Raw genomic sequence first — 72089 nt, 5'->3', positions numbered from 1 at the left:
GTAACCTTCAACAACCAGATCTTTGTGGCCACCATAGACCAGGAATTTATCCTTGTTCCTTTTCAGGTACTTCAAGATATTCTTAGCCACAGTCCAATGCGCCTCTCCTGGGTTTGATTGGTATCGGCTCGTAGCACTTAAGGCATACGATACATCTGGCCTGGTACATATCATGGCATACATGATGGACCCAATTAGCGAAGCATATTGAATCTGATCCATTCTCTCTCACTCAAAAGGTGTTTGTGGACACTGTTTCTTGCTGAGAGTTAGGCTATGGGACATGGGTAGGTGCCCTCTTTTGGCATTCTCCATGTTGAATCGTGCCAGTACTTTATCAATGTAAATACTATGGCTCAATCCAATCATCCTCTTAGATCTATCCCTATAGATCTTGATGCCTAATATTTACTGTGCCTCTCCTAAGTCCTTCATTGAAAAGCACTTTCCCAACCAGCCCTTTACGGACTCTAGTAATTTTGTGTTGTTTCCAATGAGCAGTATGTCATCGACATATAGGACTAGGAATGCGATGTCACTCCCACTGACCTTCTTGTAGACACAAGATTCATCTAGATTCTTGATAAAACCAAACTTGTTGATGGCTTCATCAAATCGCAGATTCCAACTTCTGCTTGCCTGCTTCAGTCCATAAATGAACTTTTTAAGCTTGCATACCTTTCCAGCGTTGCTTGGATCTACAAAACCTTATGGCTGTGTCATATACATAATTTCTTCTAAAATCCCATTTAGGAAGGCGATTTTGACATCCATTTGCCATATTTCATAATCGTAATATGCAACAATCGCTAGGATAATCCGGACAGACTTAAGCATTGCAACCGGTGAAAAAGTTTCATCTTAGTCAATCCCGTGGATTTGTCTATAACCTTTCGCCACCAGTCTAGCTTTGTATATTGATACATTTCCATCTTTGTCTGTCTTCAGTTTGAAGATCCATTTGCAACCGATGGGAGTGTAACCCTCGGGCAAATTCACCAAGTCCCAGACTTGATTTTCAGAAATGGAGTCCATCTCGGATTTCTTGGCCTCTTGCCATTTATCAGAGTCGGGGCTCGTCATAGCTTGTTTGTATGTCGCTGGCTCATCACCATCCATAACTAGGATATCTTGATCATCGGTTAAGACAATACCAAGGTATCTGTCTGGTTGAGATCTTGGCCGTTGCGACCTACGAAGGGTAATGGGTTGAGCATTTACATTATCTGTTTGATTTTGACCAATCTTCTCAGTTGCTTCCAAAGCACTTAGATTGTCAGTGTTATCAGGTTGACATGGTTGCTCGTCCTCTCGAACTTCGTCGAGTTCGATTTTCCTCCCACTTGTCATTTTGGAAAGGTATTCCTTCTCCAAAAAGACACCATAACGAGCAACAAATACTTAGTTCTCGGATTTATTGTAGAAGTAATACCCTTTGGTTTCTTTTGGGTATCCCACAAAGAAACACTTGTCTGATTTGGGGTGAAGTTTGTCCAAAATTAATCGTTTGACATATGCTTCGCATCCCCAAATCTTGAGAAATGACAATCGAGGAGGTTTCTTAGTCCATAATTCATATGGAGTCTTTTCTACAGCTTTTGACGGAGCTCGGTTCAGTGTTAGTGTCGCGGTTTGTAGCGCATGTCCCTAGAAAGAGATAGGAAGTTCACTAAGATCCATCATTGATCGAACCATGTCTAACAAGGTTCGATTCCTCTGTTCGGATACTCCATTCCATTGAGGAGTTCCGGGAGGTGTCAGTTCTGAAAGAATACCATTTTCTTTCAAGTGATCGTCGAATTCATGGCTCAAATATTCGCCACCTCGATCCGATCGAAGTGCTTTAATTTTCTTGCCAAGTTGATTCTCAACTTCTCTCTGAAATTCTTTGAATTTTTCAAAAGATTCAGATTTATTCGACATTAGGTAGATATAGCCATATCTACTAATGTTTTTTAACGAAGGTGAATTCTTAGGGGTCTTAGTTTAAGTAGTGGTATCAACTTTTGTTTAATCCTATGTCAAAATCATGCAATTTTCATTGAACATATATTTGTAAGACAATTTTGAAACAACCATTGTCAAAGTCTTACATTCAAAATAACTAGGTGTCTAACACCATAGATCTTAGTATGTTCAAAAGCATGATGAAACTAAGATTAGTTTAATTACATGTCATAGACAGAATAGTGCATGTAAGACCGACCGAAAAACCATCTTCGTCGTCTACTTGTCCTTGCACGTACGCTTGATAAGCTTCTTACTTGGTCCCTGAAAAGGCAACATAAAGTGAGTCATACTTGGCATCCAATACCTATGATAAGCTTAATTCACAAGTGTTTAAGGAAGATACCTGAGGCAGATGCTCCATTCCCCTCCTCTTATTCCCGGAAGAGCTTGCATTCTCTCTTGTAGTGGTCTTGCCCACCACAATAGAAGCATCACATCTTTGCCTTGACCTTCTTAAAATCCCTCCTCCTTGATGGTCTTTGGGTTGCCCCAAATGAATTGGCTCGGTGAAGTAGCTCCACCACACTCTTCAAAGAATGCGTCTCCTTTTTTTCAGAAATATATGCCCTTAGTGCATCATATCCTGAGTGGAGTGAAGAGAGCTCCTCTAATAGGATTTCGAGGAGTTCCATGTGCTTGAAGAGCCTAGTCATTCTTGCCACATGGGGTCGGAGGGGCATACCCGGTCTCAACTTGGTGTTGCAGACTATAGACCAAAGATGGTACCTCTCTTTAGCAAGACAACCTTGATCTGATGGCTTCACATTCATGTCTGTAAGTGACCTAGTCACCTCAAACAAGAGTCCATCATTGTTGTCGTTGAAACTCTTAGAGAATCTCACACCGACAACATCCCTTAGTCCTCCAAGGAATAAGTCCGGAAAAGAGAATGTAAGTTTTTCTTTCCATACTTCCAGGATGGAGTTAGCCATGAGTTGTGACACTATTTTGCAATCATTGGACCATGCACAATAAGTTTCGTCACTCAAGTCTTTCTTGGTGAAGTGGGTTGGGAGGGAAGTATCCAGAACATACTCCTTGGAACAACTCCGGAGAGTTTTCTAGAGTTCCTCTTCCCATTCTTCAAAGTTTGTCAAGTTAAGCTTGATAGCCAACTTATCGGGGAGATCCGGGCACATAGGGTTGTTGTTTGAGTTACTTGCCGACATTGTTCTACAATTGAAAGAATTTGAAATGAAAAACCATTCATATAATCAATAAGTTTGAAATTTTAAAAACGTTCATGCAAATTTTCAATCTTATTGAGCATTTTATCCACGCATTAATAATTTTGTCCCTTTTAGGCGAGAATAAAATGATTCCGAGATCCCAAAAATCAAAAAGTGATTAAGCATGCTTTGGCTTGTCTTAACACTAGATATTTTAGGGTAACCAATCCAATTGCTAATAGCTCTAAGCTACTCTCAGTTTGATAAAACGTCGCATCTAATGCTTTCTTGACATTTTATATCTTTTGCCACGACATCTAAGGACTCCTTACTGATATCGTTGAGCTTAACCAAGATCAACTCGTATACCTAGTATACCTTACGTTCCTAGGGAAGTAGTGATGCCTCGCTTTGGCGTAGCCCATCACATACGCGCATTAGTTCGGTAAGTGTTGTTCTTGGAACGACAATTTTTAGCTCAATATTTTAAGGGACCTAGGGTTTCTATGTTGGTTGATTTAAGTGAACTTAACTAATCATCGCAACATTTGAAATCCTAGACATGCATCTAACATTCACAATATATATAACAACAATATATATAAGGCATAATTTTGATGCACTTGGTAACTAGTATGACCCCTTGAAATCTTCAAATCTTCAAGGGCCTTCATCTTGGCTCGTTTTCATCGAAACGCCGTCTTGAGACATCTTTGCCAAAATAAAATTACTAGTTACTACGACTAAGATTAATCTAAAGTACAAAAATACTTAACGGTACGCAGACCGTATTTAGATTTACAAAGATACGTAATGGAACGCAGTCCGTATTTTCTATCCTAGTCAGGTCCCACTAGTTGCCATTTTTCTCAAAACCTGTTTTGAAACAATCTTTCATTCATCCATTCTCTATTTGTGAATGGCCCATGCATTTTACGAGATAAATCAAGTAAACACGCAAAACTAGCAACTAACTTAGGTGGTTAATCCGATTAACGCGCCTAATTAAAACTAGTCAAAGTTGTTAATAAATTATGTATTACTAAGGTGCAATTTGTACACGTAATTAGCTAAGCTCCCACTAAATTCCGCATCCAACTTAATCAATCCAATTTATTAAGCCGGTTAACCCAAATTTGTCAAAATCAAAAAATTTTGCAAGAGCTGAAAAATCGAGGTCCAACCTCGTTAAAATAATTACATAAATATTTTAAAACGGCAAAATTTTCGCAAAACGCATAGCCCAAACTCAAGCTAAAAGCACACCTACTCTTATCCTCATGGGTTGCGCACCATGGCTGGCAAGCAGCCCATGGGGTGTGCTTGGTGTGTGGTGCTAGCATGCAGCGCCTAGCGTAGCATGCCACACTGCTAGCACCACCAGCCTGCCTTGCATGCTGCGCATGCTGGCGCCTGCGAGCAAGTGGCGGGCTGGCTGGGACTTGCTGCCATGCTGCCAAGCAGCGTGCCCAAGCACTCCAGCAGCCTAGGCCACTGCCCACGCATCAGCCCCTTGCATCCCTCGCCACACAGCAGCGCAACATCAATGCTTGGCCCCTGTGCGCAGCATAGGCAGCCACATAAAGGCTGCTGGGCAGCCCGGCCTGGCTAGCCTTGGTGACGCTTGGGGTTTTTGCCTCGATTTGCGTGCATTTTCTCGGGATTTTAATCCCAATTTACGTGCGACGTAAAATTAATCTAAATTTATTTTAGAATTAATTTAGGGCAAAAATGAAAATAAAATAAGTCCAACTTAATTAAATTCAATTTTAATGGTGCACAAGCCTATATTTCCAAAATTACCTTGGAATATTTTAGGTCTTTCTTGATGCTTAAAATTGAAAAAGCTATGTCTATAATTAATTTAGCCAATATGTAAATTAATAATGGATTTTGACAAATAGGGAGTTGGAAAAATAAACTAATAATCCAATGATAAAATTTTCCAACTTTTATAATTGTGTAAAATAACAAGATTACATCTTCCAATTGGAAGATTTATCAACATTTACTCACAAGCATTTGAACTTCAAGGATTTTAATCAACCAAACATGAAAAGTCCAAATTAGTTCAACATGGAATTCAAGGTTAAAGTTCCAATCATTTAAACATTTAAAGATAAGATCTTTAACATACTAGGAACTTAAAATTACACATTCACACATTAATGCAATTTATTTGCATAATTGTGAAAAACAAGTTTATGTGAAAAATAACTTATCAACTTAAGCACATATTATAACTCCATAATCATGCTACTTAAGCACATATTATAACTCCATAATCATGCTTAAAAGATATTTAAATTGCAATAATGCATTTAATCTGCCCTTGACATGCTTGCATTAATCAAGGCATAAAAGATTTAAAATTTTCGTTGAAAACGAAAAAACCCTCAAAAAAATGGGTTTCTGGTTCGAATTTGGCTTCTGGACAGGGTCAAAGAGGGCTGAAATTGATTTAGAACGTTGATTCCACCCAAAAAACACTATTTTTGAGCCAAAATCCGAGTTCCCAAACCAAAATCGAAAAATACGAGATTAAAACTATTTAAAAACGTAATTCTAATCCAATAAGAAAAACAAAAACCAAAAATTAAATCTTCTATAAAAACACCTTAATTAATAAATAATTTCAATAATTAAAAGGAGCGCGGCTCCGATACCGCTATAGGGTTTCGTAGAGACCCACTCTACGCGGAAAAAAACCCACCAAGACCCGCCCCGACAACTAAAGCATTTAAAGCATGCAAAACATAATTAATACATAATTAAGAGAAAAGGGATAAATAATTATACCCTAGACGCGTGCTTCGCCCACCAAAAGAACTCTTACTTGAACCCCGCAATCGCAAGGTCTCCGCCGGCTCGTACCCTCGAACCCGACCCGATCGGTCCAAGCCCCGAAGGTTAGTCGGGGCCCGACAAAGAAACCCACCAAGACCTGCCCCGATAACTAAAGCAATTAAAGCATGCAAAACATAATTAATACATAATTAAGAGAAAAGGGATAAAGAATTATACCCTAGACGAGTGCTTCGCTCACCAAAAGAGCTCTTACTTGAACCTCGCAATCGCAAGGTCTCCGACGGCTCGTACCCTCGAACCCGACCTGATAGGTCCAAGCCCCGAAGGTTAGTCGGGGCCCGACCTAAAAAGATTGGAGTTTTACGAAATTTAGGTATTCTCAACAATGGAGATGCCTATATAGTTCCACTCAAGTGTGTCTTCTCAAAATCCCAACCAAGTGGGTATTTATAGAGAATGGGGACTTGAATCCCATTTCATGATCAATGTGGGATCATGTGCAATTGCACTAATCTATTTAATTCCAAAATAAATTATTAAGCAAATGCAATCACATAGCAACAAGTGGTAAGAGGAGAGAATGGGTTAGGTGAGGACCATATCCCATGGGGGGACCATTGCCTTGCTCCCCAAGGGAAGGCTTGAGGCCTTGGTCCCCACCTCTCCTAAACCGCCACTCACAAGGGCTGCTGGGCTGGCAGCCAGCTAGTACGCCAGCACACGCCAGCCAGCACAGCTAGCATGCACTACACGCACTAGCAAGCACAAGGCGCCAGCACGCACTAGCCCTAGCACGCCCATCATATGCGTGCTGCGAGCTGCTGGATTGTTGGGCGTTGGGCGCTGCTAGCGTGGTGCTGCTACATATCCAACGCAAACACACACGCACAGCATAGCCAGCATGCATGCTGCTAGCGAGCCACGCATGCTGGGCATTGCCTCGCCAGCCACACGCACAAGCATACTATTGCTTGGTGCTATGCTAGCGATGCACACGCACATGGCTACACTGCCTAGTGTTGTGCTATATGCTGCGATGATGCGATGGGCTGTGTGAAGGCACACACGCACACGCTCCTGCCTAGCACTTGCGATGGTGTTGTGCTTGTGCGAGGGCACACACGCTAGTGCCTAGCACTTGCGATGGTGTTGTGCTTGTGCGAGGGCACACACGCACGCACACACGCTAGTGCTTAGCACTTGCGATGGTGCTGTGCAAAGGGCTGCGTTGGTGTGATGGGCGATGCTAGGGCGCATGGCTTGCTAGCATATGCGCAAGCACCTAGCACGCATAGCATGCTAAGCTTGCGATGAACTAGCCTAGCCTAGCACTCACATGGCTAGGCCAATGTGATACTACGGTTATGCTCGTACTTGTTGCTTGTGATTTTGCGACGCTCGGTTTCGACGCCCTAGGCTCGATATCCGACGTTTGTGTTCGTAAAACTCCGACGACTCATCGAATACTTCGGATTGATTCGTCGTCTCGGATCGGTTGTTCGATTGGGTTCGACCCGAAGGGTTCAGTTAAAATTAAGCTGTAATATTAATTATACCTTAATACTGATTGGAAGCGGCCTCCACCCAGTCATTCCGATCACTTGACCTTACTGAAGAATTAGCTCTATAATAACTTACAAAGTCTACGACAACACTTTTATAAATGTTGCCTTTTAATCTAGTATAAATTGTTTTATTTAAAGTAACAAATATGAATTGTTGCCATAGACTATCATGGATAACGATTTTTAAAGTGTTGCAATTTTATGTGTTGCCTATTTTTCATTTTTTTGTACTGTGAGGTAGATTAAAAAGGGTTCAATAATTAAATTTATGTGGTCACTAATTATTCAAGAATTAAATTGGTGTGTTTGATTTCTTGAATGAAGTGTAATGTTTGATTGTGTTATGGTTTGAGAGTTATCACCAAGTATAATAATATGTAAACAACGTAAAGTGAAAGAGATTACGCACCAAAACTCTTGGAACATATATACCTTGAGTATGAACATATGGGGGGAGTTATGGGGTTCTATATTTAACCATAACTTCTACTAGGAGTACAGGACGCTGTATTTTCCTTTTGATTTATTTTATGCGCAGGACGTCCAGTCACTTCATGTGACATTTGCCTACCCAGTTAGCTCCCGGTGTAGTTTACCTCAATTTATTTGGGGCAGGGATTTGGTTGGAAACTCGTTCGATGCCTAATCAAATTAAATGGACATTTGTATTTGTCTAGTTAAGTGTTGAATGTCTTGTATGCCTGTTTACAGGTGCAACAAGGTAAGTTATGTGATGATAGGATGAAAGCATGATAGTGTGTTTTATTACGCTTATGTACTCAGCATTGCTGATTGTGGGTTGTATGTTTGTTTGGCCTTGTCTTAACCTTGGCCCTACGATGACCCATTTCTAATGACGAGTAGTGGGGACAACTAGAGAGAAGCTTTTCAGGTGATGAAACATTTTCATGATGGGCATGAGTGAAGAGCGAATCATGCTTAATTTCCATAGGAATATGATGTGTTTTATTTGCTTTGAATATTATTATTTTTATTATGCTAATGAGACTAACATAGATGTTTTCAGTATTGCTTGGTTTTAAGGGCCTACAATGGTTCCAAGTTGTAGGTTGACTTTGTTTGACTTTGTTTGACTTTTTATACTTTCGTTTGGTTTGACTTTTTAAGTTGACTTGTTTTGAATGGTTTTAAAAGGTAGTCTTCCGATGTGTCTTTGATATTTTCCTTAGCCGTTTTTACGGTGGCGGTAATGTCTTAGATTTTCCAATTTCCTATTTTAAAAAGGGCAAACAGGTATTTTAAAGGAAAGGAATTTCTAGGGTGTTACAAAGTGGTATCTGGGAGCTTAGGTTGAGATTTTTATTACCACTAAAGCCAAAAACGTATTTTAAAGTGTTTTGTTTTAAACTTGGCCATGTGCTTGTTTAATTAAGTTATTTTAAAAAGAGGGTTATTTTCACTTTTTTTAATTTTTGGAAATTGGAAAATTTATTTATTATTTTTTTTATAAGAAAATTGGTCCGAATTTTTTTTTTATTTGTAAAAATCCGATTTTTTTTTTTTTAAAATAAAGGATATCCGAATTTTTATTTTATTTTGGGGTGTCCGAATTTTTTTTTTATGTTGGTCGTATATTTTGGTCTTTTTCGGGCTTATTTTCATTTTAGTTTGTTGATTTTGCAGGAAAGCAAGGATTGAGATAAGTATTATGTGTTAAAAGCTTTTAAAAGCATGTAGGTGGGCTTGGGTAGGAAAGAATTTGGGCATATAAGTTAGAAATAATCAGGTTCTTGTATGCACTAATATTTTAGGTTGTGATGTTTGATCATGTGGATTGATTAATTAAAAGCATGTGATTATATGATTAAGAATAAGTGAAATTGTTTGATTGAAAATAGAACCTAATTCATGCAAGAACTATATTATTTTTATTTTCTTTGGGAACGGAAATCTTTTCTAAGCCTTTTTTCTTTACCAGATGCTGATTCTCCTAGCAAACTTTCCCAAATTGGTGCTCTAGTTAAGAAAAACAATGAACATCCATTTGACTATGTCAAGAAAATCCATTTTATTTTTCCATATGACCGATTTCTTTGGAGACAAGCACTATGATCTTCCTGATCGTGTTTCTGCTATGATTATTCACTGTCTTCTAGATGAACCCCCATATCTTGTTGTTAATCAATGTTCTCTGATTTCTATTTACCAGGGGACATCCCAAACTACTCTAAATACAAAAATTTCTATGGACATTGGTACCCTGACTACAGATACCTAATTTCTTACCTCGTTAAAGTTAAGAGAGATCATTGTCGGCACTTACATATTCCATACCCTAATTACTACTATGTTAATCTAGCAGGGAATAATTCACCTTCCACTAGTCATCAGTCAGGCAGTTCTTCTCCCACTCAGGGTAATCAAGCAGGGACAGACGGTGGGAAAAAAGAAGGAGAGATGATGGATGAGAGTAACCATACTGTTAATAGTTCCATTATGGAGATTCCAAATCCAAATCCACCTCCAACTCCAATCATAATTGATATTTCATCTGATGATGAGGAAGATGAAGAGTTTGTCCAAGTAGAGCAAGAACCAGAGTCACCTGAACCAATGGAGGAAGAAGATGACCCTGAATTCGATCCTGGAAGCTACAAACAATCTACCGACAAGAAGGATAATGTTCGAAAGGACTAGATTTTAGTAGTTTCATTTCTTTTAGGATTCTTAGATTTGTTTCCGCATTTTAATTATTCCAGTTTTAGTAAAGCAATAAGTGGCATGTCCATAGTGAGTCGGTAAACTTATGTAGTAGCATAAGTTATTTAAACTCATTTTATTTCAGTATTCCATTCATTTCCTTACTCGGCAATAAAATTTTATTTATTTTCTTGTCAATTAATTCATTTTATTGACAAATCATTCATTTCGTTCCCAAATCATTCATTCGTATCACTACTCCACGAAGCCATTTCTTAATCACAAATATTACAATAAATCACTTCTAAACTCTGGGAATCCATGGGAATTATTTTTATTTATTAATGTGATGCTTTATTAAATGTGTGGTTGGTTAGCAATCAATATTTGATTGACAAAGTTGCAAATTTTGGGAATTTTAACTTTTGTAATCCTAATTTGTTAGCTTAAAATTTAATGTGTATGCTTCAAGGGTATTAAATAGTTAGAGGGGTGTCTAACTTGAGAGCTAGCCAAGACCATATTTAATAAAGACCCCCTTGTTTTAATTCAGGCGAAGAAAGATGGCAAAAGGGAGTGGTAACAACAACGGTGGTGGAGAGCTAAGTGAAGTTGTGAGGCAGTTGGCAGTTGTTGCCCAACAACTAGCAAGGAACTCAACCAATAATGTAGATGCTCAGGGAGAGCTATTTAAGAAGGTGGCGTAGAGCAAGCCACCAACCTATCAAGGAGAGCCTGATCCAACTATACTAGAAAACTAGTTGAGGGAGTTTGAGAAACTGTTCCAGGCAATAGGGTGTCCAGAGAACTCAAAAGTAGGTTATGCTACCTATTACCTCAGGGGTGAAGCTGACCTTTGATGGCAGCAAAATGAAGCTACCATTAAGGCATTACCTGGATTCAACTAGACTAAGTTTCACGAGAAGGTTAGGGACAAGTTTTACCCTAGCTTCTTACAGAAACAAAAAATTGAGGAATTTTCTAACCTTTCAATGGGGAATATGTCGGTCATTGAATACTACACCAAGTTTATTGAGCTATCACGATTTGCTAAAGTGTTTGTTTCTACGGAAATGACTAAAGCTAGGAAGTTTGAGAGTGGACTGACTACTGATTTGCAGTTAAAGCTGTGTGGGCAAGTATTTGAAACCTTGGATGAAGTGTATGGGAGAGCTGTACACCTTTATGCATTGGAGCTGAAGAAAAAGAAAGAGCTAGCTGAGATAGAAGGGAAAGAAAAGAGAAAAGAGGTGGGACAAAACCCTAGAAACCAACAAGGTAACCAGAACAACTTTAAGAAGTTAAAGTACCACCATAACAACAACAACTTTAGCAACAAAAATAATTTTAAAGGCAACAATCGCCACGGAGGACAAAACTTTATTGGTGGAGCTAAGAACTCTACCCAGGGAAATAACAGGGGAGCAAGGCATTTCTACAGCAAGAGGTGTAAGAACGATCACCCTGGTAAGGATTGTGATGGAAATTTGGTTACCTGTCGTGCTTGCAACAAGTTAGGACACAGGGAGTATGAATGTTTCTCTAAGGATCCCAATCAAAACAAACAGGGCAATAATCAAGTAGGGGTTCAGAGAAACTTTCAGGGAAGCAACAACTATTCTGGGAACAAGGGGGCACAGCAGAATGCGGCGAAAAACAACAATAATAATGGAAATAACCAACAGAATGGTGGAGCTGCAGGAAAGTTGAATGTAATGAGTTGGCATGAGGCTGATTCCACCAAAGATGTCATCACTGGTACCTTTTCTATTAACTTTATGTCTGTTAAAGTCTTGTTTGATTATGGTGCAACTTTTTCTTTCGTTTCAAAGGCCATAGTTTCAAAACTATCAAACTGTTTGAAAACCATAGATGAGGTAGATTTACCTATAGTTATTCCTACGGGTGGGGTAGTAAAGTGTAACAAGACCTTTAAAGTTGTACCTTTAAAAATCAAAGGAAAAGTGTTTCTATCAGATCTTATCGAGTTTGGGTTGAGTGACTTTGATGTCATTTTGGGAATGGATTGGTTGAGCAAGTATAGCGCAGAGATTAGTTGTCTATCACAGAAAGTAAAAATGAGTACAACTAATAATGAGTTGGTGACATATTGGATGCATGGTGAAACCAAGTGCCCAAGGATCATATCGGTGTTAAAATTGGCAAAGTATATTAAGAAGGGGCATCTAGTGTATTTTTGTAGTGTGAGGAATATGGAACATGAAGAGACAACTAAGCCTGAGGATATAGAAGTAGTAAATGAGTTTCTGGATGTGTATCCAGAAGAGATTCCTGGAATGCCACCCAAAAGGGCAATTGATTTCACAATAGAGCTAGTTCTAGGAACAACACCAATTTCCAAGGCACCATATCGAATGACACCTGCAGAGATGAGTGAGTTAAAGGAGCAATTGCAGGATTTGTAAAAAAGGGATATATAAGACTAAGTGCATCACCTTGGGGAGCGCCAGTGTTATTTGTGAAGAAGAAAGATGGAAGTATGAGGTTATGTATAGACTATAGGGAGTTAAATAAGGTCACCATAAAGAACAAGTACCCATTACCAAGGATTGATGACCTATTTGACCTTTTGAGAGGCACAACTGTGTTTTCTAAGATTGATTTAAGGTCTGGTTACCATCAACTTAGAATTGCAGATGAAGATATTCCCAAGACTGCATTTAGATCAAGAAATGGACATTATGAGTTCACAGTAAAGCCTTTTGGATTGATGAATGCTCCTGCAATCTTTATGGACTTGATGAATAGGGTGTTTCATCCATTTATGGACAAGTTTGTGGTAGTGTTCATAAATGATATAATGGTGTATTTGAAGAGTAAAGAAGAACATGTAGAACATCTGAGGGCAATTCTGCAAACACTAAGGGAAAACAAGCTTTACGCAAAGTTCTCTAAGTGTGAGTTTTGGTTAGAGAAAGTGGCATTTCTAGGTCATTTTGTGTCCAAAGATGGGGTAGAAGTAGATCCAGCAAAGATCGAGGCAGTGAAAGGTTGGCCTACGCCAAAAACAGTGTCTGACGTTAGGAGTTTCTTAGGTTTAGCAGGATATTATAGGCGTTTTGTGAAAGATTTCTCGAAGATTTCTAAACCTATGACCTCTCTAATGAAGAAGGACAAGTAGTTTGAGTGGAATGACAAGTGTGAGGAAGCATTCCAACTCTTGAAACAAAAGCAGTTCACAGCGCAGTGCTTACACTACCAAGCGATAGTGGAATTTATGATGAATATAGTGACACATCCAAGAATGATATAGGATGTGTACATACGCAAAATGGGAAGGTGATTGTGTATGCATCAAGACAGTTAAAGACTCATGAAGTAAATTACCCTACTCATGACTTAGAACTAGCTGCAATCATTTTTACGCTAAAGATTTGGAGGTACTACTTGTATGGAGTGAAATGTAGGATTTATACGGACCATAAGAGTTGAAATACATTTTCACTCAAAGGGATTTAAACTCATGCCAAAGGAGATGGTTAGAGTATACGACGGATTATGACTTAGACATACAATATCATGAGGGGAAAGAAAATGTAGTTGCAGATGCTCTAAGTCGTAAAACCAGCCCCATGGACTAAATACTTTGATAGTGGCTGATGAGATAAGTAGAGAAATGAGGAAAATGAATCTATAAGTGGTAGAATGGGGAGTACCCGCAGGCATACTTGCGAACCTAAGTATTCAACCAACAATATTTGATGAGATAAGCGAAAATCAAGTAGGAGATGTAAAGTTGGATAGGATTCGTGAGAAAATAAAGCAAGGAAAAGCTACGGATTTCAAAGTTCATGAAGATGGGAGTTTAAGGTACAAGGGTCGTTGGTGTGTACCAAAAAAATGTGAAGAAAGTTGATGGAAGAAGGCCACAATACACCGTATTCTGTACACCCAAGAGGGGACAAGCTATATAAAGACCTAAAAAAGATGTATTGGTGGCCCAAATGAAGAATAAGGTTGCGGAATTTGTGGCAAAGTGTCTAACTTATCAGAAAGTGAAGATAGAACACAAAAGACCACAAGGAACTGTGCAGTCATTGGAAATTCCTGGATGGAATTGAAATGGGATTGTATTGCAATGGACTTTGTGACTTGCCTCCCAAAGTCAACGAGTGGAAATAACACCATTTTGGGTAGTGGTGGATAGACTTACAAAATCTGCTGTGTTTATACTAATGAAGAAGACTTGGAAGATGGAGCAACTTGCAAAAGCTTACATAAAAAATGTGGTGAGATTACATGGAGTTCCAAAAGATATTGTCCCTGACAGAGATTCTAGGTTTCTTTCAAGGTTCTGGAAGAGTGTGCATGAAAACTTTGGTACAACACTTAAGATGAGTACAACATTTCACCTTGCCACAGATGGGCAAACTGAAAGAACCATTTAAACCTTGGAAGACATGTTGAGGGCTTGTGTTATAGATTTCCAAGGTGGATGGGAAGATATCTTGGACTTAATTGAATTTTCCTATAATAATAGCTACCATGCAAACATTGGCATGGCTCCATTTGAGGCATTATATGGAAGGAAGTGTCACAGTCTGATCTGTTGGAATGACATAAAAGAAACAATGATTTTAGGGCCTCAAATGATCGAGGAAATAGTTAAGTAGGTAAAGGAGATTAAAGCTAAGATTCAAGCAGCGCAAGATCACCAAAAGAGCTACGCGGACTTGAAGCGTAGAGAGGAGGAATTTGAGGTCGATGAAAAAGTATGGTTAAAGGTGTAACCAATGAAAGGTGTAATGAGATTTGGAAAGAAAGGAAAGCTTATCCCAAAGTATATTGGTCCATATGAAGTATTGCAAAGGATAGGCAAAGTAGCTTATAAGTTGGCCTTACCTATGGAGCTTAGTAAAGTGCATGTTGTATTTCATGTATCTCAGTTAAGAAGGTATATCCCTGATAAGTCACATGTGCTACAACCCGAAACTATTGAGTTAGATCAAAGCTTAACTTATGAGGAAAGACCTGTCAAGATCCTTGACAGTAAAGTGCGTAGTACACGCAATAAGGAAGTTAAAATTGTTAAATTACTATGGTCTAACCAAGAGTATGAAGAAGCAACTTGGGAAGCTGAGGATGAGATGAAAAAGAAATATCCTGAGTTGTTTAAGGTATGGTGAGTTACGGGAACGTAACTCGTTTTCTTTAAGAGGGGTAGAATGCGGTAGAATTTCGCGCTTTTTCCCTATATTTTCAGTTTTTTTTGTGCCTTTTGTACATTTTTTACGGTTATTTTGAGTAATTTTGATTTCAAAGAGACATTAAAGACAAAAGTATGACAAAAGAGTACAACAATATTATACAAAGTGAGGAAAAAGTTTGAATTTTGTAACCCTAGTTTCAGGACGAAACTTCTTTTAAGGGGGGTAAACTGTAATACCCCGTATTTTTATACGTATTTTTAATTTAAATAAGTATTTCTTAAAGTATTTAAATAGTTCAAAATGAATTTATTGATGGTGTTTCATTAATTTAAAAAGAATTATTTTAATTAAAAAGTTTATTTTTAATTAATTTAATAATCTTGAAAATATTTTTATTTCATGATTTGGAAACTTTGGGGCATATTATTTTATAAACGGAAATTTTTAAGTCAACGAGTTTTTAAGGAAATTCAAAATACTAGTTTGAATAGGAAAGGGATTATTAAGGGTAGTAAAGAAATTTTAAGTAGGAGGGTTATTAAGAGAGGATATAAATACCCATCATATGCCCAAGGTGGAGAGTACCCAAAGGTAAACTCTCTCTCTCTCTCTCTCCTCTCTTATTTTCTTTTCCCCTTAATTCCTTCCCCTTTATTTTATTTTTTTGGTTCATCACCACTCTCACACACACCACCACCGCCAGCCACCACCACCAGCGCATGCCGGCAGCAGCAGCCACCAGGCGGGCGCGGCAGCAGCCGACCTTGTGGTTGTTCACCGGTGATCGAACAAAAAAAAATTATTCTTTTTGTTTTTGATCCTAATCTGGCCATGATCTAATTATTGTTTTTGGGTTTTGTGATGATTTTTATGATGTTTGATTTTAAGTATGATGTATATAAATTATCATATTTTGTTTTGAATTAAAAAGCCCCAAATTATAAACCCTAGGTTTTTAAGTTTATGTATATTGATGGAAATTGTTTAAGGGTGATCTAAATTATTGAATTAAGTGTTGTAAAACACAATTACAGCAATTTTAAATGATTTAATCTGGAATTTTTATATACAAGCTATAATTATGTTTCTTGAAAGGATTTTTAATTACCCATTAAATGGGAATAAAAGTAAGGGTTTTAAATTAAATTTTAGCTTGTTTTAGAGGGTTTAAGAGTGATTTAAAGAGTGTATATATTGCTGGAAATTTGTGTGGAATAGGTAGTAAAGCATCTTTGTAATTTTGGTTTGTAGAAGGTTTCCAAGTGAGTGATTTTATTTAGTCGTGGCGATTTTGAGATCATATTCAAGGTACGTTCGCGTACTTGGTAATTATTTGAATATGTAGAAGCATGCTAGGCTTTGTTTAATTAATTCCAAGTAGTATCATGATAGGTGTTGGTTGGAATTTGTTGTATGATTGATGTTGGTTAATGATTTGTGATGTATCAATTATTTATGATGAATTGGTGGTAGAAATTAATTATGTTGGCATGTTGGATATGAACCACGCTTTTAATATTAGCATGATTAAAGGCATGTTTAATTAAACTAAATGTTTAATTTGGTTTGGAATATTGAAAGGGAATTTTTATTATGGTTCATATAATTTTTATTGATGCTTTGAGCATGGGAATGGAGCTATTTAGTGTCTTAGTACACAAGAATAAATTATATCGCGGTGCCTATGTGCATTTAAGGTGTTTCTAACACCGAGCGATAGGATTTGCGGCACATTATGCGTTTAAGGTGTCTTTGACACCGAGGTAGATTAAAAAGAGTTCAACAATTAAATTTATGTGGTCACTAATTATTCAAGAATTAAATTGGTGTGTTTGACTGCTTAAATGAAGTGTAATGTTTGATTGTGTTATGGTTTGAGAGTCATCACCAAGTATAATAATATGTAAACAGCGTAAAGTGAAAGAGATTACGCACCAAAACTCTTGGAACGTATATACCTTGAGTATGAACATATGGGGGGAGTTATGGGGTTCTATATTTAACCATAACTTCTACTAGGAGTACAGGACGCTGTATTTTCCTTTTGATTTATTTTATGCGCAGGACGCTGTATTTTCCTTTTGATTTATTTTATGCGCAGGACGTCCAGTCACTTCATGTGACATTTGCCTACCCAGTTAGCTCCCGGTGTAGTTTACCTCAATTTATTTGGGGCAGGGATTTGGTTGGAAACTCGTTCGATGCCTAATCAAATTAAATGGACATTTGTATTTGTCTAGTTAAGTGTTGAATGTCTTGTATGCCTGTTTACAGGTGCAACAAGGTAAGTTATGTGATGATAGGATGAAAGCATGATAGTGTGTTTTATTACGCTTATGTACTCAGCATTGTTGATTGTGTGTTGTATGTTTGTTTGGCCTTGTCTTTACCTTGGCCCTACGACGACCCATTTCTAATGACGAGTAGTGGGGACAACTAGAGAAAAGCTTTTCAGGTGATGAAGCATTTTCATGATGGGCATGAGTGAAGAGCGAATCATGCTTAATTTCCATAGGAATATGATGTGTTTTATTTGCTTTGAATATTATTATTTTTATTATGCTAATGAGACTAACATAGATGTTTTCAGTATTGCTTGGTTTTAAGGGCCTACAATGGTTCCAAGTTGTAGGTTGACTTTGTTTGACTTTGATTGACTTTGTTTGACTTTACTTTCGGTTGGTTTGACTTTTTAAATGGACTTGTTTTGAATGTTGTTAAAAGATAGTCTTCCGCTATGTGTCTTTGATATTTGCCTTAGCCTTTTTCACGGTGGCGGTAATGTCTTAGATTTTCCTATTTCATATTCTAAAAAGGGAAAAACATGTATTTTTAAAGGAAAGGAATTTCTAGGGTGTTATAACACAGCCTAAAATGGTATTTAACTATAATTTTTTATTTTATTCTTTTTTCTTTATATCCTACATTTCTAACTTTTTTGTTTTTTATTTAGGAAAATCTCATTCCATCTGAAGTGGAAGCTCAAGTAAGTGCCAATAAGGTAATCATATGTATTGTAATATTTTATGTAGGAGATCTACTTAGGTGCCTTTCCCTTTGCTTGTAGAATTGAATAGGTATAGTTCTTGATCATTTAACAAATGAGCAAATAATTTATTGCTCATTTGCCAAATGAGCAAATAATTCTTGTTTGGTGTGGCCAATTCTTCCTAGAAGTTTACAAATATCAATTATTTGCATTGTGGAGTGTTTCAAATTATAGTCTCATTAACAATAAGAATTTTTGGTCTTGTTTGCTCATTTACTCCTTAATTGATATTCCAACTGAACAAGCAATTTTTAAATGAGCAAATAATTCTTGCTCATTTGTCAAATGAGCAAATAATTAAGATATTTGCTTTCAACTTGTTCTAACTTTCTTTTTCTTTTTCTTTTTTTTTGCTTGATTTTAGGAAAAATCCAATCCAATTGGTACAAAAAATGAAGAAACTAAACAAGATCCAAAGAAGGTGTTTATATGATTTTTCTGGAAACCAAATTTTTTTTTGCTCATTTGTCAAATGAGCAAAAACTTCAGTGCTCATTTGTCAAATAAAGTTCAATTTTCTCATTTTTATATCACTTTGCTCATTTCATATTCACTTTTCTCATTTCATATTTACTCTCTTCATTTATATTCATCTTATTATGTATTATTTTTATTTTACAGAATTGCCTTATGAAGCTTGCAACAGCATCTACAAACCTAGTCTTGGCATACATGGATTTCAATAAAAAAATGAAGCTGCCGTCAAGTATTTTCCAAACAATGAGAAGACACAAAAGTTGAAGGAAGATGCCATGAGCGTTTGTGATGAGCATAAGAGGAGCTCCAAAACTTTGACCGAAGATTATACTCTTTCATTTAGCCAAGATGAACAGTATTGGCAAGATCCGACAGTAATTGAAGCTTGGGATAGGTTTTCTAAGATTTCAAGCAACGACAAGCATGCTGAAGCTTCAATTAATGCAAGGGTTGTTCATATAAATGAATCAGAACCCATTGAAGTTACTAAGATTGTTGCCGAAAGTGTTCACATAGCAAGTGGTATCACTCTTGTTGAATGTCCGTCCGTTGTCATAGAGCCTAGGGTTGATGAACACGTGTTCAAAAAACATGGAGACTCAAGTATCAAATATGGTTTAGGAGGTTCACTTGCCAAAGGATCAGGAACTCCTACATTCAGTTTAGGAATCTTTTCTCCAGAAACTGATTCTCAGGAACCCGTAGCAGTGCACCTACTGATGAGCCTGCAGTTACTCCTGTCACTGCACAAGTTGGTGCTTCTGCAATAGCTCTATATCAGTTGTTGTTGAAGCTCTGAATGCTAATCATCAAGAGTCCATTTCTGATGCTCAAGAAGATCCAATTGTGCTTAAGAGAAAAGGAGATACTAAAAAGGAGAGTTTTATTCCGAAGAAGAAGCGTAAAAGTGCAACCATCGTTGCATATTAGATCTCCTTTTAAGTCTCGGATTATCAACATTTACACCATTAACAACAGTTTAGAAAGGTGTTATATATAGATTCACTTTTTCATTAGAAAAAAAATCGTTTGTAAGTATTTATTTAAGTCATAAAATTGTTTATCTTGACTTATCTAAATTTTGCTCATTTTCAAAATGAGCAATATTTTCTTATTTAAAAATACTGAGCTAGACCTACTTTAAGAAATACACTTCAGAGTAAAAGGTGATGGAAATTTCAGTAGCCTCTTGCATTTTGAAGTACCCCTCTGGAAATTGGCAATGGACCTTATGTTTCATTCTTAATACGAGTACGGTTCAGCTATGTATTCTCATTTTACATACCTTCGATTGAAATTATATTAACTTCCCTAAATCTTATATGTAGTGATCTAGTGTTTTCATGCAAGGGTGAGGCTGGTATTGAAGTAATGATATTTCAGCTTGAAATGCTCAAAAATCATAACAAAATTCATTGCGAAATCATTAATGCATGGTTTACTATTCTGAATTATAATGAGCAATATAGAGATATCAATTCTCGTGGACGTTTCTTTTTCGGTCTTTCTGCAAGTGTAAGTTCTACTCGTTAATTTTATTTTATTCATATTCACTTTGCTCATTTCATATGATTTTTAATATTTGAATGTAGATCTAGTTTGTATTTCCAAAAACTAATATTAGTTCTTTGCTCATTTGTCAAATGAGCAAACTATTCAATGCTCATTTGTCAAACTATTCTTGCTCATTCATTGAAAATAAATATTTATTTTTTGCTCATTTGTCAAATGAGCAGTTAATTTTTTTACTCATTTGTCAAATGAGCAAAAACTTCAGTGCTCATTTGTCAAATAAATTTCAATTTACTCATTTTATATGATTTTGCTCATTTCATATTTACTCTTTTCATTTATATTCATCTTATTTATGTATTTTTCTTTATGTATTTTTTTTAGAAATGCCTTTTTCAATACGAAAGTGATCGTGCTCTACAAAGGAATAAAATGTTTTGTGATATTGTGGAGTCAGAATTCAGCAAACAGTCATCCCAAAGAAAGATATTGAACTTTTCTTTTTCCCAGTATTTGAAAAAGATCATTATTTTTTGGTATGTTTTAACACCACCACAAAGCGTGGTACAATGGAGGTTATTGATTATAGTGAAGGCTCTAGAGAAAACAAGAAATTTCTTAAAAATCTGGTATGGCTCAAGATTTTGTTAGATTATTTTAGAAAAATGATTAGAGTTTAGTTGTTTATCTTGGTCTTATTCTGCTTATATTTGTTCCGACTGTTTTTATTCTTATTTTATTTTATTTGTTCATTTTCAGAAAAGCTCATTTTCATATTTCATGGATGGTGAAGGAACTATACAAAGTGTTGTTTTGTTGAAAGAGATCAAGTCTATGGAGTATGTAGTGATTGATTTATCCTGGAAGTCTTCAGATGATGATCATTTGCATTGTGGAGTTGCAATGATGAGGCATATGGAAACATATATGGGTTTGTAAAAGTAGAATTCAGGTTTGAAGAAAAATAATATAAGTCTCTCACATTTCATGCTTGCTGCTGGTGCTTTAAATCTTTCAAATCTTTCAAAATGAACAAATAATTATTTGCTCTTAGTCAAAAGAACAAATAATTCTTTGCTCATTTGTCAACTTACAGGTCATTTTCCTCTCATCTGAGTATTATAAATGTCCTTTTCTAAGGGAATCAAACCCTTGATGCTTTGGTAGTTGCAAATACTAAAATACTTTATTTGCTCATTTTTCAAATGAGCAAATACAATTGATACCTTTTATGTCTTGTGATTCAAATGATCCCTTTGATACTCTTAGCCCATTTGTTTCCTTCAGTGTCTTCTTCTTTTTTTCTTTATTGTGACTCTACGTGCACAGAAGAACATTGCGAGGCCTACTCCTATGGCACCAACAATCACTCTAGATACTACAGCAACAACAATAACTCCAGTATTGGACTTTCCTAATGACTTCTGACAAGGGCTTAGAGAAGGTCCACAGAGCCCTGAATTGTTAAAGAAATCAATATCGGTAGTAGAATTAAAGCTTGGGACTTGCCCAACGAAAAGATTATTAGCAAAATCAAACAAGGTTATAAATTATTTAAATGATGAATGATGAATAGGGTCATATTACATTAACTAATTAGATTACCGCACAACAGAGTCGATATCTCAATGAGCATCACCTTCTAGGAAGGGCAGACTAAGAGACTATATATATACAAAGGGAGACAATAACAACCAGCTTTTTGCTCATTTTAATTCTATTTTTCTTTATTTACTTCTATTTTCATTTTAATTCTTTTTTGCTACTAGCTGAATCAAAATTTTGTTTTTCAAGATGACCTTCTGCAACTTCTGAATAATCTAAACTATTGTTTCCCTATACTTACATATCTATTTTGTTATTTAATAGACCCTTACCGTGAACTACTGCTTCATTTTTTTTCTTTGCAGGTCATAATCATTGAAAAACTTCGTTAGAAGTATAGCTTCTCAATTATTTCAAGTGATGTAAATACTATTAAATCTGTTAAACAAATTGTTCAAAAGAAAAAAAAAAAGGCTGAGAAAGCTAGTGTTGCAACTGAAGAAAGCTAGGGGTAGCAATCCAGGCGCATTCAAGGGAGAGAATTGAAGACTGAAGTTGATAAGACAAGTTGACTTTAGGAAGAATCACATTTTGGCAATTATTGTATATAGGGGAAGGAGGGCATATTAGGAGGTTAGACAATTGTTATGATGTTCTTAGGATTTGTATAGAACAATAAAAGTATTAGTTTTTATGATGTTCTCAATGGGACAAATGATCAAATTTGACAAATGTGTTTGTGTTAATCTTGTTCTTATAACCTTTTGTATGTCAATGTAATGGTAAACATTTTCTAAAAGTTGATCTTTCTCCATTAATATGATGTAAAAATGGTGGTTATATTAAATCAAAATCTTTTTTTAGTTTTTACTTGAAATACTTTGTCATTTATACCTAGCGTTTATTTATACTTTGTCAAGTGAGCGAATAATTAATTGCTCAATTCACAAATGAACAAAGAAATGCTTGCTGATTTAATGAATGATTAAAGAAATATTTGCTCATTTGACAAATGAGCAACTAACTATTTGCTCATTTGACAAATGAGCAACTATTATTTGCTCATTTATCAAATGAGCAACTAAGTCTTTACTCATTTGTTATATTAGCAACTAAGTATTTGCTCATTTGACAAATGAGCAACTAACTATTTGCTCATTTGCTAAATGAGCAAAAAAAATTGATTGCTCATTTCCCAAATGATCAAAGAAATGTTTACTTATTTTACAAATGAGTAACTATTTTTTGCTCATTTGATAAATGAGCAACTAACTCTTTTGCTCATTTGTACAAACTATATGTTCAATAAATAATAACCAAAGATTCATTTGATTCAATGATAGAATCAATTGTTGCAAGTTTATTCAATAGCTAATTTGCTCAACCTTATAACATTCTGATGATTAACGAAATTAATCTCATATTGAACAAGACACTCCTACATGTTTAAGAAAAATTGATTGCTCATTTGTGAAATGAGCAAATAAGCAAATAATTGATTCTCTTAATATTATAAAATTAACAAAATTTACTCGATATAGATTTGCTCATTTTCAAAATATTTGCTCAATTTATAATTTTTTTTAGTGAAAATGATTAAGAACATTCAACTGGACATAATAAGAGCATTCAATTGGAAATTTCACGACATGAATATAAAATTTTAACGAAAATTCAAAAGTAACATGTAATTCAAAAATTATCAGAACAATGAAATCGAAAATTCTCATATACTAAGATTAACAGGCAATTTAATAGTTCTCAAATCGAAAATTTCTGATTAAATTTTAGCGAATATAATCGAATATTTTAACGAAAATTAATTTTAACGAAAATAATTTATGTAATTAAAAAATAATCAGAACTGAACAATTTGAAATTCTCAAACACTAAGATTAACATGCAATTGAAATATATTTCGTAAATTTTGATGCTAAGATTAAACTAAGATCATTGAATTTACAAAATTTACAAAACTAAGAGAATTACAAACCTCAATAATATATGGAAATTGATACTCGTGAACAAGTAGAGAGAGAGAAATTGTCGAGTTTGAAATTTTAGTTAGACGCCATTGATAAAACCTTGAAGCTTCGTGGTGGAGAGAGAGCAGAGCAGAAAGTGCAAACAGAGCAAACAGTTAAGCGTGGTTGTTAGGAAAGGTTTATATCAATAATCTCAGTTGTTGGATTTAATACAATCTAACGGCTAAGATTTGTTCTCACATAAAGGATGAGTTCTCATATAGAGGGTGGTTCTCACCAGATCTCAACCCTATATATATATATATATATATATATATATATATATATATATATATATATATATATATATATATGAGAATGGGTATTCATTCAATAATACACAAGCAACACAACTTAAGTAATTCACAAAACGTACACTAAAACATAAGCCTTTTTAACAAAAACACTTCTTTACTTAAATTTCCTCACTATAATATTCCATTATTTCTTCATTACTTCTTATGAGAGCTCCTTTCATTATGTTTCATTTTCTTATGGTTTTTCTTGATTTTATATATACTATATCAATTTCTTGATCTAAAAATACATTTTTGCTTGCACTACTTATAAGTTAACATATTCTTTCAACCAAAGAGGTTTCTCCAATAATGACTCCCATTCATGCCAACAACTCTATTCTCCGTTTTTCTAAAGTCTTCAAGATTTCATCATAATACCTCTAAAATGAGGAAATAATGTTAAGACCTTTCAGCTTGGTCACACCTCAAATAGTGCATTCCTTTTGTGGAAATCACATTCAAAATATGGCCAATGAACAAGAAATGTCCTCGTTCAATGAGTTCTTTTTTACTTTCTTACTTTCAGTAAGAAACGTTTTCTGAAAGTAAAAAAGAACTCATTGAACGAGGACATTCCTTGTCCATCGGCCATATTTTCTTTCAGTAAGAAACGTTTTCTTTTTGTGCTGCAATTCTATTCAGGATCCCTCTGCAAATTTGAGTATTTTCAATTGTTTTTTTTCACTTTTGAAAGACATAAATTGACTTATGTCGTTACTTGTTATCTGTACTCTAACAATTTCAAGAGAAAAAAGTTTTCGGCGATATTCTATGGCTTTAGCCCCTACATTTACTTAGAATACCGCCGAATTTGATGATTTGATAATGACCCCAATACTTATTGCACTTGTGTAGCAAATAAAGTAGTAATTTACTCTAATAGTTTCAAGAAAAACAAGTTTCAAGTTCGATCATATGATAAAAAGAAGAAGAGTTAAACCACATATCAATATACAATCCTAACTCAACTCACTAAATTATATGCATCATGAGGGGTATATACTATAACTTTTATAGAAAAAACTAATTTAATTTTTTAAAGTAGATTCCTAGTTTTTCCACCGAAGTTGATAATAGATATATGAATTTTATATTTTGGAGAAAAGAAATGTAAAAATATAAGAAGGTTAAAAGGAATTGATAGTTGGCTATTTATAGGTGTATGATAGACAAAATTAAAGAATAATGCCAAGAAATATCACCGACTAAGTATCTCAAAGTTTAGAGAGCTTTTTCAGTTGTTGACAATGAAAAATATGGAATCAAATATTTTTTTCCAGGGTATAAATGTCCGCACACTGTTCTTAAAAATTCCAAAAAAAAAAAGTCAATTAACATGAAGGAGTATAAATAAGTAAATAAACATTTTAAAGGGTATAATTGTCCAACCAAGAGTTTAATCATTAAATCACACAAGGATAAGCTTAGATGCAATTAACATCATATTAATAAAGGCACATAGCTTGTAATTAATAAGAAGCGGGGGTAGTATTTAAAAAAAATATGTTGAACATTAGTATGATTTATATAAATTTTATAATAGGTTCACTTAAGTACCTAGCCAACCCTGGTACATGGTACTCATCATGTCTATTTTTTCAAAAAATATTATTTTTAGACCTCGGCAATACTCGTTATGCTACCTTGGGAATGACCCTAAAAAAAACTAAAAAGACGAAGAGAAATAGAGTAATTATCAATTAAAAAGATAAAAGATTGCTAAACTTGAATAAGTGTATTATAATTGTGAAAAAGATTACATATAAGGGCAAAGTTGACAAATATTAAACTATTTCAAAATTAATTATATAGACTATGAAAGCAGATACTATAGTTATTATGAAATTATATATATAGGTTATATTTGAATCAATCATTTTAAAAACGTGTTTACATATTAGCATAAATTCATTATATATAAGTTTCCATAAATTAACTTATTCCCAAATAGTTTAGATTCTATCAAAATCAATTAACAATATTCTGAATCAATATAATTTATACAATAAATTTTAACCAAAAATATTGTTCTAAGGTTTCTTTATTTAATTTTTTTAAACTATTATAAGACAAACAAATCATAGAGCGACATGTGTGAGCCTCACATTGATATGCTTGTCTTTTAGTATAATGTATTGATTGATTGATGTAGGAGATTTTCAAAAGAGGAAGTGTACTGTGTTATTTAATAAAAAAAAATAAACAAAAAAAAATGAAAAAAAAAAGAAAAGAAAAGGAAAAAAAAACACAAAATCAATTAAAAAAAAGACCTAATAAGTCAGGTGCAGCGTTTAAAAAAAAACGGCAGGAGTAATCAAATCCTCAAATCAATACCTTTACCCAAAGCACATCATTAAGCAACATTCCACGTTCAAATCTCAAAACTTTCGTGTTACAAGCAAATGGCCGAACCCCAAGGGTCCTAATCTTCCTGTCCTCTTCTTTCTTTCTTAAAATGCTTGTCCCATGATGGTTTGATTTAGGGGTGACTCCATTTAAAGCCTAGCCTAAAAAGCCACTCGAAAGCTCAAAATCGAGTGAAATCTCATACCTTAGCACGTGTAAATGTGCTTGGAAATCGAGGAAGATGTGGATTGATATTGAATTGAATTTTGTGTTAAATTTTGAACATTTGATACTTTGCCTATGATTTAAGTAATTTTATAATGTTATTAGAAAATTCTAAACATATTAATTTAGATGTCTAAACATATTATATGTTTCTTATGAACATTTGAGTTAGAATATGAACATAAATTAATTCTGGTTAACGAATAAATATGTACATCAATTTGCATATAATAAACATATTAACGATAATGAACATCAATTTATTTGTCTAATTGGGATAATCTAAAGGGTTTGAACATAAAATACACATTCTAAACATACAAGTATTTTTAATAAATCTAAATGTTGTATTTTATCTTCATATTTTTGTTTATAAATATTGAATTTGAACTTCTTTTTTTTTTTTTTTTTTTTTTTTTGAAGATAGAGCATTAAAATTAAAATTTGGTGATATCATTACTAGCATTGTTAAATATGAACATGGCACTATTTTCAAATGAACAACGTATTATTTATATATATGAACGTATAAATTGAATGTTAATGTTTTTTTTTTAATAATTGCATGATAATCATGTTTATTTTTAATTTACTAAAAGATCAACTTTTTTACAGGTTATTTTTATTGTATTAAATGTACATTTTATAGGGCCTTGACCAACCAATTCTAGTTAGTCCAGAGTGCAACTTTAAATTATTGACTATTGAGCCATAAAGTTATCCATTTAATAATGGCCAAATTATAAATATATAACTTATTTTAGGGAGGAATCCCCAGTTAATATTCATGATAAACAAAAATCGTTTATCGAGAGGCAAATGAGTAAATAAATCAACAAAATATCCTAATCAACATGGCATTTTCATAAATAAATCAACATTTGTGTGACCTGCATTTAATAAAGGTTGTTGACTTATTTACAGAAATGTCACTAGATAAACACTTTTTTGTTTATCATAAAGATCAACTTGTATTTTCTCTATTTTGAGCCCCCATTATTTTGAAGGCCCTGCACCTTCGCTCCACTTGCACAACCCCTCCGTCGCCCTTATAATCCCTAGCATTGTATTTTATCATAAAGGGTTACCTAGCAAGGTTTTTAATGAGACAACCAATACTTTATTACTCCCTCTGTGTTTAAATAAGTGAAACATTTTGACTTTTTGCACTATTCATCTAATTCACTTTGACTAATGTTGTGATTTACATAAGAATAAATATAATCTTGTGGATACTTGTTGGAATCATCTCAATGAATAGTTTATTAATATTCAATTGTTATATTTTTTACTTATTATAATAATTAAAGATATTATCAGTCAAAGTGTTGCTTTGACATATGTGCACAAGGGAAATGTTTCACTTATTTAAACACGAAGAGAGTATATAGTATATGCACATTAAAGAAAGAGTGTTAACAGCTAGTCAAACATAATGTAAATGCCCATTTTTTTTCTTCTATGTTATCAATACTTAGCCACCCTTCTTGCCACTCTCAATTATTTATTTTTTTTTATTTTTTATTTTATGTGACAAGAAGCCCTAACAAAGAAAAACACGCACAAAAACTAAAAAGACCAACAAAGCAACTGTCGACGACGAGCCTACACAACTAACTAGTGAGCCAGGGCAACCCACTAAGGAGGAACCTTGCGAAGCTTGTAGACAAAGAATCGCAAAAGAGAAAGTCGAATATCATGAAGCAAACAGAGGGAAGAAATATCGTTGTTACCATCACCTCGCAGAAGGGAAAAAAGATTCGCACAATCGGAGTAGAGAAGAAGGCGACGAAAGCCACGACGGTCGGCAGCCCGAAGAACCCACAAACACGCTGGTAACTAAAACTGAATGGCCGAAGAAGAGTGACAAGCTCTCGAGCAAACCACCCAACACCAAATCTAAAAAAGCATCCCTAAAAATCCAACCTGCTCCTGCGCTAAGATCTCGAGCACTCCAAGCTCCATCAAAAATAAGGCAGACATCAAAGTTAGAGGAGGAGTCACCCTGCAGATAGCAATAATCAAAAGGTAACAAAGTAGGGGGAGAAGGTCTCCCTAACGAGCAAACGAGGGACCTAAACTCGTATGCCAAAACACTCCTAGAAATCATTCCAGCACCAAATGGAAAACTGCACCAGGAGACAACACTGCCAATCTGAAGATCTTGTGGTTACGCAAAAGGAGGCAAAAGAAACCAAACTGTCCTAATTCCGAGAGGAACGAAACTTAGAGACAATGTCGACAAATCAATCAATAAAATGTTTCCCATGCGAAAGAGGAAAAGAAAAGGGAAATAGAGCACAAGCCCAAAAATGAGAAGTGAAGGAACAATCACGGAAAAGGTGGTATGACGTTTCACGTTCTCGGTAACAAAACACACAAGTTGGATCTATCGGAATTCCCCGAAGCTGCAGATTCCCAGAGAGAGGCAGAGCATTGTGAAGTAATTCCAACAAAAACACTGCATTTTCGGCAAAATTAGTAACCCCTAGAAATGCTTCCACCAAGAGGCCGAAATTGCACCCGAGACCCTAGGAGACACCAAATGACTAAGCAGCATAGCGTAAGTAGACTTAGTAGTGAAAGATCCATCCCTAGAAAATTTCCAGTAGACGAAATCCTCAATCGGCTGAAGAGGGCGATCCAAAGCCAGGAGGCGAAGCGCCGTAGAAGTATTAAAAAGCCGATGAACTGAGGTCGAATCCCAAGTGTAAGAACGCGGATTAATAATAGAAAAAACATGTGTCAGAGGATCAGACACACCAGAACCGTTACGAAATACAGCAAGCCCCCCTAGGACCTAATCATCCTCAAGTATCCGAACCATAAAACCCGAACCAACTTTTCAAGCTATTCTCCGATCCAAAGATAACAAACCTGTTAAAAGGCTACGACAACCCCAAGAAGATCGAGGAATCATCCGAGTCTGAAAAGAACGAAGGGAAGGATACTTAGCAATAAGTAGTCTCGAAACCAAAAGCTGAGGGTGTTGGTGAATGCTCTAGCACTGTCAAGCGAGAAGCGCTGAGTTAAAACTTTCCAACTAATGAAATACCCAAACCTCCCAACCCTTAAGGCAGATGAAGAAGAGACTTTGAACGCATTGCTAAACCCCGAGATTGAGAATTTGATTTCCACCAAAACCGAGCCAACAAGTTGTCAATGCGGGAACAGACCGAAGGCGAAACCTTAAAAACCAACAGGATATGATTAAAAGAAGCGACCAATATTGAATTAATGATTACTAATTAGCAGTAGAAGACAAACCAACAGACGCAAAATTAGAAAGCCGCTTTACCACTTTATCAATTAGAATGCCAAAGTCAGCCACTTTGCTGCGGCTGAACTCAACATGTAACCCCAGATAAGAACCAAGAGTGGGCTTGTAGTGAAGTTTCAGACTACCCGACAGATAATCTCGATAGTCTTCTGGAGTGCTTAGGCTAAACTTAACGAATGACTTTTGCAAGTTAATCACCTGTCTCGACAATCCTCAAAACTCGATCAGGAGAGAAATAAGATTGTCACAAGCTGAAGGAGAAACTTGCAAGAACAACAAGGAGTCGTCCGCGAAGAATAAATGAGAAATCGAAGGGGCACCCCTGGAAATACTAATCCCCCGAATAAGAGAGTCCCATTCGGCCTTCCTAAGCATAGCAAATAAAACTTCCATACAGAGGACAAACAAATAAGAAGAAAGCGGATCCACCTGACGAAGCCCACACTAAGGCTGAAAGGCTGGGGAAGGATTGCCATTAACTAGCACCTGATAAGAAACTGTCGAAACACATTGACTGATGATATGAATTCAGAAAGGCGGGAAACCATAAGCCTGTAGAACTCAAAATAAAAATTCCCAATGAACCCGATCATAGGCTTTATTCATATCCAACTTGATGGCTGAATAAAACCTCTTCTTGACCTTTGAATTGTTCATAAAAGAGATGATCACATGAGCAATTAACATGTTATCCGATAAAAGACGACCCTGAACAAATGCATTCTGGTAATCAGCCACCAAACAAGGCAGCACCAAGCGAAGCTGGCCTGTGAGACACTTCGCAATACACTTATAAATCACGTTGCAGAGACCAATCGGCCGAAACTGAGAGATTAGTTCAGGATTTTCTACTTTCGGAAGCAAAACAAGGTATGATTCCATTCCTTTAACATATACCCATGAACAAAGAAGTGCTGAACTGCCGTAATAATAGACAAACCAACGTCAGACCAGTGAGCTTTGAAGAAAGCTGAAGAGAACCCATCAGGTCCCGGAGATTTGCAGAAAAAGGGGCCATAAGAAGTTGTTGCTGAGCTGAAGAGAGAGACAGTAAATGTAATTGCTCCCACTAATAAGAATCTTGGGAAGAAGCATTGTCTGAATAAAGATCCTTATAAAAGTTGTAAGATAAAGAGGCGATGAAGTCAGAATCTCTTTGCCAGACCCAGACAAATCTCCCAAACGACAAATCTTATTTCGACGACGTCGAAACTGGACCAATGAAAAGAGGAGACAAGAATGAGAATCACCTAACGCATCCCATTTAACCTTCGTACGTTGATGCTAGAAAAGATAAGTTGCCTCTACCTCTGCAACTTTCTCGTCCTTTGTAGTGATGAAAAGACAACCATCGATACGAGAAGACAAGACCGAAGAAGCTTGCTGAAATTCCGAAACCAAAGTCTTCCAATTAGTCCCCCAGACCTTCTTGTGAGAAACACACCAAGCTAACAGCTGATAATTTCCAAGATAAAGAAAACATTAGGGAGCCTGGGAAAACAGTGTAATAGCATATTGTACAATTTCACGAACCTCATACGCAGACAAACACCAGTTTTCCACCCTGTAAGGATGCTTTACATATCCTGATTCGACCGTATCCGAGAGAATAATAGCGGTGTGATCCGAAAATAGGATAGGTTGGTGTAAAACTTTTGTGTCAGGGTAATCTGGAAACCAAGCAGAAGAGGCGTAGACTTTATCCAGCCTTTCAAAAATCGGATCTGAATCAATCCTGTTATTAGTCCAAGTAAATTTTGGACCAGACAACGGAACGTCTACCAAATCCAGCCCCATACGCCAGCTAATAAAATAATCATAAAAAGTAATAACTTGCACGTTGTATTTTTACCTCTAAATTTTACCCGTATCTCTTCTCAATATATTTCATAACATTTTTGAAACATATATATTTCATAACTCTGTAGAAAACTTAAACCAACAACTATTTTGTCCAAAAAAAAAATATCCTGCTAATGTCCAAGATATAACTTGTATACCATTATTTTTGTTTTATATGTGTAGTTGTATACATATAACATATATACCTGTTTGAATATTTATTGCCATAAATTGATACAAAAGATGAATTGCTTTTCCGTGTTTTCAAAAATTGATTATAAATCAACAACAAAATCTTAAGCCAAAAACTGGTCACTACTAGATGTGATCCCCGATATAAATGAAACAGGAACAGGTCAGGAACTTCAGTCCTTGGGCTTAAAGCTCACTGTTCCTCACTCTGCCTCCGTTAAATGGAGCTTCCCACAGAATTTGCTCAACAAAGTACAAGCGAAGTCTCATACCTCTACGAACTATTGCGTATCAATTAGTCTTTATTCCTTGGGCCTTTTGCTCATTGTTTTGCGTTTGTTTACATCTAGATATTTTTTCCTTAACCGAATAGATTTAGGGGTAACCTGCACAACAAGTCAATAAACGTTTGCATTAGACAACAGTCTAAAAAGAACTAGATCCAGCACACAGAGCTTGATATTTTTTATTAGGATTTTAGGAGTACTGAATTTGATTTTTTCAAATTTATATCCGCTCCAAAATATACTGGACTAAGTTCTCTAAAACCAAGTTCAATCCAAAATTTTGTGGAATTTAGTCCTAAGTAGCAAGCTTTTGGAGAACATATCAAGAGTATTATTAATATGCTCCCAAATAATTATTCAACATTTTGTGTTGCAAAAGAAAAAAGGAAAGGAAAGTTTAACGATTGTCAATCATCAACGGCAGCTAAGCTGAAATTCAGCTTACCTCTATCAATTCATCAGCCTGAACATAACCAATTGCTTCTTCTAGAGTTATCTGCAAGCAAAATCATAGAGCTGTTAACACTTACATTCAAACATTTGTGTGTGCTTATTTTTTTTTTGGGGGGAGGGGGTTTGGTTGTGTGTGCATATATTTCCTCGTTTTATACCCAAGCCCATTTTCTATCACCTTCTGGTGCAAACCACATCAAGATTTCAAACATTTCAAGTGAACAGCCAAAATTTTATTAAACAGGAATTCAGGATGATAATTCCTATTCAAATCTACTATTTGATATATCTTGGTCTTTCTCAATTCTCAAGGAATTGCCTAAACATTCGATCTGTTAATGTGAACCACACTTATATTTTAACTTTTGAAGTCCCACTTTTTTTTTTCTTCTCCTTTATATTTTGTCGGAGATAAAAGGACGAGTTCGGAAATCAACAAAACAGTAAAATATGTTCAGTAACTTTCTATGGTAGAAGCGAAATACCACTGACTTAACTAGAAACATCATTTAGTAGTTTGATTGCAGTCTAACATTTAATTCGTTGATAGTTCCTCAATAACAACAGTAATGTGTGAATTAATCTGCTGGAGGGTTTCACTTATTGTGATGCACCAGCTTCCCTCACCTTACCAAACTTTGTGAATGACTTATGCTAGGCATAAGAATTGGCATAAGAAAAAGGACAATTTGGAGATAGGAGCCTAAGTGGACCCTTGTCAACAAATCATTAAAGAATGAGCCTTGGGGAGCAAGTGAGAAAATACATGCAGGTAGGAGGAATATTGTGGTATTTGTCAAAGATAATCCTTATATATAAGGAGAAAGTTGTAAAGAGTGGCATATTGATTGTGATGTAAGTATCTTTTATCTTCTCCCTCTACTCACTTGAATTCACCTTCCGTAATTTCATAGCATCAGTAATACAGGGATTATCACCTCTTTCATTTACTAGCTTGATACAGAAAAATACCAACCAAATTAAAATGATTCCATAACACATCGATTTATGCTGAGAAAAAACCTATAGCCTTACATGTATCATGTCGGTTAACAGATTTATTTATGTCAAGAAAAAAAACCAATACCACAATTTACTTCCAAACTTCATATTAGGGCAGAAATGATAAAGATTTAAAAGATGGGGTAAGTTTAGGATTACGTACAAGGCGGGGAGGTGACAGTTTCACATTTTCATCCTTCGAAGCAGCACGTATATTATTTAGCTCCTTACACCGGGCAGGATTAACCTGTGACAAAGAAATCCCAACATCAGTTAAAATTTAATGCAAATATAATGCAGAGAGAGAGAGAATCGTAGGGAAAAAAAAAAAAAAAAAAAAAGTTAAATTCCCTTACATCAAGATCTGAATCACGGGAATGTTCCCCAATGATCATGCCATCATATGTCTGCATTGAAAAATTTGTCAACACAAATTAACAAGCCAATCGAGGCATGGACGAAGCTCAAATGCAAACAAGAATAAACACTTCATCAGCGTGGAGAGAGGATACAAAAGCAAGATATTAATTGAAAAGATGAATCATTTTTTCCCAATGTGCATAATCTCAAATGGTTTAAATCAATGATGTGTCAGTGTGTCACTATCAAGGTAACGCATTTCAAGTTGATAGCATCTGAGATGAACCCAAAATTCATACTTGGATTTGAAGAATTGTATCCCATGTCAATCCAATCTGACACAAGAATGCAACCATATCAATAGGCCACACAATGAGTTGGAAATTCAATGAGTTCAAATTCACATCCCAACGAGAGATAAACCACAATCTTCCCGCACGAAAAGAATACCAATGTTTTCAACTATTTTTGAAGGGGAGTGTATTACAACTTGTTTGGTAAAGGGCTAAACCGCTAAACTGATTGGTTGACCACATGCACATGCACCAGCTGGGGCCAGGTTCATGGCAAGGCACGGGCTGTGGGTCTGTTCATTTTTAGGAATCCATCTTATTTATTAACTCGCTGATTTCAAGATAATAATTTTGCCATTATTAGCTTAATTAAGTAGCCAATTCAGAATTCGTTGATTCTTGCCCATTTCACTCCCGACTTTCCTCTCCCAATTTATTTCCTTCCATAATTATCGCTCAATCAGTGCCTATTTATTTAGGTGGTTAACCTACAATCAAGTATACACCAATACCCAATAATATATACCACATACATTTTTTCCATTCATCAGTGTTCTTTGGATATGGGCAAAAGTTATGATCTCCACTACTCTTGTTGTAAGTGCAGATACTTTGTGGGCCTGCTAATCTTGGAAGGCAATTCTATATACAAAACATACATAGATTATAAAACCTAATTCCAAAACCCATCCGTATCCCCACTGCTTAACTCCCAACAAATAAGAGCAATTGCCGGAGAAAGGTTCTATTATCCAAGTTAAAGCTGCCATAGGACAATCCAGGTATACAATGTGGAAGATCCTAGTGCCTACCATGTACATGATTCCTAATTTACTTCTTTCAACTTTTGACTGTCTATTGCTATACTAATAACCACCTTCAGAAGACAATCAGGTTCCTCTTTCATTTCAACATTTTCTGGTAAACCTCCTCTGTAAGTCCTGGAGAACATTCAGGTTCTCCATTGCACATTTGTTTTTTATCAACAGAATACTTCACTGAATCTGATAAATACTACTACTTTAAGGTGGTATTTTGTGGTAGATGCACAAGAAATAGACACAATGGTCAATACTCTTACTTTTACCCCTGAACCTGAGTAACACAATGCTAGTTGAAGTAAATTCCATATTGCAGTAGATCTCGTTAAACCATGAACCAGCCAACGATAGCCTTTAAATTTGACTTCTAACAACATATGTACCTTCGACTCCCATACCGACTCCGACATGGGTGTGGAATCTTTACCTGACACTTCAATGCTCACCTAAGACACTTTAACTAGTTTAAACCAGAGTCATAGAAGAAAATGTTCAAATCAAGGAAAGAAAAGTAGAACATTAGTGGTATGTGCTCACAAATGGGCTTCAAATAAGCCTTTTAACAATTAACAAGCAAGTCAGCCGAAAATGTGTGTATATTACATCAAATCTCACGTGGAAAGACCTTCCAAAATATGATCCATTTATGCGTGTCCCAGTGTCTGAAATAATCATCCTTGATGTATCATACACTTGGATATGTACCCACACCCTAGACACATACCCGTGTTTGAGTAACAGCAATAGACTAACAAACTAAAACTGATGGTATCTCAATACCCTCAATTCCAGATAGCAAGCAAACAAGTCAATTATTTTTGTTTATATTTGCAAAAATATTTCAAGTAAAATACAGTAATATAGAGGACCAAAATCATTTTTATAAAAGAGAGGACAGAACTATAACCTCCATCCCAGGAGTTACAAAGAGGATCCCACGTGCTTCCAAACCCATCAGTGAATGAGCTGTAATAGCTCCGTATCCCATGGACACCTGTGCAATAAAGTAAAATACAATCAGGATCAAGATATGTAATACTTTTTAACCTTCAAATCACAAGAGCCATTAACATCTAGAAAGTGCCCCCAACAAAAGTGTGACTTCCTAAATTCATTAATTTAAGGGGACATGATATAGTATGATGGGAGAAAAAGAACTATTTGATTGTCTGCTATAATCCTTAAATATTGCACAAAAAACATTGTGTGCTTTTTCAAAGCTTCTCTTCAGCATTGCATCTCTATAAAAACTCTATTTCTTGTACCACCAATAAGATTATACCGATGCAAAATGTTTCATTTAGTTTTAGGTAATTGATGGGCATTGAGTAAGAAAGACAAATGCATGCATTTTGTCAAGTTAGAGTAAACTTTTTTTTTATAATGTAAGGAGAAGGCATCATACTAGAATTAAGAACCTTAAGCCCAAACCTCCCACAAGTCAACTCAACCCGGGTTAATGGACAAAAACCTTGTGCGGAGGGGGGGAAGGGTAAGGGAATCCACAACCTAAAGTGTCTATGGTGAGATGCAATCTTTACCACTAGACAGGTACTACTTGGTGTAAAAATAACCATATTATTCACTTAAGTTATTCTGATTATAGTTTAGAATATTTCAGGTGTCTATTAATAGTTTACAGAAATCTTTATTGAACCTATTATGTACACACTATTGGGGGGAAAAAAAAAAACAAAAAAAAAAAAAAAAAAAAAAAAACCCTACCTTTTAACAGTTTTTTTTTTTTTTTTTTATTTACTTTATAAAAACCAAAAATATATGAGTAGAACTACCCACAAACAAATTATATTAGAATTTTCCGAATGTGGACTCACTTCTTTGATTTCCCTCTAATAATTGTAGGCAAAATGTCAGTCATACCCTTAATACCTAGTTTTAATGATTAAAAACCCTAATTCTCATGCCCAAAGGCCAAATCACAATAGTTCCCAAATTTATACGCCCACATCACCCAAAAATATACTATGTAATTCCTCAAATTGATAATGTAGATTGCTAAATACCGCCAACAAAAATGATGAAGGGACAAAATTACCCTTACTCATCCCCCCACTTTGCTTTCTCTCTTCTCAGTCCATCAACCCTCGAACTCAACCATCAACCACCACAAAAGCAACCATCAACGCCACCACTACCCACGCCACCACAGCCACGACCACCACCCACTGCACCATCACCGCCCACAACCACCTCCGCCACTGCACCATCACCACCCACAACTACCAAGAGGTACCAGATTATATTTTGTGTTGCCAAACCACCAACAGCAATTCTGTCAACAGCCATCGGAAAAACGACGACCCACCACCTTCCTCGTCGCGCGGGAAGGTGGGCTTTTTTATTTCTGGCGACCAGAACAACCGGTGCGCAAAACCGTTCACCCGGGACGATAATCGGTTTCCAGTGCCGGCTGACCACGGTAATCGGCATCCAAAACCGGTTACCATCCCGGGTGACCGCTTTTGCACGCCGATTGACCACGGTTGACCGGCGTCCAAAATCGGTTACCGTGGTGCCAGAGATTTAAAAAAAAAGATCAGAGGTGATGTGGTTCATTACTTCCGATCGTCACCGTTGCTGCCTATCCACCTCCGACATACTACCGCCGCTGCCCTTCTACCTCTGACGTACTGTCGTCGCTTGTATAGCCATTGTTGTGTTGACGGTGGTTGTGGCCCTTATGGGTGATGAGAGAGAAAAAATAAAAGAGGAAGAGGAAGATGGGTGGGGGTATAGTAAGGGGTATTGATGTCCATTCACGTCAAATGTCGGCAGTTTTGATAAAAAAGTGTTGGCGGTGTTTAACACCCCCCTTGATAATACCAAATCTAATCGCCTAATTCCCTAAACCCCTAAATTGCTTTAAGAGCCCTAAACAACTAGAAAGATTTAAGAACTCTAATTACACAGATTAAGAATCTTAATTCCCCAAATTTAAATACACTAAATCACTAATTCCATTAATTCAAAATTTATAATCTCCAATTCCCCAAATTTATAGTTTAGAGATTCATAACTGCAAATCAATGAAAGTTGGAGCTTTTTTAGTTAATCTTTGCTTTGAATTACCAAGAAATTAAAGTTGTATGAGGATGAAATAAAAAAATTAGAGGTAAATAAAACATAAAGTGGGCATCACAAACAAAAAAGAAATTAGAGAATGGAATCCGTTTTTCATAGTGCTACTCAAACGTTTTCGGTTTTTAGGGTGCTTTTTTGAAAATGTAAATTTAGAAGATAGTTGTTTCCAAAAGTGAGTATTAAGAAGGTAGTTTCAACAAAAATTTTCTTTCACAAACTTCATGCTATGTAAAAATATCTTTTGTGATGTTTGGAAGGAACATCTGAATTTGGATTGGAGCATATTGGAAACCACATATTAATTTTAAAGCCTCAAAAACCATTGCGAAGCTTTGCAGCACTCCAATTTTTTATGAAATCCCCTCGCCCCCCTTATGGTGCGTTTAAAGTTCATTTCACAATAGTAATGATTCAAGATTTTCAGTGCCTATTTAGTAGGTGTTAATAGATGGTGGCAATAGTAATGAATAAATACGTAATTTTTAAAGGAAGTCTCATGCCAATGTCAATAGTAATGTTTGTCCATTCCAATACCTATATAGCATCTAGTTTTCATATATTTCCATTCAAATTACCGAAGGAAAATTAAGTTTAACAATGTGCATTAACGAACCAAATCTGATTTCGTGTGTTCAAACTTGAGGACATACTAGTCTTATTCACTTTATAGCTAACACTAATCAATTTCTTAAACTCCACAATTCTGATTTTATTGAAGATATATGTGTCCTAAATAGGCATTACAAGCTGATAGTACATGAAACAACTAGGCTAAGAAAACCCAAAAGATAAGAGCTCAATTCATAGACTCCCTAACTAAACAGCTCGATCTCTAAAACAATCTGAATAATTAAAGAATCCTAATAAGCTTGAAACAAGAAAAACCCACTCTAGTAAATGGTAAAAACATGTAAGCAAACATCGAGATAAAATTACTATGCAAATAATAACTACTAATGCGCCTTCCATCATTTCGTAGAGTTCCTCAACCACATTAATTGATTAATTTGGGATGTCAATTATTTATCTACTTTTTGTCTTCAAATTTGACATCATTAAGTAACGCCAAGTCGCATTACACTACACTCTTTCAAAAATCATATACACAAGCCATTGTAATTAGTTTACCGTAACCAACAAAAACTTAAAACTTTATGTCCTTCGCACATATAGACTGGCTAGTATCAAAACTTATTTTGGAAATTATGAAAAAGCTTCTCTAAAAAGGTAATGTAGCAAATAAATACTTCCTCCGTTTCTATTTACCTGACCCATAGTCTTTGGAACAATCTTTAAAAAGAAGGAAGAGAAATTGTAGTTGGTGACCCTTGGTCTAAATGAATGACATGATTTACTTTATTACCCCCAAAAGTTGTCTCTACATACACTTTATGAGGGTAATTTAGAAATTTTGTCAACCAATGGCATACCAAATATAGTACGGGTCAACTAATATGAAATTTTTATTTTAGGAATGTTAGTCAAGTAAATAGACACGGAGAAAGTATATTTTAACTTACAACAAAATTGAACAGACTAATCTGCAAATGTAATCCCCAAGGTAACGACTACTGCTAAGATTCTATAAAACAGTGATTGAAGAATAACTTACCAATACTCCTTTCCTAACATTCCCTAACGGACCTCGGTGCTTACCATAAGCTGTCAAAAATGCACATATATACGTCAAAAGAATCTAGTATTTACAGCAAACAGGAACATAGAAGAGAGTTAGCAAGACGTACACTGGAATGCCCGGTGCATGAATCCAGTTCCTCGTGTGACACTGAAGAACACACTTCTATAACCAACCAATCCCCTGAAACATTACCATATAACTAAGATTATCTGCACAGTAAAAAAGTGAAAAGTCGAGCAACAATTATGTCAAAAAAAGAAATCTCACATCATAAGGCCTAAAGAATAATCTAGACTCCTACTTTGTTTCTGTGAAAGTGAACATTGCAATGGTTGACTAGATACATAAATTGTCCATGCACAAGATAAATGTACCGTCAAACACTAGTACAAAGGAAAATTTAAAATTCAACTACTGCTACCTACTACACATATTAATTGCTAAATTGTCAAAATTCTCTTCTTCTACACACCAAAGAAGAGATTGAAGCACAGCTAAACCACATACAGAATTATCTGGAAAACATAGATGAATTTGTAAGCACAGCTAGATACATAATGATGTAAATGTATATACTTTCTCATTATCCGGAAAACATAGATGAACTTGTAACACTACATACAGCAGTTATAACTGTTATCTGCATTTCTTGAATTTTCTGTCTTTAATTACTAGGCTTTTTGACAGTGAGGAACATCTAACCGTGTGATAAGCATATGAAATAAAACCCCATCACATAAAGGGCTGAGAAGTCTTGTAAGGAAATTCAGTGGGAAATGAATGTCATAACTCTGTACATTATTCAACAGCAACCCTATAACACACAAGTATAAACTTGAAATATGGACACATGCAGACAAAAAGATTAATGATTAATAGCACAAAAACAGATAATAATCTCTAGGATACACTAATGGTCAAAGTGGTATTTAGCAGTATAGAACGTACAATTTTGCTTTATGCTCAGCAGTAGTTTGTGATGACGGCTGATTCTATTATTAATTCTTCTAACCCCAATACTATGACTTCTAGGTAATTTGTTCAAATCTTGCCCCCATTATCTTGAAATGATAGATATCAGTAGCCTTTGTCAAGTCCAATAATTCCCCATAATGACAAAGCAGCTTAATTGTGAGTTTTAGCTGTCCCCATTGCCAGATAAAAGGGGGAATATAAAAATTTAGTGATGACTGCAGTCCATGAAAGCAATTTGTAACAATTAAGGCACTGGAATAGAGTTCTAAACATTTAGGACACATTTTGTTAAACACCCCCCCTCCCCACAACACCCAAATAAAACATAAAGGCTGATTCCCAAGCTCCAAGAACTATTTTAACAGATAATTAAGAAAAAAATCATAAATCACCAACCTTGATGGACATATCATTGACAATCTAGTCCTCCCAGCATGACCAGGCACAGGTCCCATGTCAACAACTTCACCTCGCCTATGAGATAGAGCTTCCATGACCAAACCCACATGCTCTTCATTGACCTGGAACAAGAATATAATATGTATCCATAAGACAACCATTTTTCTCAGGGAAACTGTCTCTTGGTGCACTCCCTCAAGACAACAATAGTAATTACCTCTATAGTTACTTCCTCCAATGGTTCAAGTTTTTCACCCTTTTCAATTTTATACCTGATTCAGCAGACAAAGTAGTTGGTTACCAATCTACCATGTAGTAACAAGGGAAAAGAGTTACCATTGCATCATATGGTATTATAAATAATTTATCATCAACAACCTATAGCAGAAATAAGGTGAATTTCCAAACACAGACAGAAAAAGAAAAAATAGTTGAGAGACAAGAAGACATGGGGTCAAAATCATCATTAATCCTACTTAACCACACTGATAATAGGAATACATATTTTCTTAAACCAGTGAATCCATACCATACAAAGATAGTGTTTAATTGTACAATTTATCCATCAATCAATCTTCCCTGCATACAGAAAGATTTTTTTTAGGAAAAACAATCATAGATTATAATTCTAATTCCAAACAGAATATCATCTAAAGTTCTGAAAAAAAAGGTTAAATGTGAATGACGTCCTTTCTTTTTCCATTTTTAACTCTCAATAACTCAATACATGAAATCAAAGATTATTGGTTATCCCGTTGTGGTTTAGACATTCTAACCTTCCTCTAATTTGTTAGAGTGGAGACTCATTAGGTTAGATTGGGAGCATTTTGGTAGTATCTTATATGCAAATGAAAAAAAAAAAAAAAAAAACTACCTTTGATAGGATGTTTGTGGATGTTACTTTTCCTTTACCTGAATTCTTTAGTATAGAAAATTTTAGAGAAGGAACTGGGGCAGAAAGTTTTGTACAATTAGAAACCATATCTCTGGAAGAGGTTAAGGGGGGGGGGGGAATTATGAATAGCCAGGAAGATTGTTGAAACCGATTTAAATATTTTATCAGTTCATGAGCAGTTTATACATTGCCCAGTTAATGTACTATGGTTTATGAACGGCATACTGTTGAGCACAGGGAAATAGGCAAGGAAGGCTTTGGGGTTGCAGGATTCACCATGGCTGCAATTCGGGGATCTTAATGCTGTTCTACTAAATATTAACATATTGAATGGTGAAGTAGTTACCTTTTATGAAACTAGGGATTTTAAAAAAATTCTTCAAGAAGCAGATTTAAAAGGAAATGCTTTAGGTGAAGTTGCAGCTTATGGAAAGCAAGATAAATGATGGGTCAATCTTTGTTTAGAAGAAGAATCTTGATACTAATACTATAACATAGGTCAATGTTGACAGGTGGCAGCTTATCATGCAATATTTTCCTGCCCAAGTGTGTCCATTTCCTTCTAGAGAGAGAGAGAAAGAGAGAGAGAGAGGGAAACAATTGAGAAACAAGATTAGCAATCACCTCCTTCATGATTAGGGATGGCAATGGATCCGTATCCGACCCGGATCCGTGGATCCTTATCCGTTTTCACGGATATGGATCTTGTATCATTGGACCCGACGGATCCGGGTCGGATACGGATCTTGCACTAAAAACGGATCTGGATACGGGTCTGACCCACATACCCGTATCTGTATCCGTATAACCGTTTTAAAAAAAAAAATTAAAATTACAAGCCCAGCCCACATACATAAAAGTGTAATGACTGACTCTAACTCTACTAAACCTCAAACCCTAAAATCTCACACACCTCTTTGAATCTCTCTCCTCTCTCTTCCAAAGAACCAAACGGCAGCTCTAAAGTCTAAACTCCAGCAGATCTGGCGGCCCATACTCTCCAGCGACCCAGTCCATCCTCTCGGACGACCGCAAGTAACTTACTGTGCCTGTCTAGTGAGTAGTTAACTTAATTTTTAAATTTTATACTACCTCCGTTTATTTTTATCTGCAACTTTTGCCATTTTAGTCCGCTAACCATTATGTGCAACTTTCTATTTTCTTTCTATTTTTAGTAAACAAAAACCCTGAAAATTACAAATTTACCCTTACTTAAAAATTCAGATTTTCTTAATTTTACCCTTATTTTAATCACAATAACCTTTTTAATCTAATCTAAAATCATTAACCTAATTCTACCCACCCCATTTACTCATCTCCTAGTCTACCCACCACTCATTCATCTCTTTCTTCAACCTCTCTTCATCTCCTTCACCCTCTTCATCTCTTTCACCTTCAGCCTCTTCATCCCTCCTCCCTCACGAGTCACGACCACCGCCCCTCACACCACCATTCTCTCTCCTATTACAATAAGCTAGTCTCTACTCTACTACACTCCACCCTTCTTCTTCCTTTTAAACTGTTCTTTCTCTCTCCCAAACAACCACCACCATGAAATCACTCGAAAGCCGCCATTAACCCACTCTCTTTCCTCTCCTTTTCTCTCAAATTTCTCTGTAAAACTAACCCATAAAAATGCGGTGTACAGCTTCAAAGCTCGACAACGAAGACACCGTTTGCCGCTGCAAAATGGGATCTACAGTTTGTTTCGTTTCGTTTTTCGTTTTTGTTTCGTGTTTTTATTGTTGATTATTGTAGATCTATAATTTTTATTGTTAATTTTCTGTTTTGTAAGCTTATTGTATATTTTTATATTGTATTTCTACTGTTAATTTTCCGTTTTATTGTTAATTTTTATTGTTGATTATTGTAGATCTACAATTTTGTATTTTTTTTACGATTTTTTTGGGTGATTTATTTTCGAAATTTCTGGGTTTTTTTTTGGATTTTGTTCGATTTTTTTAGGTTAGGGTTAGTGTGATGAGTTGGTTACATTGGGGTGAGTGGGTGGGTGGAGCTGCCGGATTTTTGGGTGGTCTGGGTTAGAGGTGGGTCTAGGGCATGGGTTTTGGGTTTTATTGAAGGTGGTGATGGTGACGATTTCTGGGTTAGGGTTCGGACTCATGTGCCTTTCAGAACCAGGGTGGTGGTGGTTTCGTGGGGTTGGTTGCGGTGGTGATCTCTCTCTATCTCCCTCCTTCCTCTCTTTCTCTGTCATTAATTTATGGCATTCTCTGACTTGTGTTAAAGTAACAAATGGAGGATCTAACCCAGATTTTGTACCCGTGCCAATGTCGGTTCATGTCAGCACAGGTATCTGAGCCATTCTACCAAGCCATTCCAAATCAATGATGTGGATTTGAGTTGCACAAAGTGCCTCATGACTAATGTAATATTATAATTTTATTTTCGATCATTACTTGCAAGACATATAGCAATTGAAAAGACAATATTATAAGTAATATTAAATGATAATTCTCAAGAGTGTATATTTACATTGAATTTCAGGGCCAAAAGACCTCTTTTGCATTATTTTAACATTTATTAGAGCAGTTTTCATTTAATACCATCCTATTGCAGCAAATTTAACACTACACCATCATCAACATTTGCTACTAATTTGTACATCATCACATTTGATACTAGTTTATAAAGGTCACTTGCACTTCCTGTGTTTCACTAAAATTGCAACACTTGTAATGGGCAAACTATTTAATGCAAGAGGATAGAGAGTGCTAAAAGTTAAAAGTAATAGTATTATTTTTAAGGAAGATAGAGAGGAGAGGAGAGAGAAAGATTGAATCAAGTATGAAGAAAGTAGGTGAAAAAAGCTGTAAAAGTTGTCAAAAAAGGAAGTGTTGCAATTAGTTTGAAACAACACAAATAGGCAAGTGTTGTAATTTTAGTGAAACGGAGGAAGTAGTATATTAATGGTTTTAAAATTTTAATTCTTTGGTGACAAGTTATTAGCTAATTAAAATACGACTAAATGGTTCAAAACTATCAATCCACCCAAAAAAAGTTACTCGATATGGTTTAAAACATCGGGGTTTTTTATAATTAAATTGGACATCTACATAAATCTAATAAAGCATGACTTTGAATTGAATTCATGTGCAATATGATAGCCAATGAAACTTTATTCAAAGTATCCCAATGAAATAAATTCATTCCATTCCATAACTTTCTTTTCATTTACTATCGATCCACATACTAAGAAAAATGAAGTAACGTAAGTGGATTAATCTAAGAATAATGAAGCACCTATGACCAGTGTAGAAATATGTTCCTATTATAAACAATTTTCATAGGTTTTTCAGTTAAATCTGATCACGCGAGGATTAATCTAGTAGAACAAAATAGGTAGCTTACAACATATACTGTCATTTTCTAGAAATCATATCATAATTCACAAAAAAGAAAAAATAAAAATAAAAAAAATAAATAAATAAAACTCACATGACTCTAGGTGGTGAGACAGATAGCTCAAATCCTTCACGCCTCATATTCTCTATTAAGATTCCTGTATTGGGGACACAGATAGAAAAAGTCAGTAAAACTCCAGTAGAAGACAAATGTCACATATTTCCATGACCTAACATTACAGCAATTTACACTACTATAAATAGGTACAAGTAGTTTATGATGTAATATTTCCTGATTTTGAAAGTTTGGTATGTTAGTAACAAATAACAATTACAAGATTGATTAATATTTTCTGCTTTTGATATGGAGGATTTTTTCAAATCATCTCCTTTAGTCCATGGTTCATAAGGTATAGATGATTTTCTGATGAAAGAGAGGTCAAAATTTAACGACGCAAGCTTCATCAGAATACCAAAAGAAGAGGAATTCTGAAACTATCATAGGATTGTAGCTATTATCTATGAAATCAAAGTAATTTGACAAAAGAAACCAAAAATAATTACAAGATGAAAATCGTGAATTCCCATGGAAGAAAGAGAGAATGTAAGTGGGTAGAGGAGAAGAGAGGAGAGTGAGACTGGTTGCTAGGCTGAAGTGTTACTTGGGTAATTGTTACCCTAGGGGAGGGGGGTGGTTTAGGGTAATGTATTACTCTCATATGGAAAGGAAAAAGTTATAATTTAGCCTCTATCTAGGCCTAATTCCAACCCATAACTTTTACTCCTCATTCCACCCAATCCAGGCACACCCTAAGGCAGTTTACGTAATTAGTACTAATTTAAGTAATTTTGTGCAAGGAACAAATTTTTTACAGTATAGCGACAATAACTAAAATAAATAAAATAAAAAAGTGGTGAATCTGATGATTGAAAGAAGAAAAAAAATAATCAAACATATTTAGGTAAGGATAAAATCAAATAAAAATTAGATCAGATAAGCAATTCTAAATATGGCCTAAAAAAAAATCTCAACTGAAAGCTGAAACTTTTTGGCCAAGTCTCCAAACGAAATGAATTGCTTGTTTGGGCCCAAATAAGAAATAATAGAATCAAGAGACAAAGCGAATAAAATATTAGAAAACTTATCTAGAAAAGGATCTACAAACTGGGATTAAAAGTAGTTTCGAGATGTGCAAATTGTGTAGAAACATTCAGCAAATAGTAAAGTCAACTACTAGACAGAAACGAATTGAAATAAAACACACACAACAACACGTGTACTAACCCAGTTGGAGCTCTCCCCTTCCCTGTACTTCAAATGACTCTGATAAAGTAGGGATTACATTAATCGCAAGATTGGTTTCTGCCTCGGCCATTAACCGATCACCAATTTTTCCACCAGTCAACTACTCGAAATACAAAAAGTAAGTGAGTTGATATCCAAGCAAACTATTAGATCACCAAGCACAAAAAATTAGTTTGGAGCACCAACGAAATATGCATTGTATAAGGGAGTATATGATAATTCCACGATTTATGGTGGTAAATACAACTCCATCAAATGAAAAGTAGAATTACGAGTGAGGAATATATTCCATTAAAATAGTATTCCATTAGAATTAAGATTTTTTTTTTTTTTTGAAAAAAAACACTAAGTTAACAAAAACCTACTCCTATTCAAGGTGAGTTACCCACTACCCCAACCGATCACCAGTGAGTACCAGGGGCCTGATTTTTTGTCTGATCCGCACCAATTTGCTAAAAGAAGGAAAAAATGAAGATTTGAAAATCTTATATGAAAGTTTGACATAATTAACTTCCCCCCCACCGCCCCCCCCCCCCCCCCCGGCACACACACACTGCCCCACCCAGAGCACAAAGAGAAAAGATGAATTTTGAACTTAGATCTGGTATTCACTTGTAATAAAGGAGACATGCACAATGATAAATCACCACAAAAGTTGGTAGTTAAAAACACAATTAGGTCAGTAGTGTTCATTTTTCACATAGAACCTACAGAAATCAGATAATTAACATGATCCAATTTCTTCGAAAATAGTAGATTCGTAATTCACGCTTGTGAGATAATATGGTTAGTATAAGGGTTACAACAGAGCACATGCAAGTTGAATACTGCAAAATGATATAAAACAATACTTACATGAGTTCCATCTTTGCCAGCCAGTGGAGAGTCATTCACACCAAAAGTCATTGAAATGGTTGGAGGATCTAACTCGACAGTAGGAAGTGCATCCATTACCTAATATTAAAATTTTAAACAAAAATTACTCAAAGCAGTATATGATTTACAAAATTTCAAAGCACAAAATATGATTGTTATTCATTTACTATCAATAACGGTAACACACACAGATGGACACAATTAAAAATTATAAATATGAAAAGAACAAAAAATTAGAGGATGATATTCAAAAAACTAAGCTGATAAAAAAAATAAAAAATTAAAAATTAAAAATAAAAAATAAAAAAAGCCAGGGGCAGATCTATTATCAAAGTACTGGCCACTTGATTGTGGGTAAAGCCTTTTTCAAACTTATAAAACAGTAAAAAACAAATTTGGGCCTTAAAATCTACAGCTTTTGACATTTGACCTAGGAGAATGTATTCGCACACTTTGCCTTTGATAAAAGGTTCAATCTGCAACTTCCGACACTAACACCTAAGCTATATGCCTCTATGCATTTACTATACCACTTCTAATAGTATAATAACTATTTTTTAAATTAGTTGTCAAAATCTGTTAAAAAAAAGTACCCCACCAGCCCACCCCCAAAAACGGTAATTCACATATAACAGCTTTCAGGCAGTGGAGCATACAACAAAACTATTTATAAATCCTATTTCCATAACTTCTTTATCTCTTTTGGTCTTTCCGTCAATTGGATGCCATGGTAATCCCTAATTAACAAATAGCACACAATGACTGAGAAATTAACAAAGCAAGAGTATTAATAATAGATTAGCTACTTATAATGTACAAATTAATTTAAATATAACAAGGATCTATACATTGGAAAAAAAAGTTAGTATAGAATAATTTCTCCCATCATAACTAACAAAATTAAAAGTTCTCAACAATGGAATATGAAACAAAATATGTAATTGAAGCATTTAAGTAACCAAAGGCAATTAATGAAATATCACATCTGAAGGATATGATAGGAAATGAACTAGCAAACCATAAACGTAAATTAGGGAACAAAAGTATTGAGAAATCTCGTAGCCTTGTGGCTAATTTCATCATTGATTTGCAGCTAAATCCGACAGTGACAGGATTGCAGATGGTGGAGGAAATCCGGCTACTTCTGTTGGTGGAGGAAATGCAACTGCCTCTTACTGTGGAGAAACTTTTGCTACTTACAGCTAGTGTTGCAACATCAACCGAGGTGGAGGAAAGTACTTAAATACTGAGCACCGTTAATGTTCCACTTCATTCTAGAAGAGCAACTCCAAGGCAGTCAAATGACAAACAGTATAACAGCCACAGCTTTCCCCTTCTTTTAAGAGTTGACAAGGCATTGTAAATATTTCTAGCTTATGTTTTGGAAGTTTCTAATTTTCCAAGTCAAGAGTATCCCTTCTAATAGGGCCTTCTAACAGGGTGAAAAACCTTAAGATGGTATAAACAAGTGTCCACCATCCAGTAATGGCCCAGGGGTTCACTGGAATCGATCTAGAAATGGCATCTAATGCTTATCATCTAGGCATTGACCCCTTAGTATATAGCCTTCTCGTGACAATTCTTATTACTTTTCAGCCATGATAACCAAACGGAAAAAGTTGGACAAGAGCATTCCCAATAGCAGTGTGTTCAATCTATTTTAGATTGTCCCAAAATATAGGCATTAAGTGTCCCAAGCATAGCCTTCTGATTTTCAAAATTTCTTGATCTAGTCCCTTAATCATTGAAACCAATTCTAAATGTCATATAGCTTTAAAGACTAGAAGTCAAAATTAAAAATCTCACCAATACTTTATCATTATCCCCTAATATAATGCCAAGCCATAGTAGGATCTTGGATCTATGTGCACAACAAAATGAATAAAATGAAATTGTATGTCAAAAGACACAATCACTAATGTTGAATAACAGTAAGATAATAGATAGAAGCAACTATCTATAAATATCACTTAGGTAATTTTCGGAATATACAGCCATACTGAATATGATACGTATCCAATCAAGCAGTACATGGTTTACATAAAACTTAAATATTTAACAGATCAACAGTAACAACCTGGAAATCAACCAGAATTATTTGTTTTAGGTGTAGCAAATAATGAAAGAAATGCTCAATACTATGTAATGTATCGAGCTGGCCCAGCACCATAGCCAACTATCCAGGTCTGTTAGGAGGAGGAAACAGTCACAAGTGGACAGGAAACAAGGCAATCAGCAGCAGCCAATGGGGGGACAGAACATCTCACCAGAAGAGGACAAAACTAATCAATAGAGCACTATGAGGGGAGGAACTTGGGACTGATTGTTGCAGCAGCAGAGCAAGACATATTAAATTAACATAAGGGTAGCTTTGTAATGGTGATGCTTCATATATAAGCTTAGCAAGAGAGCAATAGTTGTCCATGTGACTTGTGTGAATGGTATGAAGTGAGAGTTGTAGCCTCAAGCTACTTTTGGAGAGTTATTGCTTCAAGCTATATTCTTTGTGACAGTTATCTTTGAATATCAATCAAATATACAAGCTTTCACCTTAACCTATCTTCTATAAAATTAGTATTACAGTCTGATTTTCCTAGTCTATAACACACAAGAGATTGACCTAGAACATAATTGTCAAGCGTGAGAAAAGTGAGGAATAGTATGAAAAAACTTTATTATGAACAAAACAACAGAAACAAACAGACCTCTGTACTAGCAACAGTATGCCCTATTGAAGGAGTTGCCAAACCTGCCATACAAATAATATCACCAGCTCCAGCACTGTCAACAGAAAACATGCTAGTACCCTTCTTTTTAATCAGTTTGACAACCTACAAGAAAACATTGAACCCATGTTAAACTAAATTACTAATGAACCGTATATCCAATCTAATTGACAGAATTAGAAATATTTGGAAAAGCATAAAGCTTATTTTGTTTGAACTACTTTTAAGTGTCAAATTTTTGGTTGTCAAGAGAAGTGTATAGACCAACATGCTTGGTTAGAAATCTTTGCCTTTATAGTGAACTGAAGTTAAATATTATCAGCCACTGAAGGATTTTTTCATCTTGTATCCCGTAGCTTAATTATTATTACAGGACTTAGTAACTTGCACCAAATCACAATAACAGAATTATAGGCACCAGCAGGATAAGTGGTTTTTATTTCTTGATTAGAACATATTCACCAAAAATAAGGCAACGAGGACAATAGTGAATGTGGTACGCCAAAAAAAAAAAAAAAAGAAAAAAAAAAATTGTCCAATGACTTAAAGGCCTGACAGATCTAGGAACTGACCTTTCCCTCCTCAATCTTTTGAACTCCTGTATCAGTGGCACGCAGTCCATGCACTTTGTCACCAACACGAAGTACACCAGAAGAGATGCGACCAGTCAATATTCTTCCAACAAAGGAGTCTTTTTCCATCATGGAGACCTAAAATGAATGTATAAAAATCTTTTTTCAAGGTTTAAAGCTAACACCAAACAAATAAACTAAATGATAGTGCATCAAGTACACGAATAACTATCCATCCCAAAGGACTACGGCCTTGACAATGGTGGCTTGGAAGCTTGATGAGCACTCAATTTTAGAAGACTTTCAATGTTGTGTTTCTTCTTTTCAAGTTTTCATTTCCATGTTCTATAGCCTATTAGGTTTTCTTAAATTACGATAAGATTAAAATTGCAGCATTGAATAAAAGAGGTAGTTTAACCCTTCTCTTCTTCAATCCACTAGGCCCTACCCTGCTTTCTCTCTCTCTCTCTCTGAATACATGAGATGCACATGCACAAATCACAATCCAAGAAAGTTTCTAGTAATGCATATTCAAATACAAACCAGCATCTGGAAAGGAGCATCAAGATTCGCTGCTGGTGGAGTAACATGTCTGACTATGGTATCAAGCAAATCCGACATATTCTTAGCTTCTTCAGGGGGGCTCTTGGTGTACTCTGATGATGCCCATCCTTCTTTTGCAGAAGCATAGAGAACAGGAAAATCCAACTGTTCCTCTACAAGAGCATTAAAAATTATGTCATGCACTATTAATTTGCAGAGACGACATAAATTATAAATAAAGTAGCATTCATCAAGCGGCCATTCTCATTTAAATTACAAACCTGTAGCACCAAGATTTGCAAATAGATCAAACACCAGGCTTTCCACTTCACTACATCTCTCTTCAGATACTGCATAAGCATCATTTAAGCACAAAGGTTAACAAATGACCACTGAATGCTTCACATATACAAATGAAAATAAAAACACTTATATGAAAATTCTAGTACTAAACAGAACTCCTCAATTAAAATACAAACAAAACTAATAAGTTAAACAACACATATAGCAAATAGCTAGCTACACCTATATAAAGTATGGACAATAAGAAGTCATCCACCTCCTAAGTCAAGATTAATAGCCCAACCTTGTCCAATCAATATAAATATGAGGCCCATGTCCTGAGCTTTCTGGTATATATCAAGTAATTTTGATGCTAGGACTTACCATTTGACCCAGCCATATCCGTGTTGACACAACCTGACCAAAGTGCAGAAAATATGGGTCGAACCTGAAAGGGAGTATATGGACTCTACACTTCCTAACCCTAGAACTAAATTTGGAGTTGAGATCCACATGAACAACAATCAAAACAATAGGGCTTTTCTTTTCTCCTCTCTATCCTATTTTTTTTTTTTTTTATATATATATATATATATAGGGGGCAGGTTGTCCCCTTTTTCTTTATTTATTTTTATTTTTGTTTACCTTCTTTCAATAGTAAAACAAGAGTGAGATTGTGAGAATTGAGTTCGTCAAAAGTATGGCGTAGTTTGACTGGCCTCTTCTAAGTTTTCTTGTGTTTAGATCTGTCCTTTTCCTAGCAGTCTAGCTTTGTGTTTCACTAATTTCCATGTAGCCTTTTTAACCTCTAATATCTCTTTTATCTTAATTATTTTATTTAAAGATAATTTTCCTTGTCACGAAGTATTACTAGTAATTCTTTTAGGACAAAAAATATCATAAATCATACATACAATCATATGTCTTCAAGTAGTAAATGAAGCCAAACAGAGAGATGGACCCCAACTTGGCTTAGGCAAAGATGAGTTGTTTCTAGATAATCTAGAGTTGACAAGGAGGTGTAGGAGAATTAAAGGAGAAATCAATGGTACAGGTGGAGTTGTCAAAATCTGACCCAACCAGCAAAGACCTGTATCTGACACGTACCCAAACAATGGAGGCTTATAACCCAAACCAAACCCAGTATGATATCAAGCAACCAATTTCACTTAAACCAATTTTAACATGGCACACTTGTTAATGACCTCATCCATAATAAACAGTAACCCAATGATATCTGACCCATTGTTAACCTGACTCATCATTGACCTAACTCGAAACTAATATAAGAGCAAAAGCCAACGATAAAGTGAAACTAAATTTAACCTTTAGTAGTTGACCTTTAATTTGTTTACATTGTTAAAAATATTATCAGTACTTATTATTAATATTTGTTTTGATTTTGGTTCTAACAACATATTGCTACAAATCTGACCTGACAATTATATGATTGGATTCAAACTTGACCTGACTAAATATTGATCCCAGCCAAACTAGACCCTGTAGAATGAGCCTATCTGATACTGAAGTAATAATTATGAACAGACCTGACTCAATTTAAGTTTACCAGCCATAAGCCCCAAACCCAACAGACATGGAAACTATATTGACCTGATCCAAATATGACCTGAATTGACAGTTATATGTGCAGGAATAAATCATGGTGGAATATGGACGTAAAAGCACTAATCAAGAAAAAAAAAAAAAAAAAAAAAAAAAAAAAAAAAAAAAAGAGAGAGAATGATATTTGGCCTTGGGTAATTGTAGGAATGTGTAAACATTGCAAAATAAAAGGATGCTAAAGTTAAGGAAAAAGAGGCGGTGCTTCACAAAGGAAATGGAATGGGAAGGTTTATACCAAATTGGATTCAAATGAGGGGAAGAAGTTTATTCATAGGATGGAAAAAAGAAGACACCTGATGAACAAGGACCACTACATGGTGGAGTCTATACACATTATGATCAAAGGATTTTGGTCCAGGAAGAAGACATCAAGAAAAGGAGGATGGGATTTTTCAATTAGTTGTTCAATGAATGTCAAGGGGGTGTCACACGGGACATCTCTATAAATGGGAAGAATTAATTAGGATTATAAGGATCAGAAAATGGAGGTAGCGAAGGCAATACTAGAGAATTAAACTAAGGAAAGCAATTTGTCTATAAGATATTCCTATTAAGGTCTGGAGGTGTTTTGAAAAAGTTGGCACGAGATAGTTAATGAGCTTATTAAATTTTGAAGGGCAAACTGGATCCCGAAAAATTGGAGAAAAAGAACCTTGGTATTGAATAGTAATAACAAAGAAAAGCTTATGAGTCATACTATGAAATTGTGGGAGAGAGTAATAAAGCATTAATCAAGGATATGTACTAGTATTTCGAAAAACCAATTTGAGTGCAACCATGGAGCGATTCATTTAATAAGGCAAATGATAGAGTACTAGGCGCGAAAGAAGGATTTGGAGCAAGATTCTTTATATTGTGCCAAGAGAAGTACATTAGTGGAAGTATTTGATAAGGTAATTTATGGAGTACTAGGCAAGAAAGAAGGATTTGGAGCAAGAATCTTTATTGGTGCATTGGTGCCAAGAAAAGTACATTAGTAGGAAGTGGCTAAGAAAAGCACTACTAAAAAATATGTTGAATTAACTAAGGACATGTACCAATATGTGCAAACAAATGTGACGACATTTGATAACAAAGGATTTTTAAATTGTCACAGGTCAACATTAAGCCTCTTTTAGTTTCTTTTACATTGCAGCAGTTCTGGACAAAACAACAAAGTCTATGAAATAACAGTCTATCCAGAATGAAACCATGGTATATGCTTTTTACATGACGACATCTGTACTACTGATAGACAAGACTAACGTACGGAAAAATGCTAAATTAGAGAAATGGAGAGGGTTTAGAATAGTCAGGGTAAAACATAGTATATGGAGATATGAAACATAATGTGAAGATTGTGAACCATGAAATTAATTACAAGTGGAGCAAATGGAGAACTACAACAGGGATACTGTGTGACAACAGCATACCTTTGGTACTAAAGGAGTGCAGTTAAAGTTGTGCTTCCAAGAAAGACCATGTTAGAAAAATGGGACTAGCAAAGATGCGATGTGTGGAAACATCTAGAGGATAGAATTAGAAATGAAAATACGCGGAGAAAAGTTGGAGTTGCAAATGTTAAAAGTAAATAAGGAGGAATCAATTACACTGATTTGGGTACTTGAAACTAAGATAGGAAGAAGAGTCGGTAAGAAAATTATAATAGTGAGATCATGAGTCTTGAAGTCAAGAGAGACCTAAAATGACATGAACAGAAGGAGTTATGTACGACACTCCCTCTGCCCCAAATAAAAGCCACATTTTACCTAAAACTTTGTCCCTAAATAAAAGTCTTATTTCATCATCATCTATATCTTTATTCACTTTTAACCAATCAAACTACTTTCGTATTTTTCTTATTCAATTTTTATCAGTCAAACTTCATTGTCTTGTTTTTTACATTCACCTTTAATCTACCAAACCCCACTATCTTATTTTCATATTCATCATCCTAAAAACATGTGCATTAGGCAAATTGGTTTATAGGAGCATATAACACTCCAAAGAGGGGGATGAAGGGTGAAGATTATAGCTCATGATCATTGGTGGTTCATGTAGCTACCCATCATTGGGATTAAAGCTTTGATAATGTTATTGTCACCCATGTCTCCAACTTCATGTTTGAATTTTGGATAGCCTTTGGGTCCTTCACTTTAGAATATTTTATGACGACTCTCAAATTCAAACTCGAGTCACCAAGCCCTATAGTAACTTATAACCAACTTTAATATTATTTCTTCAAGAGGAGGAACCTTTATTAATTTTCTAATATTATAGTGAGCCCTCCTATCTTGGCTTATCATACTATAAAGAGAAAATATATGATACCCCTCAATCCATGAGAATTTTTGTATAATACTCACCTGAAGGTTTATCCACCTTGTTCAATAGTAGTATAGGACGCAACCCATATTTCAACGCCTTTGCCAAAACAAACTTTGTTTGGGCAAGTGGACCCTCACCAGCATCTACAACTAAAATTGCACCTTCAACCATGCCAACAACTCGCTCAACCTATCCACCAAAAAGGGATTATATAAGTTGTTCATAATTATATACATTATACAGTATGTATGGCGAATGGAAAAAATCACATAAAGAAGTGATGTTAAGCATGAAATTTGATAAAAAAAAGGTTGGTGAGATACTGAGATCCTTATGTAGATAAGATATACCCACTTTGCTCACATGTATTTAAATTTTTACTGCATGTAAGCTCCATCATCCAAATACAATTAAACTTTAATTAAGGGGGTAAAAAAAGTAAACAAAAGGCATACCATATCACTTAAAGTCTCCAATTAGGGGGGGGGGGGGATCAATATTTCATGGTGTGTAATAAAACGAATTCGCATGATACAACCTATGGTAAATCTGGTACATTGAGCACAAAATAATTACATAAGTTTTCTATGTGAATTACCTGTACCATTAAAAAGGAGCTTTTCTCATTTGGCAAATCAACTAGCAACCCTATCAATTCTGTTAATGAGGATCTATGAAATTCAACTAGTCTAATGTTATACAAAGTTTATGAATGCCCATTGTCAACTTTAAGGAAAAGAAATACTAACACGATACAAAGGGCACACGTTGGAGGTATTCTTACAAGCTTACAATCTTGCTAACAACACAGGATAACTAAGAAAATGCATGATTAGTAAAAAAAATAAAAAAAATAAAAAAAATAAAAAAAAAAAAAGGTAATACCACTTGTTTACAATTAACCAATAGTATATTCCTCATCAGCTCTCACAGTACACGAAAACCTTCACCAGCAGAGTCTTCAGACCAAAGGATTTTAGATCTCTATCTCATTTCGCTAAATAAGTTTAAAATCTTGATCAAGTGTATTCCATCTTTAAAGCTACAACAAAGACTTGCTTTAAAGCATACATGTTAATCTCTCGATATCAATCTTTTGGCTCTCTTCCCCAATCTGAATGAGTGGCTTTACCTTTAATATTCTCAAAAACTCCTTAAACTTAGTGGTGGCTTATTGATAAATAGCAACATTAATCCATCTTTAACGCTACATTGCTACAACAAAGGATTGCTTTAAAGCTTACATGTTCATCTCTTAATATCAATCTTTTGGGTTATCTTCCCGGTTCCAAATGAGTGGCTTTACCAGTAATATTCTTAAAGACTCCTTAAATTTAGTGGCGGGTTATTGATAAATAGCAACATTCTTTTTTCTCTCTCACAAATATCAGACCCAGCACCAAAATTAAGCCATTAGGTGAGCTTTGAAGAAGTTAATATTAAAGCATTCTAAGAAAAAATAAATGACCCCCCTCCTCCCTCCAAAGTCCCCCCACCATCCACAAGGAATATAAAACCTCTTTATTGACACTTATACTAGCTAAAACAAAGAGACCAACATAACTCAAGAAATTCTTCTTCAAACTATAGATAATTCGGACATATTGCACAACAAAGACTTACTATATACCTTCTGTCGTTAACCTTGTATATGCTTGAGCATGTTTCCGGCAAGACGGTTAGACTTAAGTTGTTGAGACGTCAAAAATTAACCCTAAATACTAAAAAAAAAAATTAAGAAATAAAAAGTAAAGTAAATTCAAATTCTGCTTCCTTCATCCTAGATTTAATGATCAAATAGTACTTCGTACTCCCTCTTTTTTTTTTTAAAGTGCAACATTTAAGCGGTCGTTTGGTTTGCAAATTGGTATGGGGTAGGAATTAGGAATGAAACCAAAGTGGTATGGGTTTGAAACTTGATTATTAATACCATATGTTTGGTTTATTATGGAATGAAGTCTTTTTTCTCTTTTATTTAATACCTAAAAGTATTGGTATGGAGCCAAACCCAACTTCCCCCTATGTTTCTAAACCCTATACCTTGGGGGTTTGAGGTATGGGTTTGAAACTCTTAAAGTCATAAAACAAACATAATGTATGGGTTTAAACCATTCTAAACTTATACCTCATACCTAAATTTTGTGAACCAAACACCCCTAACAATCACACAGTTTTAGGCATTTGAATAAATTTTTTTGGAATATTATGCAAGTAAGGTTTGTTGGGGATTTTAAATTTACCGTAGAGAGAAAGCGAGCAAAGTATTTTTTTTATTTTTTTTTAAAGTAAATGATGTGAGAGGAAGGATATAAAATAAAAGTAAGAGTGGAGACTATGATAGGAGAGAGATAATAAAGGATTTCTACCATAGAATTGTTGCACTAATTGATGACCTATTTAGGAAAGAGTTGCACTTAAAAAAAATAAAAAAAAATAGAAAACAAATGGAGGGAGTATCACATTAGCACAATTCTCAATAAAATACAAACCAAAAAAACAAAATATAACAATTTTTACTTCTTGTATTGAAAGAATATCACTAACATACCTCCCCACCGAAGTCTGCATGTCCAGGAGTATCAACCATGTTTAACTCCTTATCTTTCCATGAAACACATGTAACCTACATTGTCCAAAAAAATAAGTAAATTAAATAAAATAAAGAAAGATATTATCCAGATGTAACCAAATTATCAGAAAGATAAAAGCAGTGCATCTCTATAGCACCCATTCCAATTTCCCAACATACCAAGTGAATGGTCTAATGGTCTAATTTCCCAACATAGCAAGTGAATGGACAGCTAATCAAACCTTTTTACGTATAAAACAAATTGCTGAAAACCCTAATCTTACTTTTTACGTATAAAACAAATTGCTGAAAACCTTAATCCTATACATCAGTTATGTGATGTAATGTCAATAATAAAATGGTTATGAAATCATGGGAATTGTAAATGTAACTAGATCCACACCCTCCTAAGAAGAAACAGCTCCAAAGACACAAAATTACCTCTATTATACAATTTTACTTTTAGGGGCTTTCATTAGGTGCCTCGTACTTTATAAGAGGTACCCATGTATCCTTATGATTTCAGAATTACACCAGGTATGTAGTACCCCTACAATTACCACCACTCTCTTTCCTCATTTTCCATTTAACTTTTAACCACATCTCTCTCCTCTACCCACAAACTATCCTTTCCGCTTGCCTCTAACCCATCCCCTGCTACCAGAAAATGAAGATGAGAGTGAAGAGTTAGCTAATTGCGAGGGGGAGCTTTTTTTTTTTTTGGGGGGGGGGGGATACCTGGTGTATATATGAATTTTGAAACCAAATGGGTGCCTGAGGCACCAAGTCTGAATCCCTAAAGTTTTATTGTTGTTCACTAGGTATCCAAAGACATTAGGGCAAATAATTGGCAAGGAAAAATAGTTATTGGAAAACTTCACTTTACCTAATTTAAGAATACTACATCTCATACTAAAGGTGTGTTAAAATTTTACTGTTACAGATCAATGATCAATTTATGACAAAAAAGGTCTTGATAGTCATGATAGATAACTGCAAGGTTACCAGCTTATAACAAAAAACAAAAACAAGAGTGAAAAAAATGGTTGCATGAATAGAGACCCAAAAGCAAGTAAATAAAGTTTCAATATATGAAATATAGTATCTCAGTCAAGGAAGCCAAACTCCACAAAAAGGTTACAAATGCAAAACAACAATGAAATGTAACCAAAGGTGTATCAAAAACGAAACACATAGTAGAAAATAAAGCAAGAAAAGTAAAAAAGATTATGATAATTTAGTATTTGTTGCATCAATGGATAAAAGACTATGTAGGAGATGTATTAATAATTAGATTAAATGAGGAGTAAGGAAAAATTGAAACTAAATCCCACCTTTTAACTAATTTGCTGAAAACAATCCCACCTTAACGTAATCTCAAAATAATCCCACTTCTCCCCTTCATCTTCTTAAAATGATTCTTTTAACCTACAACCTATTTTACAATATAAACTCAATTTTTTTTTATAGACCTCTCCTCCCATCACCACCCTCACAACCATCTCTCCTCACTGCAACCACCACCTCACTACCAGCAACATCGCCATTGCCCCCACCGATGCCACCTTAGAACACCCAAAACCCCTTACACCACCCAATAACCCCACCTCTTTCACCCCCACCCATCATAATCACCACCCACCTCCCCACCCCTTCCTCCTACCACCATCCACCACTGCCCCTTCCCCTTTCCTCTTACCACCACCTTCAAAAACACTGCATTACTCACCATCACCACAAAGCAACACTCATCAACAATGGCATCGTCAATTCCTCACCCCCCACCATCACCACTAGTGCAACCACACTCCATAGCCATCATAACTGGCACACCACGAGGAACCCAACCCGCCTCATTGCCACCAACACCACCCTCCCACATTAAAATCATACCCAACCCACCATGGAACCACCCTTCCACCACCACGAAACCACCCACTAAACCCTTACCCTCGTCGAAAACCGCAAATCAATGGTTTACTTTCACCAAACTCCATCAAATCGTTCCTCACCAATTTAATTTCACCCAAACCACCCACTAAACCCTTACCCTCGTCGAAAACCGCAAATCAATGGTTTACTTTCACCAAACTCCATCAAATCGTTCCTCACCAATTTAATTTCACCAAGATAGAGTAAAAGGTTTGATTTTACCCGTTTTCATGGGGTCTTTGAGGTGGGATATGGTTTCGACAAAGGGGTCGTGGAAAGGGGTGGCAGAAGAGGAGGAAGAAGGAGAGGAGAGGGGTGGTTGTTCGGTTCCGTGGTTGTGATAGGGTGGTGACGGGTACAAGGAGGCGTGGAAGGAGGGGTTGCCATGGCAAGGGAATGGGAAGGGAAGAGGGAAGGAAGCCCTATAAATTTAAGGAGGTTTTTAGTTAGGAAAAATTGCTAAAAATAATCCCAACTTTCACGTATTCGCTTTAAATAATCCCAAATTTGGATTGTTATTAAATAATCCCAACTTTAGGGGTCATTCGCTCAAAACAGTCCCATGTGACCAGTAACCTATTAAACAGGTAAAAAAAAATTTTAAAAGTTAATTGACACGTGTCATCACGTTAATGGTTGAAAATATATTAAAAAAAAACTAAAAAAATAAAAACAAAAAACCCAACCCCAAGCCCCCAAACCATGACAACCACGCAACCACCGGCAGCGTCGGGCTGCCACTGGCCTAGCCCAAATCCTCGCCCTAGCCTAAATCCCCTAGCCTAAATCCCCTAGGCTAAATCCCCGACCTCGGCCTGCTGCGGCCAAACCCCCTCCCCCATGCTAGCCACGCCCTAACCGGCGCCCCTTTCCCTCAAACAACCAATCCCGTAGCCCTAAACCCGCCTGAAATCCCTAAATCACCTCCCCCACCGCATAAAAACCCCCAGCCGCCCCTCCCCCACCATCGGAACCCTAACGCTAGGGTTCACATTGGTGGGAGAGGGGTAACTGGGGGTTTTTATGCGGTGGGGGAGGTGATTTAGGGATTTTGGGTGGTGATTGCTTTCGGCAAAACGGTAATAGGTAATATTATTAATTTCAATTTTTCTAAAAAAATTATACACGAAAGTAGCTAGCTTAACTGATGTGCAATAGTCACCAAAACTTCAAAATTCACACACTTTCCCAGCTTATAAGGAGTCACCTTCTTTTGAGTTTTGTGTTAGATAAAAAATCAAAGAAAATACAAGCAAAAGATTATAACTTGATTTAATAATTGAAGTAATTTCATTAAATGTCATGCTAAGGTCTTGTTTGGTAAATGGATTATACATTTTGTATTGGCTTTTGGCTTTTTAATTTAGTCAAACATTCAAATGTGTTTGGTAAATGACTTTTTATGCTAAAATGAAAAGGCTATTTGGATTAGCTAGTAGCTTTTGGCTTTTAATTACACAAATTCCTAATATTATCTAACATCCTATTTTACTAGACATGTTTTTAAACAAATAAATAAATAAATAAAAATAAAATAAAATAAAAGTGTCAACCAGCCAATATAAACGACTAGTCCAAAACCAACCAAGAGGCAAACAAGCCCCAAGTAAAATTAAGATTAAATAATCACAAAGATAAAACTAATCACAAAGAATAAAGAGGACAAAGAAGCACCCTCATAGATTGATTGACAATATTGTTAACACAAGTTCTCTTTTCCATTCAAGAAAAACTTGCACGCATACTCAAGCAACCATCTTGTTAGTTTTGCACACTCATGCAAACTTGTATGTGCAACTACTTGCCTTTATACGCTCATGAACTGCTTGTCTCAGCTTCTACTAAGCACAAGCCGAGCAAACATCCTACATTTCAAATTCTATCGCTTGACCTTTCAAAGACCCTCGGTTTAGTCTAAGCAATTAAAAGGCTAGTACTTGATCATTAGTATGGTCCATAGTTCAATGCCCCCATATCATTAACCCCCTTTTCAAGAACAATTACAAGAACTCACTATCGCCATTCGCAGAACAAGTTTTAAAAAAGGTTCACACCCAACTTACAAGTTGCTCTTAATATTACAATCTGAAGAAAGTAACTTACACTACCTGAATATAGCATACTTAGAATTCTAAACTACAAAATTCAATTGGTACTCAACAATTAGAATATAAAGTTTACAAAATCAATCAACCAAAATCAACAAAGGATGGGGTAGGCAAACCTTGGAGGAGATAGTGATACCGCGCTCACGCTCAAGCGAGATAGAATCCATGGCACGTTCATGAGGGATATCGGCGCCGCACTGACGAAGAAGCCGATCCATGAGAGTAGTTTTGCCATGGTCAACGTGCGCAATAACCGCAACATTACGAAGGCGCGAGGGATCTAAGGACGGGTTGATGTTACCGGCGGCGGCGTTGGCGGCGGTGGCGGTGGAATAAGGACGAAGGTGAGGAAAGATGCGAGAGGTTACGTAGGGTTTGTTGGTTGCGGTGGTGTTGGTGGTGGACTTTCTGGCGGCGGTGAATAGGGAACGGAGGAGTGGTCCTCTAACCATTGCTGTAAGATGTTCCTCCTCCTCAGCTGTCAAGCGTCAGCTTAGAAATGGAAGAATGGAGATTTCAAGGATTTTACTTGTGTGGGATCTTTAATTCTTTAAACCCCCCAATTCAGGGTTTTAGATTTCACAGTTTTTTTTTTTTTTTTAATTGGTTTTTGTTTTGTAGGTGTAACTTGTAGGAGACTAGGAGCACATAATATATGTCCTTACTTGCACATTTGTTTTTTTATTAAGTCTTACTCAATTGCTGTAGTTGGGTCCTGTCAAAAAAAAAAAATTACAATAGCTAGGCAAATCAATAAAAAAAAGATGGAATATGAGACTATGATATATGATAATGATAATTAAAAAAAATATGCAGAAAAGATTGTCATAATAGGAATAAAGTAAAAATGAATAGAACTTAGCAAAATTGGTGTAACGGAATGTGAGAAAAATTTAGAAATACGGAAGTAGTATGTTATTATTTAGAAGTAGGATTATTTAGAAGTGGGATAAATGAGGGAGGAGCAAACCCCTAATACTCCCCTCTCATGATGCCACATTAGCATATTATTTAAGGAAAATTACATGTCATCTACAACCCTTCAAAAGCCAAAATATGTGCTACTATTCAAAGGAATAGTGCAATCCCAAAACTACCCTCTCTTTTTTTTTTTTACAACATTGCCCTTGATATCTTAGTCAGCTTCTTTTCCTCCACCTCACTCGAAGTCCCTCACAACCATTCATCTCTTTGACTTCATTTCCATTTCCAATTTTCCACCATAACTCAATCTTTGGTAGTCTTTCTCCTCTATTTCATTCAATTCCATGGTCAAATTTTTCGATAGAGAGAACTCTCCATTGAAGTGGCTTCTGAGCTTCCTCCTCCATTGAATTGAAGCGGCTTCTAAGTTTCCTCCTCCGTTGAATTGAAGCAGCTAGCTTCTAAGGTCAGTTTTTTTTTAGTATGATGCTGAGTTTGTGCACCTACTTTACTCCGACGCTATGCAGCTATGATGCTTAGTATTGATGGTCAAACTATGAGACTGTTACTGCAATGTTGGTCATTTTCACTTTTCTCTCTCCTCATTTATTGTTTGCTTTACTTTAGTTGGCGTGTGCTTAATTTTATGCAAGGTATGCTGATTTGTAGAAGACCATGTATGCGGGTGTGGAAGACCCTGATTTGAAGCAAGATATAAGTTGATATACAAATCAGCATATATATCTTGCATTAAATCAGCATCTTCGCTGCCAAAATTGTCTCAATCTTGCATATTTTTGGAATTTTACTTATATGATGCTAAGATCAATGATGATAAGAGTGATGACGTTAGCTCAAAATTATGTATATTTATGTTCAGAATTATCTCCGATTTATTATGCACACACCAACTAAATTGATAGGCATATATTTATGTCTAGAATTATCTCTGATTAATTATGTACACACCAACTAAATTTGATAGCCTAATAATCAAATGCAGTATATGTATACTTTAAATACCTATGCAATGTACCAATATACATATATATAAAACTCTATATAAAAATTTATAGACATATGTTCAACTTTTAAAGTAATATAACTGGCGATGCGTTGAATGTATGACAGTAATTTTAGATTTGAAGCGGATTATATAGTTTCTAGGCATCATTCAAAGATTTTGTTCAGTTATACTAAATGAAAGTAAATGATTTAATTGTGATGCATTGTTTTCCATACTCTAGGGGATGTTGTGTAATAATAATCTGAAGGAGCACAAGGGTCCGTAGAATGATCATCCTACTTCGTAGTATAGGTATTGTTAAAATCCGAACTGCTGCAAACAATAAATAGAACAAGGTTACCGGGATAAGACTGAGTCGCGGACTATGTCGCTGTCTTTAGAACATTCACGGTACTGCCTTCGATGTGTGCAAGCAGCTCGTACAATAATCGGATGCTCCCCAGGATAAAACAGTCTTTCGGAAAAGAAAATTAAACCGATGGATTTGCACAGAACCACCAGACAACTAAACACTAATATTAGGAACAATGCTCGAATAATTTCTGAAGAATAAACTGTAAGCGGGTTTTTTTATGTTTTTCTGTAAAACTCTTTGAAATTGTTTTTCTGGTTGTGGTTGTGTGTAAAACCGTGAAGGAAGATCACCAATTTATATTGGTTAGCAAAGTGAACCTGGACAGTCTTCGAACAGCAAAAATCACGCAATTAACGGACATAATCAAAACCTTAATTAACCGTTGTAAAAACAGTCAAAACAAAACGGACACAATTAAAACGTAACGGCCAAAAAAATTAATTAGTAAATCTGTTACAAAATCAAGGAATTAATCCTTGTTCAAAAAATTTAAATCAGTTTAAGAAATCCAACCCAACCCGGCCCGGTTCGGTTCGGCGCGCGTGTGTTATATTGGTTTGGTAGATAAGTCCTTCCTCTCCACAAAATGTGGGTAGCCCAAGGGCCACACCTCTTTAGAAGACACATACCTATATAAACCAAGCAACATTCTCACTTCCCACCAATGTGGGAGTTTACCATTTTCACAAATTCACACTAAAAACAACTTTGTTCCAACAATCCCCCACTTGAATTTTTGAAAATATTTTCGAGCAGAATCCTTACATCTATAGGTTGTGTATAAATAGAAGTGTTTTTCAACTTGAACTTCTGCGTAGTGAATACAATTCAGATTTAACAAGGGTAACTCGAAGTTTTGAACCCTATCTCTAACAACGTACCACACACTTCCTATTCTCGGTGTTTGTCATAGACCCGTGCTATTACGGCCATGCACGTCTATCCCAGTATAGTGAATGCTCTAGAAATGCTGCCACACATTTCATAGGAAGCGGCCTAACTTCCACATTCACATAGGTGAATCTATCAAGATTACTCCTGTAGCTAGGTACTCCACTCCAAATGGAGTATAGATTTCATTAAGAGTTCCTATTAACTCATCCTTGATCGCTTCAGGAATTTATGTTTATTTAAACATAATCAACTCATATCACTCCATAACTTGTTATTACCCATTGAACCTATTTCTTGGGATCTCCAGTCTATAGGTTGGGTTACCATTATGTGTGACTCATTTTAATGGCAATAGTCCCATTTTCTTAGAAAAATCATGGACTTTCTCTCTAGCTAATCCTTTCGTCAAAGGGTCAGCCATATTATTCTCCGTGCGTACATGATCCACTCTCACAGCTCCAATAGAGAGATATTCTCTTACAGTGCTGTGCTTACGACGTATTTGTCGTCTCTTACCGTTGTAGTAACGGTTCTGAACTTTTGCAATAGCCACGGTACTATCACAATGGATCAAGACAGCAGGTAATGGTTTTTCCCACAAGGGAATCTCACCTAGCAGGTCTCTTAACCAACCTGCTTCTTCACTAGCTGTAGCTAGTGCTATCATCTTTGACTCCATGGTGGACTGAGCTAAAACAGTCTGTTTCTTAGACTTCCAAGATACGGCTCCACCGGCTATAGAGAAAATATATCCACTAGTAGCCTTAGAGTCATCTGATAAGGTGTTCCAGTCAGCATCACTATAGCCTTCTAGTACAGCTGGAAACCTCTCATAATGTAATCCTAGGTTCATGGTCCTCTTAAGGTATCTCATGACCCTTTCAATAGCATGCCAATGCTCATTACCAGGACAACTAGTAAACCTGCCTAATAATCCCACGACATAGGCAATGTCGGGTCTAGTACAATCAGTGGCATACCGAAGGCTGCCAATGACGCTTGCATAATCAGATTGCCTAACGGCTTCACCAGTGTTCTTAAATAACTTTACACTGGGATCATAAGGTGTACTAGCAGGTTTACAGTCTAAGTAACCATATTTCTTTAGGATTTTCTCAATGTAATGAGACTGATCCAAAGAAACTCCATTTTCAGTCCTAGTAATCTTAATCCCAAGGATTACATTCGCCTCTCCTAGATCTTTCATATCAAACTCAACATTTAACAATAGCTTCACATTATTCACAGCGTGAATATTCGAGCCAAAAATTAACAAGTCATCCACATACAGACAAATTATAGTGCAAATGTCATTCTCAAATTTTACATATATGCATTTGTCACTACCATTTATCTTAAAACCATGTGAAATGACTAAGTTATCAAATTTTTCATGCCATTGTTTAGGTGCTTGTTTGAGACCATAAAGAGACTTATCTAATTTACATACCAGATGTTCTTTCCTTGGGATGACAAAGCCCTCTGGTTGATCCATGTAGATTTCTTCTTCCAATTCACCATTCAAGAATACTGTCTTTACATCCATCTGATGTACTACAAGATTAAAAACAGAAGCAAGAGACATTAGCACTCTAATAGAAGTTATTCTAGTAACTGGTGAATAAGTATCAAAGAAATCAACATTCTCCCTTTGTCTGTAGCCTTTAGCTACTAAACGAGCTTTATACTTATCAACGGTCCCATCAACTTTCAGCTTTCTTTTTAGGATCCATTTGCAGCCAATTGTTTTGCAACCTGGTGGCAACTCAGTCAGATGCCAAGTTCGATTAGACTCAAGCGAGTCCATTTCATCATTTACGGCTTCTTGCCATAAATCTGCATCAACTGAGGCTAAGGCTTCTTGGAGGGTAGAAGGATCCTCCTCTAAATTGAGAACTTCAAAGTCCGGGCCAAAGTTTTTTGCTACTCTAGCCCGTTTGCTTCTTCTTAGTTCGGGTTTGGCATTCAAGTCTTGTGAGTTAGACCTGACTACAGGAATAATAGAAGAGGACGAACCCCCACTATTTCTGGATTTGAAAGGAAACTTGTCCTCATAAAAATCAGCATCATTAGATTCAATAATTACTCGTGCATTTAAATCAAAGAATCTATATGCTTTACTATTAACAGCATAGCCAATGAATACACATTCATAAGCTCTACTATCTAACTTAACTCTTTTAGGATCAGGAATCCTAACATATGCCAGACAACCCCAAGTTCTGAAATAAGAAATATTAGGTTGTTTGTTACGAAGTAATTCATAAGGAGAAACCTTACTCTTAGTATTTGGAATACGATTCAAGACATAACAAACAGTGAGAAGAATTTCTCCCCACCAATGATCAGCAGCACCAGAATTTAAGGAAATAGCAACTACTAACTCAGTAAAGGTTCTATTTTTCCTTTCAGCCTTACCATTCATTTCTGGAGAATAAGGAGCTGACCTTTCATGTATGATACCGTGTGAATTATAAAATTCTACAAAAGCATCAGTATCATACTCAGTTCCACGATCACTACGTAACCTTTTTATTTGCTTGTTGAACTGATTCTCAAACTCTGTCACAAACAACTTAAACATATCAAAAGCATCACTCTTATTTTTCATCAAATAAACACGAGTATAATCAGAACTATCATCAATAAAGGTGATGAAATATCGTTGTCCATTTCTGGTCAACGTTCCATTATATTCACAAATATCAGAATGAATCAAATCTAACGGTTTTAAGTTTCTAACAACAGACTTATGAGGTGTTTTTGTAATCTTAGCCTGACTACAAAAATCACATTTATCAAATTCATTGAGAGAAATATTAGGAATAAGGCCTAAATTGCTTATATTTTTTATGAGTCTTTTGTTCACATGACAAAGTCTAGCATGCCAAATATTAATAGAAGAAGACAACATATAAGCAGAATCAAAAATTTTATTAATCTCAACATTCAGTTTAAACATGCCGCCAGTTGCATAACCTTTTCCTACAAACATTCCATTCTTAGTTAAAGTAAATAAATCAGAACCTATGGTTTGTGTAAAACCAGCCTTATTAAGAAGAAAACTAGAAACTAAATTTTTTCTCATTTCCGGAGTGTGCAGTACATCCTTCAGAATGAGAGTCCTGCCAGAAGTAAACTTCAACTCAACATTACCAACACCAGCAACATTAGTGGAATAGGAATCACCCAACAACACTTTCTTATCATCGGTGTTTTCAGAATATGTTTTAAACATCCGACGATCATAGCAGACATGGCGCGTAGCACCAGTGTCTACCCACCACCCATCTGATCCACCTGTAAGGTTGATCTCAGTAATCATAGCCACAAGAGGCTCTTCTATCATGCTTGCCTGCACAGTTGCAGGGTTAGGCATGTTCTTGCACTTACGTGCCATATGGCCTGGTTTTCCATACCTATAACATAGAAATTGACCAGTACCATTCTTAGGGGGTTGAATTTGTTGTTTTCCATTGTTCTTTTGAACATTCTGTTTATTTTTGTCGAAGTTATGTTTCCGGTTCTGAGGCTTGAAGTTCTTACCATCGGGCTTGAGAACTGCAGCTGATCGCTTAGGAGCATTGTTTGCAGTGAGCTGTAAGACTTCTTCTTTCTGGTCCTGTTTTTTAGATTCTTCCTCTATACAAAGCCGAGTGATCAAACTCTCTAAGGAGAATTCCTTAGTCTTGTGCCTGAGACTGTTTTTGAATTCTTTCCAAGAAGGAGGCAACTTGTCAATAATAACAGTAATTTGAAATTATTCATCAAGAGCCATACCTTCGGAAATTATCTCATGAGCAATTTTCTGAAGTTCGTGGGACTGCACTTCCACGAACTTATCATCAGTCATCTGAAATTTCAAGTACCTGCTGACTGCATACTTTTTGGCATCGGCTTCTTCGGTGTCATATTTCTTTTGTAGGGCATCCCACAAATCCTTAGCAGTGTTTTCCAGATTATAATAGTCATACAGGTTATCAGACAGACCATTAAGAATATAGTTTTTGCACATAAAATCGGTTTCATTCCAAGTTTCAATTTCAGAATTCCAATACACTAGGTCATCTTGTTCAACGTTATCAGGAATAAGGGCCTAGGGACAGTCAAGGCAGAATGAACTTTCTTAACAGTGAGGAAAAATTGCATTTTCTGTTTCCACCTTTTAAAGTGGGCACCCTCAAAACGAAAGGGTTTGTTTAGGTCATTGGACATAGTCAATTCCTCGGTAGACATGATGATTATAAAGGCAGAAAAGATTGTTCTAAAATTGTTAAAAAGCGAACTGCTGCAAACAATAAAATAGAACAAGGTTACCGGGATAAGACTGAGTCGCGGACTATGTCGCTGTCCTTAGAACATTCACGGTACTGCCTTCGATGTGTGCAAGCAGCTCGTACAATAACCGGATGCTCCCCAGGATAAAACTGTCTTTTGGAAAAGAAAATTAAACCGATGGATTTGCACATAACCACCAGACAACTAAACACCAATATTAGGAACAATGCTCGAATAATTTCTGAAGAATAAATTGTAAGCGGGTTTTTTATGTTTTTCTGTAAAACTCTTTGAAATTGTTTTTCTGGTTGTGGTTGTGTGTAAAACCGTGAAGGAAGATCACCAATTTATATTGGTTAGCAAAGTGAACCTGGACAGTCTTCGAACAGCAAAAATCACGCAATTAACGGACATAATCAAAACCTTAATTAACCGTTGTAAAAACAGTCAAAACAAAACGGACACAATTAAAACGTAACGGCCAAAAAATTAATTAGTAAAGCTGTTACAAAATCAAGGAATTAATCCTTGTTCAAAAAATTTAAATCAGTTTAAGATATCCAACCCAACCCAACCCGGCCCGGCCCGGTTTGGTTCGGCGCGCGTGTGTTATATTGGTTTGGTAGATAAGTCCTTCCTCTCCACAAAATGTGGGTAGCCCAAGGGCCACACCCCTTTAGAAGACACATACCTATATAAACCAAGCAACATTCTCACTTCCCACCAATGTGGGAGTTTACCATTTTCACAAATTCACACTTAAAACAACTTTGTTCCAACAATTATAGTGTGATTATTTCTTGTCTTCTTGTACAATTGCATTGTTCAATGTTCATTATGGAATATAGGATGTGTTTATTGAATTGTTAAATTTAAGGGATAGAGCAGAAAGGTATTTTGTAATTACATGATATTTTATTTTGAAGTTGTGATCAAAGCAAGATAATGATCTTGGTGATGATATTTTGATAATTTTACTTTTGTTATTAATTTGAATAATAAAAATCATTTAATTTAACACTTTGGCTTTCAATTGAATCATTCAATTATATAAATCTCCATTTATGATACTTGGGAGAAAGATGTATTGACTTGTGTGAGATTTGTAATATTATTGTTGTAGCTGACTGTTATAAGTTTATTTTTTTAGAGACTTTAAACTTCAATTGTATATGATGGGTTTGGGTTGCATCACCTGCATGTGGTTCTACAGCTTTGCTTACGATTAATGATGATGAGTTATGGTTGTTTCACCAGTAATGTTAGTGTATTTCCTGCTCCGCAGGATGTCGTGGTTGTTGTGGTATAACCACTAGGAGGCGTATCTAAATCTGTGACAAGTGGAATAATCTCACGGACAGAGATCCCCTCTTACACTCATAAGGGTTTAACATACTTGCTTGCAGGTTATTCATACTAGATTCCTGTATTCATGTTCGACTTTAGACTATCATTTTAATGATTTATTTTGCAATATATTGATGTTGTAGCATCATAATTAAAGTTGAGAAATTATGGTAGTCTTGTCATTAGTGCCAAAGGCAGCTGTGTAAGCATTAGATTTCAACCAATGAATCAGGAAGATGCTGAAAGTATTGGTTAAGTTATAATAATAAAGTTAAATGGAGGAAGGGACATCACGATTAGGATTTTTGAACCATTTAAACCGTAAAAAATAAAGTTAGAGGGAGGGAGGAAGATGGAACCAAAAGGTTTTTTAATTTGTGGGGAGGGGATAAGAAGGATAAATCAGACATGGATAAGGGGGAAATTTTATAGAGATGATAAGGAGTCTTTAGATTTGAAGTACTTTTTGGTGGGTAATCTGAATGCGAGGAGACCAAATGAGATTAAGAAGGCTGCAAGACGGTTGAGGAGTGGAGGGAGGAGACTAAGGTTAGGGTTGCTGCTGCTAGGTTGTTGCAGCAGATGTTTGAGGAACGGATGGATGCTGAGAAAGGAAAGGTGGTGGGGGTTTAATGTAGTATAGTTTAGAATCCT

General features: G+C 35.7%; 1 protein-coding gene across 1 annotated transcript; it reads right to left on the bottom strand.

Annotated features, from left to right (window-relative positions):
* Positions 1–32117: 32117 nt before the first annotated feature.
* LOC110699738 (GTP-binding protein TypA/BipA homolog) lies at positions 32118–63366 on the bottom strand. Its single transcript, XM_021877263.1, has 19 exons — positions 62727–63366; positions 58550–58624; positions 56040–56190; positions 52071–52139; positions 51790–51962; positions 51247–51384; positions 50654–50779; positions 47928–48026; positions 47052–47172; positions 45861–45924; positions 41724–41778; positions 41504–41628; positions 40239–40312; positions 40106–40155; positions 36299–36385; positions 34274–34324; positions 34081–34164; positions 32908–32958; positions 32118–32561 (listed from the first exon to the last, which is right to left on the bottom strand). The coding sequence occupies exons 1-19, from the start codon at positions 63060–63062 to the stop codon at positions 32478–32480; spliced, it is 2013 nt and encodes a 670-aa protein (XP_021732955.1). The 5' UTR covers positions 63063–63366; the 3' UTR covers positions 32118–32477.
* Between the last annotated feature and the right edge of the window lie 8723 nt (positions 63367–72089).

This window comes from Chenopodium quinoa, unplaced genomic scaffold (assembly GCF_001683475.1).
Source record: "Chenopodium quinoa cultivar QQ74 unplaced genomic scaffold, ASM168347v1, whole genome shotgun sequence".
Classification (NCBI taxonomy): domain Eukaryota; kingdom Viridiplantae; phylum Streptophyta; class Magnoliopsida; order Caryophyllales; family Amaranthaceae; genus Chenopodium; species Chenopodium quinoa.
The sequence above is the reverse complement of the archived record's forward strand: the minus strand, read 5'-3'. Positions and strand labels throughout refer to the sequence as shown.

Coding starts and splice junctions, on each gene's coding strand:
- LOC110699738 (XM_021877263.1), bottom strand. CDS start 63,062: ATGGTTAGAGGACCACTCCTCCGTTCCCTATTCACCGCCGCCAGAAAG. Junction 51,385..51,789: donor ATGCTCCTTTCCAGATGCTG/GTTTGTATTTGA, acceptor CATTCATTTTAG/GTCTCCATGATGGAAAAAGA. Junction 50,780..51,246: donor AAAAGATTGAGGAGGGAAAG/GTCAGTTCCTAG, acceptor GTTTTCTTGTAG/GTTGTCAAACTGATTAAAAA.